The 70,297-nt window shown below is 38.4% G+C and overlaps 1 protein-coding gene across 4 annotated transcripts; it reads left to right on the top strand.

The window, feature by feature from the left end:
- Positions 1-12,413: 12,413 nt before the first annotated feature.
- FBXO38 (F-box protein 38) lies at positions 12,414-60,798 on the top strand. 4 transcript variants are annotated; one of them, XM_040997487.1, is made up of 22 exons: positions 12,414-12,535; positions 21,644-21,834; positions 24,265-24,398; positions 26,920-27,083; positions 27,266-27,431; positions 29,641-29,778; positions 31,177-31,314; positions 32,333-32,426; positions 33,714-33,844; positions 37,171-37,341; positions 39,086-39,228; positions 40,285-40,498; positions 43,252-43,371; positions 44,286-44,465; positions 45,923-46,660; positions 51,648-51,748; positions 52,251-52,353; positions 56,731-56,897; positions 57,637-57,782; positions 58,690-58,793; positions 59,144-59,257; positions 59,946-60,798. In XM_040997487.1, the coding sequence occupies exons 2-22, from the start codon at positions 21,707-21,709 to the stop codon at positions 60,122-60,124; spliced, it is 3,573 nt and encodes a 1,190-aa protein (XP_040853421.1). In that variant the 5' UTR covers positions 12,414-12,535; positions 21,644-21,706; the 3' UTR covers positions 60,125-60,798. The 4 variants fall into 4 exon arrangements, with proteins under 4 accessions (XP_040853421.1, XP_040853508.1, XP_040853260.1 ...); XM_040997574.1 differs by having other exon boundaries at positions 12,415-12,535; positions 45,926-46,435; XM_040997326.1 differs by having other exon boundaries at positions 12,415-12,535; positions 45,926-46,660.
- Positions 60,799-70,297: the final 9,499 nt, after the last annotated feature.

Raw genomic sequence — 70,297 nt, 5'->3', positions numbered from 1 at the left:
ATGCAAAAGCATTTCAAAGTATAGTTTTCATAATATACATTTTCCATGAATACATTGTATGCATGGATTTCAAAAATGTTTTGTACCAAACAAGTTTCATAAACTTTATTTTCCATAAACTTATTGAGGTCATCTCATTTTTCTAATTAAACAATAAATGTGAATTTGTTAAGAATTGCTCATGCATAATCCAAATGCAAAGTGGCACTAATTTGGAGCACGTTATGTAATCATCAGAAAATCTTCCCATGATTCATCAAGACTTTAAATGTATTCTAGTGTCCTATTCTTGGAAAAAGCCATTTCTTAACAGTGATGACACATCCGGCCAGGAGACAATGCAAGCCTTCAAATGGGTTAGGCTATAATTTCAGGTCATTCTTCTTTCCTCCATCGTACCGCCCTATGCCTTAATCTATGACTATGTCATGGGAGCAGTAGCCTCTCTATCTTCACAGCTGAGAGCCTCCGTCTGGAAAATCTGGGATTCTTTCACCTCAAAGACTAACAAGTCTGTTTTGTTCTTGTTTTTTAAAAACAAAAACAAAACAAACAAACAAAAAAACTCACATTTCGGGCCTGGCATGATAGCCTAGTGTCTAAATCCTCCTCACCTTGTAACTGCCATGATCCCATATGGGCACTGGGTTGTGTACTAGCTGCTCCACTTACCATCCAGCTCCCTGCCTGGGAAAGCAGTAGAGGAAGGCCCAAAGCCGTGGGACCCTGCACGCGTTGGGACCTGGAAGAAGCTCCTGGCTCCTGGCTTCATATTGGCTCAGTTCCAGCCATTGCAGCCACTTGGGGGAATGAATCAATGGATTGAAGATCTTCTCTGTCTCTCCTCCTCTCTATATATCTGATTTTCCAATAAAAATAAATAGTTTTTTAAAGTGTACATTTCTCTCTCCACCAAAAAAAATTGCATATAATTGAAGGATCATGTTGGACCATAATGCTCATTTAACCCAAATTCTTACTATATTAAAAAGTTCCTTATGAATTTTTGGAAAGCTGATCATCATCTAATCTCTGCTTTGGTGATAAAATTCTTTTGTAGGACACCATTCCATTATTGATCTTTGGATCAGCAGCACAGTCTGCCTTTATCAAGTGGAAATCAACACTCATTCAATTCATTTACCACTGACACATTTTACATGCTTACAATATAGCATGTATTTATCTATTACATATTTACAGGAGTACTTAGTATGATCTGGCACATAAGAAAGGCAGAGCTGATCTATTCCACGAAAAACCCTTATTTCAGGCTAGGTCTTGGACCAGAGCCAGATCAACATTTCAGATCTCTCATGAAGGTGACAGGGATTCACATATCTGAACCATTTTCTGCAGCTTTCCCTGAAGTTGGATTTGGAGAATTGAACACAGGAAGCAGTTGTTCTAATGGGCATCTTAACTGCTAGGCAAAATATCCACCTGATTGTTTCCAACTTCCTGCCCTATTATGCAATCCAGGTATTACAACACAAATCACAACACAATGGCCTTGTGTTTTCATGGATACCTCTGTTTACTTATGTTTTATGTTAAATATAAAAGAGTAGGCAGTGTGTCTTAAGGAAGTAGTAATCCATATGGCACTGAATAAAAAGAATGATCTCAATAACAAATGAAAGGATCTAGAAAAATTGTCCTTCATTGTAAAATAATGGTGCCCTAACCTATTAGTTTACCCTGGATCTACTGAGTCATAGTCTTGCAATTGTGGGAAACAAGGTCAAAAGGTAAACTTATAGGTCTGAAAAAAAAAAACAATGTCTCAAATGACTCATTCTAAGGTGATTTTTTGTTTGTTTGTTTCTCTTTCTAGTTAAAAACATAATATGCATCTACTGATCTGAGGCAGTCAGTCATTCGGCATACTGGTTAAGACACCACTTGTGATGCCTGCATCCCATATCAGAGTATAAGGGTTTAAAGTCATGGCTCTGTTCTCAATTCCAACTTTCTTTGTGTATTCACCTTGGGAGGCAGCAGGTTAGATAGTTAGATGTCTGACCCAATGTGGGAGACCTTGATTGAGTTTCCAGCTCTCAGTTACAGCCTGGAACAAACCCTACTATTGCAGACACTTGCAGAATAAATCAGCTGATGGGAACTATCTTTTTCTTTATCTCTCAAATAACATAAAATAAACTGGAAAATAACAAGTTAACATTAAATTATATAATCATGCCATGGCTCTACAACAATTAAACATGAACAGTTTCCCCTGGAAGTACTGGTCTTTAATGACCCAGTGAATTTGCCCTTGAAGTGACTGTTAGAGAGATCACTAGAAAAATGACTTCATAATGGAATGTAAGATTCTTATTATGGGGTCATAACTCTTGGTCAGGTAGGAGAATCTAGACATTAGAGGTTTTCTAACAAACTCTTGATGTAAGGAACTCATGTAGATGAAAAGCCTCATTTCCAATGGAAAAGACAAAAGCTTTCTTCATGATTTTCTTAGCTATTGGCTATTTTTCATGTAAGAACTTATTAGAGAACTTGGAGGGAAAAGTAAATATTTCATCTCCTAGGAGAAATTACAAGTCCATGATAACTTTTTAGATGTAAGAAATTTGGGGGCTCTGGGAGTTTTTAATAATGAAAAATTCATTACTCAGCAAGAATGAATATCAGAGACTGAATCTATTTTGTAATATTCTATGAAATTTTCCATATACAAATTCAAAAATTGAGACACTTTAAGAGATGATCCATGAGAACTATAATCAATGTCTGACAACTAATCTGACTTCCGAATTGAAAATCATCTTCAACTTTCTTCCCTCTTTTTCCTAATCCTTTTTCACCATACTACATCACATGCTAGTATTTTATGAATGGGTATACACAACTGCATTCAATGCAATGCAGTGTTAGTTTGAGAACTACTTATTATTTTAGCACCAACAGACATTACTAAATTTCAAGAGATGGCTCAGCTCTTCGTAATTAACTCCAGCAAAGACATCATAAGGGAAGCCCATGATGTAAATATGTTTACTGGTCAAATGGTGCTGGTGGAGGGAAAAGTGCGGAGAAGGTTTAACTGTACTGGCTTAAATCAAGCTGTCAAGAACAGCAGAAAATAAGAAAAGAAAGAAAACATAATCTTGGCAAGTAGATGTTGACACAAAGGAAAAGAAAAAGAAAATTTTTAGAAAAAGGATATTTTGAGGACATGCAGTGATCATAAGTGAATATTATGACAGAAATATTAGGCGGCCAGTATGACTATGCAAAAGTAGACCTTTCAATAAAGGGTTTGCAAACTGTTTAGGCATTGTAACTGTGATGATAATATTAAGACCCAGAGAATGAAATTTAAGGCTAAATCCCTCCTAAAATCAACACAAAACCTAGGAAGGGTGCAGAGAGTTCATTAAGGGTTCCAGGCATAGAAGGAAAAAACAGTGCATGGGAATAAGGTATGGCAATATAAACCTTGTCAGAAATGATCACTTATTTTTCCATGACTTTTGTGGTTACTGATATTGATAACACGCTAATGAGATGTTTTAATTTCTATGCTGCCTTGCTTTATTTGATCCTTAATTTCTATACGTTTTAATTTTAGGTACTTTTGTTGAAACCTCATTTAAGGTAAGTTTGCCAGTTTCTGAGTAAGAATCATTTTTACAATATTATCCTTAAGGAATTACTGTTAGGTTGAACTAAGTTAAACCAGAAAAAAGCCAATATCTGACCATTTTCAATAGCATTTTCATATAGCTCAGTCTAGATTTCTGTATCAAAAGAGATCTTCAGGAAAACTAGAACTCATCTCTGACCCTGGCTACTTCTTCATATCCTTGTATGCCACTTACAATCAAAGCCGTTAACTGTTTTTAATGTCATTTTTTTTCCTTCCTCTAACTTTACTTCTATTGTCCTATTCCAAATCCTCCTCACCTCTTGTCCAACTTGCTGCAATAGCCTTAATAGTCTTTTTTCCTTTTAGTTTCATGTGGGGTTTAGCAAACTGTCTTGTAAATAGAGTTTTCTTAGAACACAGGCACGCTCATTTGTGTATTTTTAATATATAACTACTTTTAGGCTAGAAAACAAAGTTTAGTAATTGGAATAGAAGCCAAATGCCCAACAATCATAAAATATTTACCAATGAACTCTCTAGCAGGAAATACTTACTAACCCCTCCTCTAAGCTCTGCAATCTTACATATGGACTTCAAAATCTGAGAATTCTGTCTACTAAAAACAATAAATCCTGGTGACCTAAGCTTTCACATGCTTTCTAATACCCTTCTTAACCCTTTCTAATACCCTTCTTAATAACCCTTCCCCATTTTTTAAAGAAAATTTTTCCTTCTGTCATCTTAGGTTTTAGATAACCCGGACTACTTTGAGGCGTATGCTATTTCAGTTCTGTGTCTTTGTGTATGTAATCTCCTCTAATTACACATATCATATATTAATATGTAATTATAAAAATCATCTGCACCTTGTCAAAGGCCACAAATGATTAAATTCTTTGGTAAAAGAATTTACTGTTTTTGTGGGCATTTTTGGCGTGCAGCAATACATGTGAGCTCCTTCTCCTGCGTCTCTTCCCTTCCCCTCTCTCTATCCCTCTGATCCTTAAATAACTAAAATTTAAAAGATATAATGCTAGGTCCTCCAAGACCACATTACTCCAAACTCTGGCAGTTTCATGAAGAAAAAAATAAAACAGGAAGATACCCAGAAAGTGTAATCTTGTAATAACTCCTTTCCTTACTTTTTTTAGAAAACCAGTCCTCTAAGTAGTAGAAAGCAGGTGCCACAGTAGGACTACCGCGTGTCTTGTTCCATGTACCATGGTTAGGGGGAAGAGATGGAGACTTGCTGGAGATTGCTTAGAATCATTCCCAAACAGTGACGAGAGTCATTCTGCCATTTGTGAGAATGATCTCCTTCTCTTCTAATAAACTATCAATGTATGTTATGCAGGCAGAGATCTGGGCTACTTAGCCTCAGTTACCCTACCAGGTGGTAATCTCAATGCCTGAGGCTGCTGAGTTTGAGAATATGTAATGTTTATGTTCAAGGTTTTAAAGAAGTATTTTTAAAAGGTTAATTGACTTTTTCAGTGAAAAATTATAGAGAGAGGGATATACATAGAGCTAAACAGAGAGAGAGAGAGTGATTTTCTGTCTGCTGGTTTACTCTACAACAGCCAGGGCTGGGGAAGCTGAATTCAGGGCAACATCCAGATCTCCCATGTGCATTATAGGGTATTTGGGCCATTTTCCACTGCTTGCCCAGGCGCATTATCATAGAATCGAATCAGATGTGGAACAGCTAGAACTTGAAACCAGCATTCATATGAGATGCCAGAGTCAAAGGGAGTTGCTATACCACAATGCCAACCCCCAAAAGGAGACATGATTGTTTCCCTAATGCATAAAATGGAACACCCAAACATTTATATTAAAGCATTAAGAGATTATTATAAGATGGAAGGCTTGATATATGAATTTTGTTTTAGGAGATTACATGTAGTCATTATGAAAACAATTTCATACAACGGAATCCAAAATGCTCCATAAGAGTTAGCCCACTGTGTGCCTCTAATGATATCACATATCCTAACTCCTGCGTGTTCTGCTTCGCTAACATGTAAGTGAAAACATGAAACCAGAACCCCTCTTGAGAATCTTACGTATAGCTGACTAGCTGTATACTATTTACTGTTTTTGGAAAATGTGTTTGAACTCCTCAAAATGTGATCCTGCAACTTTAGAATCACTGGTGTCTTGGTTCCACTGGCTGAAGCTAAAGGGTGGGGAAGTGACTATGAGTAAACTCTCGGGCTCTGAGTCTTGTTCCAGAGAATGCTCTATTTGTTTCAAAATTCGCTTCAATACGAAATTGTATGTGTATGAAGTCTTTGCCCCTAAATGTCTAAAAATTGTAGCTTTGAGCAACAACATCAAGAAAACACTAAACCAACAAGTCTCAGAATTCAAGGCCAGGAGATATTAGGTTAAGTCCTGCACATATAGTTAAGTGATACTGGGAAGTCTCACAAAGCCTCCAAATCCCCAAGCTTTTATCTCCAAATCAGGCATTTCCTGCTTCATTTGCTACCTAGACTCCATCCTGACTCTTCTTTCCTGGTAGTTTGAAACATAAGAACTTCATGCTTTGGGAATGGTGGGCAAGCTGTCACCTCCTCCACGAATGCTCTCCCAGTGTTCCTCACAGGGACAGTGCGTCACCATTTGGGTTTCACCTAAGCATATCTTCCCCCATGCCTTCCATGACCAATCTCGGTAAAACAGATTCATCCCTGGCATTTTCCCATGTGACTCTCCTTCTCCTTCCTTTGTAATGCGTTTCATTTACTCTCAAATATTTTAAATTTCTGCTTTTTAAAAAGATTTATTTATTTTTATTGGAAAGTCAGATATATAGAGAGGAACAGAGACAAAGAGGAAAATCTTCCATCTGATGATTCACTCCTCAAGTGGGCACAATGGCCAGTGCTGAGCCAAGCTGAGGTCTCCCACATGGGTGCAGAGTCCCAAGGCTTTGGGCTGTTTTTGAATGCTTTCCCAGGCCACAAGCAAGGAGCTGAATGGGAAGTAGAGCTGCTGGAACATGAACCAGTGTGCATATGGGATCCCGGCACGTGCTAGGCAAGAACTTTAGCCACTAGGCTATCATGCCAAATTTCTGTTTAATTTTTACCTGTTGTAATCTGTAAGCTCTACAAAGTCAAAAGGTGGATTTCTGATTTATTCTTAGCACCTAATATTATATCTGTATCAAAGAAGTCCAAATAGGTGTTTTTAGTGAATAAGCAAATAACTCCTTATAGATAATTTAAATATATGTATAATCATGTATTGTTTTCATTCAATCTCTCAGAATGGAATATGTGGGTAGATCTTGCTGGGAACCTCAAGTCTTCCAGCTTAAACCACATCTTAGGACAAAGGACTTCTTAAAGGTTACCTCAAAGATCATCTGTGAGTGCTGAAAAGAACACACAGTGAGAACACAGCAAACTGCCTGCCCTTAGATGCTTTTCCATTAAATTATAGCAATGACTGACTTTGTGTTCCAACCAACTAGATCAACCACCCAGATCTTCCTGGGACCAAAGTGTTTCCTCAGACATGATATCTTCCTAAAATAGGGTGTACATGTAGATCTACATTTTTATTTTCTTGGCTATAAACTCTTCATTGCATATGGAATAGGGTGACTTTATGTTTAACAATATAAGGAACTTTCAAATTGTTTTCCAAGAAGCTGAATGTAGTATTTTAGAATCCACTAGGAACTCCAGGGGTTCCAATTACTCTACTTCCTCAACACTTGCTGTTGTCTATCTTTCTAGGGTAACTATCCTAAAGAGTGTGGAGTAGTATTTCATGATTATGATTTGATGATGTTAGACCTATTTTTGTGGGTTTATAGGCCATTTGCATATCTTCTTTACAGAAATATTAAAATAGTTCCTTGCTCACTTTTTAATCATACTACATATTTTTGTACTGTTGAATTGTGAGAATTCTTTAAACATTGGGAATATAAATTCCCTATATTAATTTTGAAATATTGTTCCTTGGAAGTATAAAAGCCCTTAATTTTGATGACATTCAATTTATCTTTCATTATTTCTGCTTTTTTGTGTCATAACTAAGAAATCATTGTTTAACCCAAAGTTATGAATACTGACTATTTTCCCCAAGAGTTTAGTTTTAACTCTTACATTCAGTTATGTAATTCTTTTTAGTCTATTATATTTTGTATATGGTTGCTACAGGGGATATCCTACTGTCACAACATTATTTGTTGAGAAAAACTTGTTTCCCACATTGAAACTGAAAAATCAATTTACCACAAATGTAAGAATTTACTCCTGTGAATTGTGCCATACAGAGTGGCACAACTGCCTTCATTAAATATTCTCAAAGTAGTTTTAATTATAGATTTACTATCAATTATAAATCTAATTGTCTATTCTTAGAATGTTAAAATCTCTTCCTAGTACTTGATTCTGATAACTGATATTCTGAATAACTTTGTAAATTATTGTTCAACAATACCCTTAATACTTCCTAAGAAGAGATACAGAAGAGCTCAAATAGCACCCAAAGAACAGTGTTGAAGAAATCATACCTAATTGTTTCAAAATACATTACACAAGATATACTAAAGAAGACAATGTGGCAATGGCATAAAGATAGACATATGAATAATGTAATCATGGATAAATGTTACTACAGCTTTTACCAAATGTGTGAATCTGTATGTTAACAATTAGAAAAAAATCAATGGCTTCCTGGGGTACCCTGAAAATTTTTTTCTTTTCCCTATCAAAATTAACTTACTGCAAAATAACCATAATTACAAGTTCCTTCTAAGACAAACTCTCGAGACTCACTGCAAAAGTGACTGCAAAGCAAACTCGTTTCCAGGGCTGAAAGTTTGACAGTAAAACAGGCAAATCTTTGTACTGTTGGCTTACATAAGCCAGGAGTTTATAACATAAGGTTCTTCTTCCCTTAAAGTCTATATTATAAAACTATTTGGCCAGCATACAGAAAGGATGAATTTCATGTGAATGGTCTTTAAATATTTCTATCAATTTCTCTTAGAGCTTTGAATAAGACTCTTCAAATTCGGTACCAAGGAAAATGCATAAAGAACTCAAATGTTTGAACTTCATGTGACTTCCTTTGATCTTCATGTGTGAAACCATTTGCATTCATTATCATCTTTCCTTCATAAAGCAGAGTTTGTTATAATATCTAATTATTTTTTCAACAATAAATTTTAACAGAATGAATGGAAGACCCTTATTTGACTCCACACATTTAATGAGCTGGACTAGAACTGGTTTTAGGTAAGCAGCAAGTAACCTTTGACTTTGAGTAGCTCAAACAGGTTAACTACAGCCATCTACTGTAAATGTTCCTTGTATTCTTATTTTTGAGAGATCTATATTTTTGCTCTTTAGTGAGAATCAAAGCAGGTGTATACACTTCTGCAATTTAAAATTCATTGAGAGAGCAAGATAAAAAATCAGTATTAAAAATATGATAAGCAGAAACACAACCAATGGAATCCAGAAACAGAATCTGGAATTGGTACAGTTGGTCTCCTACTTATCTTTGGGTCCTGATATTTTCCTGTTTAAGATAAATGATTTTATAGAATATTTATATCATGTAAAGCCATTATGTGTCTTAGGAAGGATCAAGACAAAGGCAACAGTAAGCCATTTCAAGTAAGAACACAGGAAACTATTGGCACTACCAAGACAACCCTCACCAGATTAATACAGATGACTGCTACTTCGTCAACAATTATACATTTACCTTAGGACAGTCTTATTTTTTTTCCTAAAGAAGGATTTTAAAGATACCCAGTTTCTGATACTGTCTAGTGCAAAGCAAAGCTTCTTTCTTATTCCTTCCTCCAAATGCCCTATGCTTCCACACATATATGTTCTCTTTAGTGACAATAAACCCAATTGTTCAACTACAAGTGTGTTCCCAGTGGTATCTGAATGGAGCTCATGGCAAATGAAAACTAGAAAGTGGCAACATCATACATGCTGCTTAGTCCCTCTTTTTTTTTCTTACCTTTCTGTCAAAGGATATAAAGAATATCAAAATAGCTGATTATGGACTCACAAATTAAGGGGTAGGGAATGTTTTCTGTAATTATTCATTTACTCATATGCTACCTTGATACAAAAATCATTGAAGATGGCTCACATTATTTAGTGGGTTCAAGCAGTTACCTAAGAACTGTTATACAAAGAGAGCATTCCGATTAAAACAGGTACACACATACACATCCCTAATGACAATGTAACTGTAAGGTAGCAGGAGGATACGCAAAGTGATACTGATGTTTAGGACACCCCAACACAGAACTGAGTCTAGTCCTATCATTTTCTTAAACAGGGTTAATACATTAGTAACCTGGTGTCACGTCAAAGCTAACTACCTGACACCAGAAGCAAACATCTTGCCTTTGCTGGAACCTCTTCATTTTTCATCCTCATTCTCAGCCTCTACGCCGTGTTGGTGGTAAGCCCAATCTTGGGCCGGGATCTAAGAGTAAGAAAAAAAAAATCGAGTCACTCTTGAGCTAACGAATTTTCAAAGTGAGGCATTGCTATTCTCAAAAGGGAAATTTAAAATATATGGAAATGAGATTTCTACTTCCTCCAATTACTGGAGTGGTCTAGTTTGCATTCAGTGGGCTAAATCATTGCAAGGTACTAGAAAGTCCTGTACAGTGAGCAACTGGCACAGCCAGAATTTCAGTAGCATTCCGATTGAGAAACATTTCAACCCTAGATGTCAAATGGCTATTATATCCATGCTCTATGCCCACAATGGATGTGACTAATTAGTGATAATACATGCCACTGAGATGGACATGGCCTCAAAAATCTTGGCCAACATAGTCACTGAGTCATGCCCTCCCATCAGATTTTGCATGGTAAATAAAACCTACAGGGAAGTATTCAAAAAGTTGTTGGAAATAAGAAACTATGTACGGTTCTGAAGACTTTGGCTCCAAAACAGACATATATTTTAATTCCATTTTGTCCAAACACTTTTGAAGTAACTTCATATTTACCATTCTTTCTTGCCTTTAATTTTTTCTTTAAGAGGTTAAAGCAGCTTTGTCATTCCTGCGGCAGTATCTCCACCAGGTACTTTAGGGCTCTGACTGCTTTAATAGTGTTTCTAAGAAAGAGACTCGTTCAGTCATACACTTGCTGAGACCCACAGCACTACAGCAGATTTGTGACAGTGAAACCTGGAGGCAGCACAAAATCACTCACTTCTAGTGGAACAAGTGAGCTGCACCCTCTGCTGGAGAAACTCCATTCAGGCCACTCATCTTCACTCAGAAGGTGAAAACCTTTGTCTACCACCTCCAAGAAATGGATGGGCTCCCCGTGTTTTGCACAAAACCCAATTCAAAGTGAGGGAAGTAAAAACAAATGAATAAAAGGAACAAGGGGAGGAAAGAGAAAGGGAATTTTATGGTTTTCAGTATCTGAAAAATCCAGAGGAATATCTGAAATCAAAGCTTGGCTGAATCTAGGCTGTCAAAAATTTTTGCTGGAAATTTCTTCTCCATTAAGAAGGCATAGCATATGTCCTTGCTCTCCTTAATGGCATTTTATGCTTACCAAATAGGCTTCCCAATCCAACCCCACTTGTGTCCCCAAGAGTTAAGGAGATGCTTCGAGCCCTGCAGTTAACATTTCAGTGAAAGAAATCCTTTTATTTTCCAAAACTTGTGAAAAAGAATTTGAGTCTTATTAAATGAGCATATTTCTAAAAGTGGAAAACGTATTTAAAACACATTTTAATTCAAAACAAGCTTGAAATCTATGAATACACACTCATTGATATTACAGTTGCATTACTGAGCTACCCATAATAGCGACAAGTATACTTAATACTCATTGAATGGACTGAATTGCCACCGAAAGATGTCTTATCAAACTGGGTATATGTGGCTTGAATGCATAATAACTCTCCTTGGAGTATTTGTATCTTTAAAGTTAGGGATTTTGGCACCTATCAGCTATATGCATGTAAAGACAAGAATGTAAGTTTTGGAGGTCCAAAATCTGGATTTTGGTCCAGCTCTAACATTGTCAAGTCAGTTATCCTCTTTGAAAGCACTTCTTTACCTGTTACACAACAAAGAAACTAGTGATAAGACCCCTGCCTAGACATCAGAGCACCAAGGAATTTTCAAGGAGATACTCAGGTGAAGGTCCTTTGGCTGCTAAGCTACCAGGAATTCTGAAAAAGTTTATGAAAAATGTGTAACATGAAAAAGTTACACATAGACTGGTTGCATCAAAATAAACCTACCTTTTAATTCTATTTCTCCACAAGTTTTTTTTTCAATCCCCTGGCTTTATAAATGAAATGCGGAAGCCATGTCCCAATATCCCAAAAGAAGTGATTCAATACTTAAAAAGCCGTCATTAACTGCAAGTTCACCCCTAGGTTCCCATTCCCAAAGGTTGAAAAGGGGTTCTGTTTGAGTTGAGTGAATTCTGGAAAAATTTCTATTTACAAATGACTAAGTCCAGTGGCTTACCCAAGACCACAAAGCATGGGCCTAGCTCAAAGGGCAGAACACTTCAGAGACAAGAAGGATTCACACGCCTCAGACACTAAAATCGTCGTGCTGGTCGCTTCAGCGTCACGTGACGTGCCAGCCGCTGCCTTCTGGTAGCGACACGCTTATCATGGCCGACGTACCCTGCATGCCTCTTTACACACTCAACATGGCGGCACGGTTCTGGACTAGCCCCGGGGGAAATGAAAACGTTCCGGAAACACTCGAGCTGCGTCGGCGGAAGCGGAAGCACCGTAGAGGCGGGGGGCCGCGGGAAGTGTGTGTCGCGCTTCTCCCTCCCTCTCCAACCACAATAACAGACGAAGGGCCGGCGTTCGGTGAGGCGGCGCCCGAGCGCGTCCGAGGGTCGGCAGGCGGCCGGCGCAGCCGGGGTGCGTGTGGCAGGGGCGAGGTGGCCGGCTGGCGAGTCGGGGGTTCCGGCCGCCTAGGCTGGCGGTCTTGGGGCGCGGAGCTCCCGGTCAAGTGAAGGCAGGCTGGAGGGTTGCTTGGCTGTCCGTAGGCCTTGCTGGACAGGGCTTAGCATCGCCGGATTACTGTGATTGTAGAGAGCTCTTGTCCTCGGGGTTCTCCAACGAAATGGAGGGGTTTGGCCTGGACGACTGGTGGGAGGGAGTGGCGGAGGGGGCGGGCTCCAGGCTTCTGCCAGTTGAGGAGTGAGGGGTGCTTTGTGGTCAACTTAGCCGAGACGATGTCTCCTCTCTGTGACGCTGCCACGCCTGGGGATCGGGAGTGCTGGGTGCCAGCCTTATTTTGCCCACTGCCTCACCGTGGGTCACCTTGCGTGGGCCCATTACCCTCCCTGCCGCAGTGTGCTTACCTGTAAAGTGGTTGCGTCGGAGGCCTTGGATGCCCCTGCTGGTTCTGATCACTGTAGAGTCTCTAAAGGGGCAGAAATGAAAACAAAACAAAACAAAACACATGCTTCCCTGGCCTCTGCATAGCCAGATATGGACTGAAGTTTGTCCTGTTTTCTTTCCCGAACAGCAAGCTGCTAGATGGCAGCTGGGCACTTAGGGAGTTCTTAGGGAGTTTCCTGGGTGGTGGAGAGCTCTAGTTAGCAAACTATTGTAAACCCAGACCAACAATGTGAATTACTCCAAGCAGCTGTTGAGTTTACAAATCTGGGCAAATTCTTCCCTCTCTTGGATCTTGGTTTTAATCTGTTCAAGGAAGATACTGGATGATGCTTTGGGTTCTTCATTCCTGTCCCATTGTCCCTTCCTCCTCCTCCCCTGGTCAGCCTTCTGGAGAAGGGGAAACTTGAGGGTACAGAGAGTGCATATTATAAAGCTGTAGGCTGCAAACTGCCTATGCTTGTAATTTTTATCATTCATGTTGAGAGTTGCTAGTTTGGATGATCCTGTAGGCCTCCTTCAGAGTCTTTAGAATTTGTCATTCTGGTGTTCTGTTGCTCTGTTTGGGTAAAGGACTGTCATTTGAATGGTTCTATCCCTAGAGGTACATACTTTATGTTAGACCCCAAAATACGAATAACTTAGTGTGGGAGAAAAAGGGAAAAAAAAAATACTCGATTTCAGTAAAGTGGTATAGAGAAATGTAGCTGGCCTTGAACTTGAGTTGAAGACCTGACAGTCAGTCCTTCCTTCTGCCCTGCTGTGCCTTTGAACAAGCCATTCATCTCTCTGGGCCAGATCTTCCCTAGCTGTGCAGTAAAGTATTGAATTGACTGAGCTAGTTAGATTCTTTAGAGCAGCACGTGTGTGTGTGTGTGTGTGTGTGTATAAAATATATTTTAATTTTAGCACTTGATGGAGGTAATGTGGTCTTCCTTCAGGCAGTAAACATATTAGTTAAATCACTATGTAGGATTGCTTTGATATGAGCAAAGTAAAGCCAGTAAAAGCGAAAATAAAAAAGAAAGAAAATGCATTACGAGTCCAAAAGATGATGAAATCTGATTCACACAAAATCTGAACATTGTAGCAGATGCCTACCTATATGTCAGTCCTAGGGACACTTCACAAAATTCACAGAAAATGGGCATTTTGAGAAAACTGCAATAGATTTAAAAAACTTTGTGCATTAAAATAAACTTACTTTTTAATTCAGTTTATCCATGACTTGTTGAAATTCCCTCACTGTAAACTGCATGTGGAGACAGTGTCCTTAAATCCTGGAGGGACTTAGTGGCTGCTTGCTGAACTTACTGCATTCTTCAAAAGCCCTTGACCACGCCGGATCATCGAGGACATAGGAAACTCTAAGTAGGAAAGAGTTGTTTCAAGTGAGGATAATGAAAACTAATTTGAAATGGAAATGACTGAAATCAGAAATGGGATAAAATCACAGTCTTCATTCTGATACTACAGGTCTTATGGGAAGAAATAGGCTAGTAATCAAGAAAAGATTGTTTTAGCTAATTTTCATTGATTACATACAGAATGAGAAATTGAGTCAAAGTTCTGAAAGCTTTGTAATATCCCTCAATTCCTCATCAGCTGTAAAGTAATGTGGGTTTTGCTGCTCTGTGAACTATGTTGGCAAGGGACAGACATGGGCTCCATCGTGCCTGATGTGATCTGAGAAAAGTGCCAAATGAGTAGGGTAAGTTGGGAATGGAAGAGGAGACGAACAAGGTAGAACAGGGATGAAAAGATATGTAGCCGTGTTGGAGTAAAGGGATAGAGACCTTTTTTTTTTCCAGCCATCAGCCGTTGTCAGAGTTGTGATCCTTAAGTGGTAAAGCCTTAAGAATAAAAGATTAAATGGGGAACTTGATTTTGCAAACAAAGGATATTGGTGTTTCCCTAGAAGATGAAGATAGCTTTGAGCATATAGAGTTAAAAGGTATGCATTTTGGGAGTAATTCAAATGAATTAGCGGTAATAGTTTTAAGAAAGTGGTTGAACTGTCAGGATGGAAAGAGAAAAGCTTTTACAAAGTGTTCTTCAGAGAAATGTTCTTGTAAGAACTCAGGCTTTGGGGCCTGGCGGCGTAGCCTCGCAGCTAAAGTCCTCGCCTTGAACGCGCCAGGATCCCATTTGGGCGCCAGATCTAATCCTGGCAGCTCCACTTTCCATCCAGCTCCCTGCTTGTGGCCTGGGAGAGCAGTCGAGGACGGTCCAAAACCTTGGGACCCTGCGCCCACGTTGGAGACCAGGAAGAGATTCCTGGTTCCCAGCTTCGGATTGGCATAGCATCAGCTGTAGCAGCCACTTGGGGAGTGAATCATCAGATGGAAGATCTTCCTCTCTGTCTATCCGACTTTGTAATAAAAATAAATAAATCTTTAAAAAAAGAAAACTCAGGCTTTGGAAAGCAGGACAAAAGCTATGCTGTGGGTCCAGCGTGGTCCTCACCTTAAACACACTGGGATCTCACAGCCTGATTTCCCATCTAGCTCCCTGCTTGTGGCCTGGAAAGCAGGAGAGGACAGCCCAAAAACCTTGGGACATTGCACATGAGAGACCCAGAAGAGGCTCTAGGCTCTTGGCTTTGGAATGGTTCCGCCCCGGCTGCCTGGGGAGATAATCAATGCATGGAAGATTTCTTCTCTGTCTTTCTCTCCTCCTCTCTGTGTATCTGACTTTGCGATGAAGGTAAAATAAAAATAAATAAATCTTTAAAAATTAAAAAAAAAAGCTATGCTGCTTATGGCTAAAGGCTGCTAGATAGACAGCCACAGAGTTAACAATAGGATACCCAAAGTAGAAGCCTAAATTAGATTAACCCTACACCCTAATTTGTGAAGGTGGGTGTGGTCAGAGGTAATTGTATCAGAGCATCCAGAAGCCCATCTGCAGGCTTGGGACATAGCTCTGGAATGCAGGGTGACAGCTGCAGTGGCAGAGGCCTTCCTAGGTGATAGGGGTGTGGTGGAAGCTGGTAAGCCTGCAGCTCTTCCATAGTACTGTGCAGCCTTGGAGAATAACTTAGCACCTTAACCTCTGCTGGTTTGTTTGCTTATTTTTTTTTAACTTTCATTTAAAATTTAGGAGCTAATTTTTATTTAAAGATTTATTTATTTTTATTGGAAAGGCAGATATACAGAGAGGAGGAGAGACAGAAAGATCTTCCATCTGATGGTTCACTCTCCAAGCGGCCGCAACTGCCGGAGTTGCGCTGATCCGGAGCCAGGAGCCAGGAGCTAGGAACTTCTTCCAGGTCTCCCACACAGGTGCAGGGTCCCAAGGCTTTGGGCTGTCCTCGACTGCTTTCCTAGGCCACAGGCAGGGAGCTGGATGGGAAGTGGAGCTGCTGGGATTAGAACCAGCGCTGATATGGGATCCCGCTGCATTCAAGGCAAGGACTTAAAACACTGCACTATTGTGCTGAGCCCATTTGTAAGTAGTTTCTGTTAGTTCTTTCAACTTTTAGCATTTTCGGATTCTGTAATTTATCAAGACGACATTTCTTAATGATCAGAATGTTAAGTGACCAAAACCTGATAATGCTAGCAGTAACACCTGGGGTTGCAAAATATAGTCTTTACATGTTTGTATCTCCCTGCCCCTTACCTCCCATGGCTCTTCTACCAGATTCCCTGTAATTCAGTTTTTCTTTACTACTGATAACCAAAAGTTCTTCCTTTTCTCTTTAAGCTTACTGCTGTGTTGGTCCTATCTGTGTTTTCTCCAGTAGGGGCCGAGTGCTTTTTGGTATGGTGATACTTTGTAAAAGACCTGGGAAGAAAGCAAAACAGAGAAGACTGGTTATAGCACTTTCATCCTGTTTTTGGTTTTAGCACTTAATTGGAAAAGAAATTCAGAGTGAGGGTGTACTTCTGAGAGAGCCACTAATAGCGTAAGTTGCATGGTGTTTTTTTTCTGACAGGGAAACCTGGTATCAGTTGGTATTTCATTAAATGAAGATGAGCCAACTTTAGTTGACGCAACTTTATTGTCCTTTATCCAGATTGAGTTGGTGCTTTACTGAGAAAGCTCCTAATGTCCTGAGCACTCCAGAAGGACCTGTTGCACTGGACAGGACAGGTGGATTTCTCCTGGCTATAGGTCCTGACAGGTCAACTCTTTAGTGTAAGCTAGAGATCTGATCTTAGTCCAGTGCTTATTTCTGCAAGTGCCTTCCACACCACAGGCTCAGAGCAGGACGGTTGCTACTCCACCTGCTAACTAGTAACTAAAAGACCAGTTCCTTAGTACTAGACATGATATGGGAAATATACATAAAGTTTTACCTAACAATCTGTAGTCTTGTTAATCGAAAATTTTTGGTAAGTAGTGCTAGTGCATACTGAATGGTAAATAGATTTTTGTGAATTTTTTGGAGACTTAACCTTATATGATACTTTAACATCATTTTGTGAATAAATATTTATTCTGTGAAAGTAACATCTTTAAACTTTGTGATACTTAAAATACAGACTGTTTTGCTTAAAAGTTTAAATGTAGGTTACACACTGGGGCAGTTGAATCTAATTGGCACTACTCTAATTGACTGCTCTACAAAATGATAAAGGAATAATCAAATGTGTACTCATAAGAGAACAGTATGAAGTTTTAATAAGAGTGGGTCTAATGAGAAAAACAGAACTAAAAACTTGCTAACTGGTTTAGAGTCAAAAGTATGGTCTCTAAAGAGTTGTGAAAATTCTTGAAGTTGAACCTTGGAGAATGATTATTCTATTCTGGCTTATAGTCTTGTTGACACCATTTGTTATATGTGTCCTTTATGTAGTCAAATTTACAGGCTTGCTGCTAAGATAAAATGATTACTGTTACAGGCAGCAAGCTCATAGGAGCATGAAATGGTTCTTAGTAGCAGCCTTGAAGCTACTAAATGCATATAAAATAATGGAAAGATTGATGGATAGTCATACATCAGACATTTGAGATGTGTTAGCATTCATACATCAGACATTTGAGATGTGTTATCACTTAGAGACTCAAGAGTAATATCCTTTCCCTTGCAGAAACACGACCAATGAAACACTACATAAATAGCCTTAAAAGCATATGTGCTAAGCCCCATGGGAGCTATGCTTTGAAGGCAGATTAGTAGTTTCTCAGGCAAAAGAGGGGAAGACAACAGCATTTGAATCAGGGTTAATGCATATTCCCAGGGGTTGGGGGTGGGATGATGACCAGTGTTTGGGGGACTGGTGACATATTGGCTCCACTGGAGTGAATTACCAAGGAGCAAGTGGTAAAGGCTTGAAAGATGAGATTGGAAAGGTACCTTGAGATCAAATAGGAAGGAATTTGTCTTGTAAGAACCAGGATTCTTTATAGGTTTTTCTTGGGGGGGGGGGAGGCGGGGAAGGTGAAGAAATAAACATTTTCATGGCCAAATGAAAGCTTCCAGACAGTATGGAAGCATGCAAAGTGAAGAGAAGTAACTGCTGTTCATATTTTCTCTGTCTTTTCGGAAGTGCATACAAATGTATTTGTTCATTTTCTTTTATTCAGAACGAAGCATAGGTTAGATATATACTACATCTTGATTTTTTACTTAGCAATGTAAAATCAAGAGAATATTTTTAAAAGATAACTCTGGCTTCACTATGCAGTATGATACAGTGAGCATTTTCTGTTCAGGAAACTTGGTGTGGGCCTGCAGGATAGTAATCTTTGATGCTGACCCTGGAGAGGCAGTGTGGGGGTGTAGGAAATGAAATGAAATGAAATGACATGACATGAATGTGGTAGTTGACATGACGGTGGAGAGTCCTTTGAAAACTAGCAGAAATGAATGCCGGAACAGATTTGTAACATTGATGAGAATAGCCAAATCAAATGACTGTGGAAAATGAGATGGCCAGCCGGGATATGTAGGGTGATCTTAAGGTTTCTGACTTGGAAATATAGTAAGGAAAACAAATTGTGTGTGTGTTTCTACTTTATGGAAGTGGGCTGTGATGGTGAAAAGAGCTTCGTCATAGTGTTTTTGAAAGATGTTGACAACCCTGAGATGAAGTTTTCTGATAAGGAACAGGAATAAAGATCAGATTACAGGAGAAGTAGAAAATGGAGTTGGATTTTTAATGTTTTATATTTGTTAGGTCTATAGTCTTGGGAGTGGGTACAATTGCCCGAGGAGAGTAGCACTTGTGGGTGAGTTGGCAGAGGAGAGACTGAAGCCTGGTCATGGAGAAATTTGGAAACCGAAGGATGAGATGGTTTTAGAGAAGGTGTCCCACGATACAAATAAATCTGAAAGGAGCCCTGGGCAGCAGTTCTTGTTGGATTTGGTGACTAGAAGCTCACGGTAAGCTTAGAACAGTCCCAAGAGATAACTTCTAAGATGGAAAGACTCATCTGGAGGGCAGGGGAGTAAACGGGAAACGTCAGCTGTGATAGAATCTCAAACAAATGAGTCTAACTATTTTTGTGAACAATTTCTGAGTATAAACTGAAAGTTCTTTTAGCCAGTGTATGAGTATAATCTGTAAGGAAGCCTCTGAAAAGCCAACAGGATTTTACAAATTAAGTGTATTGTAGCTTGTGTACCTTGTGTACCTTGTCCTCATAGAATTTTTTTTAAGAATATCTTCTAGATGCCTATTGATAGGAGTTCATATGCAGTTCTAAAAGTGTCTCTTGGCTTTTCAGGCTGTACATAAGTGATTAGAAGCCAAGAACTAGGGTATGTGTGCATTTGTGTGTTTGGGTTGGGAGGGAGGGAGAGGCTTTATTTCTTGGTAACTGCAAGAAATAAAGCAAGAAATAAAGCAAAATCACTTTTATTGATGGAAAAAAGACTAAAACATAAAAATAGAGGCATAAGGGAAAAGAAAATTCACCTACGCTAGTGGTTGATAGCCATTTATTGCTGAAGCAAAGGAATCCCAGGACTCCAACCTCAGCATCCTGCCCAGCGTGTGCCCTTCTGCTACTCAGAGATCCTCCTAGCAGTTTACCGTTACATTTAAGATTGAGAACCCACCTAGCAGTTTTGCCTCTTCTTACTCTTCTTTTCTTGTCATACTCTATAAATGAACACCTTTGCTTTGATTGGAACTCCTGGAAGAGGCTAAGAGGAATGTTTCCACAATACACCATGTATAATTTATCCCACTATAAAAATTATTTCCTTCCTTCCTAACTCCCTTTTTGCAACATTAATTCCTGTTCTTTTGAAAATCAACTCCATTGTCTTCTTTAGGGCTATTAGTTACGCTTTAGAGCTATATTCTCACCCCCCTTTTTAAAAGATTTATTTATGTATTTGAAAGGCAGTGTTACAGAGGGATCTTCCATCTACTGGTTCACTCCGCAAATGGCCACAATGGCTAGTGCTGGACTCAGGGGGAAGCCACTAACTTTATCTGGGTCTTTCATGTGAGTAGCAGAGGGCCAACAACCTGGACCATCTTCTGCTGCTTTCCCAGGTGTGTTGGCAGGGAGCTAGATAGAAAGTGGAACCCCTGAGACTTGCTGGTGTTCATATGGGATGCTAGTGTCACAGGTGGGGTGATGGCTTCACCTGCTGTGCCACACTACTGATCTCTGTCTTTACTTTAAGTGGTTTTCTCTTTGTGATCAAAGTTCATTTGAGTGATTATTTGGTTATCTGTTCCCATTGCCTTCAGGATCCTTTGTTCACAGTGCTATACAAATAACAGGCATACAAAATAGATTTGGCAAAGGCCTGTCTGAATTAATGAATAAATGAATGAGCCTCCTTTAAATCATCAACATATGTCACCTGCTCTAGTGACAGTGTCATCACTCCTAAGAAGACCAAGGTTTCCTCTCAACTGTTGTGTGTGGATTGCCATTATTAAAATATTTATTCCCAAACAAGAGTGAAGATGTTGCTGCAGGTGCTGATCTGTGTAAGAGAAGAACCAGATGGAAGCTGCTTCTCCCTACTAGTTCCTTCCCTCTCCCTCCATTTCTCCCACCACCATTAAAAGCTTACTTTAAAAACAAATTGTGAGTGTGATGAAAGAGAATTAACTCCTTAATATTCACTGGAGAGGAAGAAGGGTATTTCCATTTTTCTTCCTTATTGTATTTAAGTTGTGTTTAGTTTTGGAAAACTAAGTCTGTATCAGATTCACAAAGGAGTCTGTGACCCTTTGTGTTTGCTGGCCCTATTGCATCATAGCAAAATAAGAATTTTGAATGTTGATTTAAGTTTCTGGTAGATCCAGCACCAGAGCCCAAGAGTCACTTCTTTCTTCTGCTGTATTAGGAACATTTCTGATTGAATGATCTTCCTTTGCATATAAAGAAATAAGTGTTTGGAGAAATTTAGTGAATTAATCAGGGGGAGCAGCTAAATGCAAACCAGAAGACAACACTCTCCTAGATGTTTCCTCATGGTAAACAATGTAAATGTGTATTCTTCAGTGCTCTTCAGAAAACAATGTTCTGTGTATTTTGGGTGAAACATTTTTATTAATTTGATTTTGGTGTGAATAATTGTGGCACTTCTTTTGCTTTGTTTGCATGTTGAAATAAATATTGTTTTGCATAGAGTAAATTAGAGATAATTTTCGTGTCTGAGTTTGGGTTGTTTCTTTAATCTGTTGTTGTTGTTTTTCTTTTTAGGTGCTTTGAACTCAGATAAACGAAGGAAGCTTTACTCTTTGATTCTGGAGGCAACACACAGCAATGGGGCCGAGAAAGAAAAGTGTTAAAACCTGCCTCGTGAGTAATGAAATCCCGGAGGAGACCATATCAGATGAGACAAAGGACTACATGAATCAGTTGTCACATGAAGTGCTTTGCCATATTTTTAGGTAAGGTTTTGTTTGATTGACTTGACCTACCTGCAAAAGATGAGAGCCGACAGTAGAGCTGAGATGACTCAGTGGAGCCCCTGTAAATTTGTGGCTTTTAGATTAAAGTGAAGAATACGATTACTTAGTTGTACTGATTCTGCTTCAAGTGACCAGTAGTTTTCTTTGGCTAGTGGTTACTGTCTAGAACAACATATAAATAGAAAATACTTCATTTGTCACAGAAAATGCTGTTGGATAATCCTCTCCTGGGTAACATTCCTAGGCCGTTTGGAATTTGTATTAACTGACAGACTTTTTTGATGTTTGTGATTGCAACAATGAGATAAGTATAAAACATAAGGTTTGCTCAGTATGTAACTCAGTGACTTAAACCAGTCTTTTATCCATCAAGTAAAGTTGTTTTGTAATTAGTAAATACAGTTCAAAAAGGATGTTTTCCAAAAATAAAAAATCTTTACAAATTCTACCTTTTCAGTCAAGCCACTTTATAACAGGTAAATAACAAAGATTCGTCGTATGAATTCTATTGTTCTCTTTCGGTCATTCTTTTAACAAATTCCAATGTGCTCTGTTTCAGGATTAAGCCAGAAATTCATGAAAAGGGGAATTAAAATTATACTTTGATACAAAAAAATTTTTATAAAGTAATGCATGTAAGAAGTCTTTTAAAAATTCATGTAAATGCATATTATAAAAAAACTGATTTCAAAAATCTTTGTTTCTTTGTTGCACTGAAACAAATTTGACTTTCAGTTTAATTTTCTACTACCATGACGCATCCTCATATATCTATGAAGGAAAAATGTATTTCTTTGGGCAAATACAATATAAAATAATCTTCAATTTTTGATTACTAGTCCGTTTTTACTTAATGGAAATGTGAAAGTCTTCAAAAATTCATGGAAATATCTGCAATGAAAACCTGCATGAATTTCAAAAATATTTTGTGCCAAAAAAACTTCAATTCCATTTTTCCAAAAATTTTTTGAAATATCTTTGTATATAATATAATATTAACCTAAGCAAGTATTTTGGGTTATCAGTTATTTGGGAAAAGAAATAATGAGGAAACTTGATTCCAAAAACATTCAGTATTTTTCATTATTTAAAAAGTTTGTGGTCATGTAGTTTCTGGAAATTTTTCTACATATATCTAAGTTACAGAGGCAAGAAATTAAGTTTCCACTAGTAGTAATTTTTTTTTCATAGAAGATTAGATTGAACTCTTTTAAATAGCTTTTAAGGCAAAGCAAGAGGGAATAGAATTCAAAATAAATAGAGTGGAAAAATAGTCACACTTAAGTAGACTTTTACTTTAGAATTATGTGATTTCTGTGAATTTTAATTCTGATCCCTGCCTTGTCTTCACTTACTTAGCTGTGTGACTTTTTGCAAGTTTGACTTTCTAAGCTAATTTCAACACTTGCAATACTCTGCAGGACTTGCAAGAGAATATAGTGGATGGTCTGTTAATGATTTGCATAGAACAAGTAAGGGATGTTGAGGAATTCATAGAAGGGACCAGCAGCATTGCCCTGTGGAGCTGCTACCCTCGACTGGCCAGAGTCAACAATCAGGAGGGCCTAGAGCAGGCAGAGATGGGGAAGGGAAGGACAGGGAGAGGACTGTGTGCAAACAGCAGCAGATTACAAGGAAATTGTGAAATACAACAGTTCAGTATTTGTGACACTTGCAGGCCTGGTAAGGGTTAGCTCTTACTTTAACAAATGAATGATATTATAGATGAGGATGTTGGCACAAGGACCAGATTCTCTGCTCTTTCAAAACAAATGTTGGTATTATTAGAAAAAGAAAAGCTAAAGTTAGGTGAAAGGTTTGGGGAAGGAAGAGGTACTAAGATTAGAGAAAAGGAAGCCGTATTTCAGATGAGGTGTCTTCATGTAACAGGCAATATTTTTATCTGTGTAACCTTCAAAGTAAAAGATGTAGGAAAGGAAATTGCTTACTATAAAATTAGGCAACATATTTGTTGATGACAAAAATAGTAGATTATGAAGGAGCAAAAAGATGATTAAAAGAATGAAAAGAGTCCGTAAGGAAATGGGTTGTGTAAACAGAAAGAAAGAAAGAGCGTTGGCCATGTTCAGGTTGATCAGTTGTTGCTCAAGCTTTCTCACACATTCCTTAAAGCTTAAAATGCATTGAAATGTTTTTTCGTTGTTTTGTATTTGGTTATTATTTTAAAAGCTATTTTTTTCCATAACACTTAAAAGAAAGCCAATTTTAATCTGATGACCTATGGAGAGAGCTCACTACTTTATTTGGAGAGTACAATATTTGCTCACTTTTTTGTTTTTAATGAAGAAGCTATATGTCCATACTTTTAAAATACCAGGAAAAATATTGCCTATTGGTAAAAGGAAGTATTGATGCACTTACAAACACTAGTTTCTTTCTGTCTAAAAGGTACCTGCCTCTGCAGGACATCATGTGTATGGAATGTCTTTCCCGGAAGCTAAAGGAAGCCGTGACCCTGTATCTGAGAGTTGTGAGGGTTGTGGATCTCTGTGCAGGGCGGTGGTGGGAATACATGCCAAGCGGTAAGTGGGTTTAACTTGTAAGGAGCTGCAGATCCCTGCTGGGAAGATGTATGAATTACCTCATGTTAAGCCGTCCTGAGAAAAGCAATCTAAGCCACATAGTCTATAGGAAAGCAAGATGATATATAAAGTATCTACACTGAGTGTGAGTTTTGAAAATGCATTTTCCCTGAAGTTTATCTCTTTAGTCATCTGCAGTTTGATTTTATAATACTTAGGGAGCTGTATGAGCCTGTTGCACCCATGTGAGTAAAGAATGCTTACTGAGTGTACTTGATTAAATAACTGTATGTGTGTCCTTATTCTGTTAGGAGGTTTTCTGAATGAATATTAACATTTTTGTCATAGGTTTCCAGCATACCTTAACTGTACTTTCTAGAATAAAAAAAAATGTGTTTGTTTTTATAAAATTGTTTTAATAGGCCCCAGCAAAATCTCTTTTATAACTTGATTTCTTTAGCACTTTTTAAAAAGGCTTAGAGATTCTTAAATAAGGCAGTGGTTTTGCTGGTGAATAACAGCAGCCTACTGTAATGATCTCAGCTGAAAAAATTAGTGGACGAAAAAGCTGATGACTTTAGTCAATAAGTAAAGTACACCTGAAAGGAAAAAATGATAATACAAGGCCATTTGAGGTTCCTTTTCCCTAAACGCTAATCCATGTAAGAAATGTTGTTCAGCGATTTTGAAATCTCTTTAAATCTTTTTTTCTGCAGTGTCTAAAGACAGCGAGACTAAAACTATGACAGGGTTTGGGGAATAAGAAACAAATATCAACAGAAATGAGGAACTGAGGAATACACAAGCCCTGAAATATTGTGAATTTTCTGAGTGATTCAGCAGAGGAATCACTCAGTTGATAACTTTTGGCCAAAATAGTTGCAAATATATATTCTTATAAAAAAGGAAACTATGCAAAGACATCTTCAAGTACTTAAACCATCTTAGGGGCAAAGAACTTGTCTTGTTTCAGAGGTTGATTGTTTATGGCAAGAAAGAAAAGATTGAGGAACTTTTGTGAGTCATTGTCTTCTTCCTTGTATTTGAGTTTCTTTAGCAGAGGTTAGGGCAGCAGACACTGTGGAGATGAAATTAATGAACCCTAGAAAGAAAGATGACGTGTGCTGTCATCTTAGAACATCTCTGCCCTTTCTTAGATTAGAGTTTGCCCATTGCTGACTTAGGCTGTGATAGATACTGTGAGCCCAAGGTTTCTTCTCAATCATGAGTAGAAGAAACTCAGAGATCATACTGACTGTTCACTAATGCTCTGCGGGCCTATTTACTATAGTTGTAACACCAAATCTTTCTATAATAGTACTTTGTGATTTTAATAGATGATTTTTCTTTTTTGGGGTGGGGGGAGGATTTTCACACTGTCTCAGTAGAAAAGGTTGAATTTCCTCAACCTGAGATGAGATTGGCAGTGTTCATTCTGAGTTTCAGATTGTATTACTGCAGATTACTTGCTGGCTGTTAAGATCTTTCAGCTTCATTTTCTACCCATGTAAATGAAATCATAACCTCATTCATTCCATTGTGAGAATAAATGAGAAAACATGTAGAACAGTCAAAAAAAGTGCATGGCTCAGTAAGTACATGTTATATACGTGAGCATAAGAAGAAGGGCTGTAATTACAGAAAGTTTCTGTCTTGTTCTTCACACATGTATTATACCTGAACAAACAGTATTACTTTTGAAAACTTTGGTAAGTAAGACTTAGTCATTTGGAGTCTGTTTTTTTCCTTGAGACTTGAGTTTTTTTTGTCGTTACTGAAATACCAGCAGACTTTCTTACAACATTAAAAAAGCCCTGATAATAGAAGAAACACATATATTATAACAGTAATCTGCCTCTTTTCTTTTCCCATCTGGTTCATTCCTGCCTTGGAGCACAACTTGTCTCAGGTAGATAGTCCCAATCAACTTAGTTGCTCTGCTAACCAATCAACTTGTATCTGTCTTTTTTTAAAAAAATTAAATTTCTAACATGCCTGGAGAGTGGTAGTTAAAATATGGAACTGAACGATTATTAGGAAATGGGTAAAATGAAGAATCTTATGTGAAATAGAAATTAGTTTAGAATTTTGAGCTTACTAAGGAAGAGGATCATATTTTATTTATATTTTCACTTGTGGGATCCACAGGAGCCCTGGAGAATATAGACCAGAGAGCACCTTTTTGTGGGGAGGGAGAGAGAATGTGGTAATTCTCTAACAACCAAATCTGTCCAAGTCATTTGAGTTCAGAATATGTTCTTAGTTGAAATTTTCTATGCCTTAAAAGCAATGACAACAAAAGATGGGAATAAATTTAAAGTCTTATTTGCAAAGTATTAGTTCAGAGTGTGTGGTATTTCTGGTGCATAACCTCTGTTACTAAAGGAATCTGAATAGATTTTTTTTTCTTTGAATATGTTTTCATTGTAATTTATTCGGCTTTTAACTTTGGATTAAAATTACAAATGCCTAGTAAATGAACGGAAAGATGAACATGGTTCTAAATACTTAAACTTCTCAGGCTTCACGGATTCCAGTTTTCTAACACTTTTAAAGAAGATGCCAGATGTTGAACAGCTGTATGGTCTTCACCCTCGGTATCTTGAGAGGCGAAGAGTGAGGGGCCATGAAGCCTTTAGCATTCCAGGAGTCCTAGAAGCTTTGCAGGCATGCCCAAACTTGGTGGTGAGTGCACACGGTTGAATATTTTGGCATCTGATGGGTGAAGTAACAAACCAAAAAAATGATAGAACTGATGTTTCAAGCTTAATTTGAAATTCCATTGCATGTCTCGTCTTATGATATAGGAAGAGGCACTTTGGATGTAGAAAAAGTTGTCTTATTCCTGCTTTGGTGTTGTTTTCTAGGGTGTAGAAACTTCTCATTTGGAGTTGGTAGAATCCATTTGGACATACATGCCTCATGTCCATATTTTGGGTAAATTTCGTAATCGTAATGGAGCATTTCCAATTCCTCCTGAAAATAAGCTGAAAATTCCTATAGGTGCCAAAATTCAAACTCTGCATTTAGTAGGTGAGTGTTTGTTTCTTGGGTCACATGTGATACTTTGAAATTCCATGCTGCTGAGTATTCACTGAAGCAAAGTGATGATATTTTTAGGTATGAGTTTTTTGATTAGTGTTGGCAAACAGAGGCCTGAAATTCAAATTTCTTGTTTTCCAGGAGGAAATACTACTTCACAAGCAATCTGTTCCCCTTTTGAAGATTAAGTAATTTTGGAAGGATTTTATTGTTGTTTGTTTGTTTGTTGTCTCTTTTCCCCTTCCATTGAGCCCAAATCTTTCCTTCCCTTCTTACCTAATGGTCTGCATTCTACCCTGTAGAGGAAGACTTTCTGATAAAACATTTTGAGATGATAGAAATGTTCTACATGTACTTTCCCCATTTAGTATATACTTACTGAGATTGCTATTAACTGAAGTGCTGAATAGTTTATTTATTTCAAAAGACTGGGATAACTAGTGGCTTCTTTATTGTATCTTAGTTGTAGGAAAATCGCAGATAATAAAATTCCATTCTGTTTTCACCTTACCGGTGTGTTCTTCAAAAAATTAACCCTTCTATGTTCTGTCACCCAGATCCAAGGTGAAACTGGTACTTAATCTTTTCCCTGAGAAATGGAGTTACAGTAGTCTTTCTCCACACTCTTTGTTTGCACAGTGGTCACAGTGTGTTTCTGTGTCTAAATATTCTTTTGGTATTATATTCCAATATTCTCAGCGTAAAGGATGACCAGGCAGATATTTTAAGTTTAATTTGTTATCTTTGGCCTAAATAAATTTTGAGGAGCTCCTACTATTATAGTTTTTTTAATTTGTTTTTCTTTTTTGTTTTTTGTTTGTTTTGTGCTGTTATAATTTGACCTTTAATTTTTTTATTGCATATTTTATTCAACACATACATGCATTGTTACATGCATTATTCCAAATATTAGGATTTTTCTAAAGGAGAAGAAATTCCTGAAGTGGAATTAGATGATGAAGGGAAAGCAGCAGGAATAAGGAGTAGGTCTTAAATCAGATGTGCACATTTGTCAGATTTCTTACAACCTCTTATTTGTAGTAAGGTCAGGGAATGATTCTTACTGGAAATGTGATATCAGATGAAACTCAGTTTTTAGGTAATGAAGGGATTATGTAGTATCTGAGATTTACAGTGTAACCTCCTTAAGGTAAAAAAAAAAAAATGTTTTTATGTCTTTTAAGTTTTCCACTGGCCTTTCTTGTTCATTGCAAATAGAAAAAAAAAATTTTTAACTGCATTTGCTTATATAATCCATCCAGTAAATTAGCCCTTACCTAAATGAGGGCGATAGAAAGGTATATAGTAAATAAAAGAGTGTGAACATTCTTGAGGCATGGGCATTTGTGTGTTAGGTTATAAGTTTGTAGCAAATTGGATTGATCATATGGTGTAAATGCTTTGGATATGTCTCATTGGTACTACTACTACCCCTGGGAGATCTTAACTTGATTTTGGAATTCTGTATCTTGTATTTAAGTCTATACATCATTTCTCTGCTTTTCTCTCTGGTTTCTTCCCCATATACATAGTTTACGCTCAAGTTAACTATGTTTTTTTGGGCTGGGGGGAAGACTTGCTTGCTGAAATGCTTTTATGATCTCAAGGTTAATTAAAAGTTGCATTAAATTGGTTTTGCTAATGAAATCTAGGATTTGAGCATCTAGATTCTTGGATTTCCTTCGCAAATTACAGCCAGTTTATGACTTTTCTGTAGCCTACAGTGATTAGATTTTAGGCAAGGTTTCCATACCTCTTCTTCCCATAGATGTGTTGTGTTTCTTCTTTCTTCCCCAATTCCTGAGTTTTTCCTGATCTGTGCCCCTCGTCCTTGCAGATTGTGTTCCTCTGAGAAAATGATTCCTGGTATTAAGCCATTCCTGGATCAGAAGCATAAAATACCTTTATTCACTTGAAAGACTAAAATAAGTGTTATTTTTCAGTGCCTCAGCGCCATGTTGATTAGATTATGCCAAATATGTATTTGTGGATGTTTAAAGCTAAGTAATGTGCTTAGGATTTGGCTAAACAATTTTTATAGGATTGTTTTAGAAAGCTAAAATTGATAGAACCTAATTATGCAATTTTCTTCTGACAAAAATATTCTTGAAAAAGAAAATGATAATTTGGAAAATAGACTTATTATATAGAAACAGTATTTATGTGATTTTTTTTTGTTCTTTTTGATATATTGTTTTAGGAGTGAATGTTCCTGAAATTCCCTGTATTCCAATGCTAAGGCACCTTTATATGAAGTGGGTAAGGCTTACTAAACCACAGCCATTTAAAGACTTTCTTTGCATCAGCTTAAGAACTTTCGTCATGAGGAATTGTGCAGGTAATTGTACTCAGTGGAATTAAACATGTTCTTTCTAAAATATCATAAAGCAAACCCTGGCTGCATTTGTAAATGAAGTGACATGCTGTTACTACTGTTCTGTCATCCTTTGAAAGTAAATACACTTTTTGTTTTAGATACATTACGAACAAAATTTGTGTTTTACCTTTGAAAACAAACCAAGGCAGGATCAGTAAAGAGTATGTACAGATTTCTGACAGCCACTTTTATTTTTCATAGGATTGTTTTTTAATAGATTTTAGTCTACTTTCTTTGTCTGGTTTCCTAAACATCTGCATGTCAATAGTTACCTGACCTAATCTCCTTTAAATATTTCTGTTAAGATAGTACTCTTGTGAACATCCACCTTCAATTTCCCCTGTTGCCCTCCTGCATCACACAGAACTCAGCTTCAAGGTTCCTAGCAGGCAGGGACCCTCAAATACCCTTTTATCTGTCTCTTTTCCATGGTGTACTTTCTTTCCTAGTCACAGCTGCTAATTCAACTCTCCTCTACACAGCCATACAGCTTTCTCCATGTCTTTCCTTAATCCTGAACTATTGTTTCCTTATCTTGGGCCTGCAGTCCCTTCCTCTTTATACTTGTCACATCCTTTTAGGTTCTGTCTTTTCCAACTCTCCTTTCTCCTCTTAATTCTTTTATTTTTGTTTAGTACAGACTTTTTTTTTGTACGTGCTATTTTATCCTTTTATAACTCATGTTCTATCCCCATCTCAACTGCAGGCACCATTATGAGCAGACCATTTTATCTGTTTAGAGCACTTATAGGATCCAACATAGAAAGCTATTTAAGTTATCCAGCTGCTAAGGATCAAATTTTCATCCTGGTTTCTTTCCCTGAGTTATTTAAGTTCAAAACTATTGAGATTTCAGGGAATTTACTACAAAAAAAAACCTATATATCTCTCCATTGTCACTGGGGAAAAAAAAACAAGTTTTGCTAAGTAAGTGCATGATTAATAAGCTAACAGTTTTATTTGTGATAAGAATTATATGGGTTGGGTGTTTGACAGCAGCAGCTGAACTACTATTACAGACACGCCCATCCCATTTTAGAGTGCCCGGGTTGGAGTCCCCGCTATACTCATTACTCTAGCTGCCTGCCCATTGGACCCTGGGAGGCAACAGGTGATTTAACTCCTGCTGTCCACGTGGGAGACCAAGATTGAGGTCTCAGATGGCTGCGTCCTGTGTATGAGCTTTTGGGATGACAGATCTTGCTGTGTTTCTCTCTACTTTTCAAATAATTAAAATACTTTTTAAAAATAGTAATTCTAGGTTGTAGAAAATAACAAAATGTAAGTTACTCTTTTTTGTCACTGTTTTGATCTTTAAGGCAATTTAACATTGTTCCATTGGATATTTTTCCTCTCTAGGACCTACAAATTCTTTAAAATATGTCCCTTTAGTAACGGGCTTAGCCTCTGCCAGAAATTTGGAACACTTGGAAATGGTTCGAGTTCCTTTCCTTGGTGGTCTTATTCAACATGTAGTTGAAGACAGTTGGAGATCAGGTATTCATTTTTCTCAGTTACTTAATGTTTTAAAAGTCAATTTAAAAATATTTTTATGTTTTTATTTAACCTCTCCTGGATATTTTAAAAAGTATATGCTTGCTAGTGCTTTTGCTTTTGTTTTGTTTTCAAATAACCAATGGCTAGTATTAATTTGCTTTTCATGCATGTTTTAACCTCAGCTAGTACAGTGATAGGGCATGTTTTCTGGTTTTATTTTTTATTTATTATTTGTGTGACCATTACCTCCTGCGATTTGTTCTTTTTCATAGAAATGTATACTTTTTCTAGTGCTCTTTAGTGATCAGAATTCTTATGACTTTGGATCGATACCCTCGGCCTCCAAAAGAGTTTAGGAATTAATAATGTTAATAGCTAATGTTTGTTTAATACTTTAAAATGTAGAAAGGCTCTCATGTTTATCACTTTGATATTAGATCCATCCATCAGGTGATGGCTTTTGAAGGAGAAAAATATTTTATTTTTAGATCCTTTAGGATATGGATTGTACCGTATGCTAATCATATCCTCATAACAAAAATGTAGAAAGACTTTTAGTTAAATTTTGATGATTGAAAACTAAAATATAATGAAACTAAAATAAGATGAAAAATTGTCCAATACTATTGTTTAAATAAACATAGTTAATAACATTGAAACATTAATGAATACAAAAACAAAACTTAGATTTATTTTTAAATCAATAATTATTATCTAAGACCAACCAACCTGGGGAACATCATCTGTCAGGTGGACCATCCATGTAAGACTTGCAAAATCATTTCTTCCGGTCTTGCCAATGCAACCTTAGGTGGGACTCTACAAATTCAGTGACTTTACATCAGACTAATTTTTAGGTTGATAGGTTTATATGGCCTGCCAATGATGTTATAAATATACAGAACGTTATAAATAGATACAAAAATGTTCCCCACTCCGTCCTATGATGTGTGTAAGTACTTTTCTATAAGTTCAGTAGTCCGAGTACATGCCTGTTTTTGTTCCCTTTCTTGTTTAGGTGGTTTCAGAAATTTACACACTATTGTTTTGGGAGCTTGTAAAAATGCTCTTGAAGTAGATCTTGGTTACCTCATTATTACTGCTGCCCGTAGGTATGTTTCCTTTTCACATTATGTCTTTCACCTCGTGTCTTTCACCTCGAAATTAGATTTTGTTTTGTTTTTCTGTTTAAAGAAATGTGAGAGAACATATGCTCTGTATGTGTGTATGGAGTTTCATTTTGCTTTATTCAGATGAAATATAAAGAAGTTTTTTAAGTAGCCAATGGACATTACAAAGTAGTGCTTTTGGGTTGCAACAGATAACTAGTTGAGCTGCACTGCAGACTTACCTTAGAAGTGTTGGCTCAAATCAGAGAAAAGATAGTTAACTACCTGGAAGTATGTGAAAGTCCCAACAGAAGTTGCCTTTGAAACTCTGATGTTATAACCTTTTCAGGGAGCATTTTTTCAATCTCTGAATGATATTCTGAGTTGTATCAGTTAGTTGGTGATATTTGCTATTTAGACAATAGTGTTTGAGTTGGCTTTTCTGGGTTAAATTGACTTTTCCTCAGTGTTTGAGCTTATGAACAACTTAATATTTTGACTGTATATGCATTTTGCTTTATGCCACATTTTCTGCTCCCTGTATATCAAAGGTTTGCTTCTACTTTTATTTTTGTAGCATTTCCTTTTCATTGCATTATTTTAGCTGGTTCAAGTAATTATTAATTATTTCAGCTGGTTCAAAACAAAATTTCTAATATCAGTAGAATATTAAGAATGTAAGTGAAATAACAGAAGCCATTGCTTCTAATTTTAAGCAAGTTAATATTATTATCTACTATAGGACTATATATTCTTTGCAAAGTTAGATGTCTAAAGAGAGGAGGATGGTAAAGAGTACTTGGCACAATTTCAGATCTGCTTCTGATTCCAGCTCCCTGGGTGTCAGTGGGTATAGATCTGGATTAAGGTTCTAGCTCCTGGCTTCAGCTTTGCCCTGCCCCAGCTGTTGGGGTCATTGAGAAAATGTGATAGCAAATGGAAGATCACACTTTGTCTCTCTAACTTTAAAATAAATAAATCAGCTATTTTAATATACATGTTAAACAGCATCAGCTACCTAGTCTCACCTTTGCTCAGTAAGGCCTAAGAAACAATTTAAACAGTTTTAAGATTCTTGCCTTGTAATTCATTGTTACTTTACATGCAGCTTCTGATATATGTATACTTTGTAATTTGCTATCTTAGAGGAGACGTCTCTTATTTTTTGTGTGGGCAAGGGAATTACTGACATTTTCATAAAAATTTAAGCTGCTATTACAGCTTTACATTCTGGGGAATCTTTGGTTCTGATGGTTTTTGTTTTATTCTGATGTGGATCTCTTTGTTTAGGTTACATGAAGTTCGGATCCAGCCTTCCCTAACCAAAGATGGTGTCTTTTCTGCCCTGAAGATGGCAGAGTTGGAGTTTCCCCAGTTTGAAACCCTTCATCTGGGATATGTAGATGAGTTTTTGCTGCAGAGTAAGACTTATTTTATTTCCTAGGGTTGCTGTCTGGCATTGCTCATCTGGATAGGGATATGTCATATTTTCCTGAATATAAGACAACATAAAAACCTTCATTGCTCTCACTTCTTGAAGAAGAAATCTTTACATTAAAAATGTCACTGCTTTTTCTTTCTGTGTTGCCTCTGATATTAGCATATTATAAAAATAATAGTTATTAAAAATATACCAAAAGAGGATCCTTATTTAAATTTGGTACTGTCTCTACTTTACTGCCCAAGTTTCTTTCCCATTCTGCTTTATTTTTCACAGAATGTCATCTTTGGTTCCATTTGTTGAATTTGACCTACCACACTCTCGAAGCTTTTGATGGTCCTCTCAGATGAGGTCCCATTCCCTGCCCATGCTCTTCATTTCCATAATAAACCCACTGGGGATTCTGGATTTTCCAGATAGTCTGAGCACATAATGGTCAGTATTTATATAATGATCATTGCTGTTGGAAGTGTTGTTCACAGCACTTTCTAGAATGCACTTATAAGTGAGAGCTCATTCCTTTGGTTTTAAATGCATGTCAGTTCATTAGTGAAATGTTTGTCCACATAGCTCTAAAAGGACATGCAAGGAAATTTCCACCAGGACTTCTGAGTGCAGTTTTTTCTCACGTACAGTCTAGGAGGCAGCAGGTGGTGACTCAAGCATTGCTCCTTCTTTACCAGGTTGTAGGATTTTGGTTAAGTTCCTGAATCCTGTTTTTATTTATTTATTTATTTTTTGATATTTAGATATTGGGACTTTTTCCCCATGTAATTTACATCAAGTCCTCCTCTTTTTCATACCATCATATCTAATGCCATTTTTTTCTTTAGATCTGATTTGTGTTATGGAAAAACAAGTCACAAGACTGAATTCCTCAGATCAGGATGGCAAATGGTCCAGATCAAAACCCTTTTTTGTTTATAAAATTAATATTTGATATCTCTGTATGAACAAAAAACTAGTACCTTTGACATTTCTGTTATTCTGTATTTTTATTTCCCAAAGGTTCAAAGTGTGACAAATTTTGTGACTTAATATAGCTCACTACCTTCAGGTCTTCTAAAAGATTGATTTAAAAATCCTTTTTATAGCTAGCTATTTCCCTATAGGGTTTCTCTGTCCATGTGCATAATTTCAATAGTAAAAAATGCTGACTACTGGACTGTAATTCATACTTTTCAACATAATTTGTTTCAGACTTTTTTTTTCATGTTTGATAGTTTATTTTGTCTTACGAGGCTTTCTCTTCATATTCACTATACTTCAATCTTTTTTTCCATGTATTCTCTGTCCTTCTAAAAACTGAAGAGATACCAGATACCTCTAACACGCTCTGAGAGCAGTGCAATGACCCTGCTCAAGTACAGTCTTTTCACATGGTTTCTCAATAACTTAGTCTTTTCAGTAACTCAGATTATGAAGCCTAACTCCAGAACATAGCAGGTGGCTTCTGGTAAAACTCAAATCCCTTTTCGTTACAAAGGGTCTGGCAAAATAAATATACACAAGCATTGCCCTTTTCTCCAAACATTTAATGGTCAGAGTGACAATACCAGATTGAGGAAATGGTTGTACTGAATAATATACATTTCTGTACATGAGGAATTATTGAGTAGCTGACATGGTTAAGTTAAGCACAGTGATGGGAAAAATCAGTGACCTAAAGATGACTACTTAGAAAAACATTCTTCATTTACATGGATTCATGTGCTCAGAGCCTTAGCTAAAAGTGATTATAATGTCAGGAAACATGTAAGCCACAGCAGTAAAATTTAGTCCTGGAAGTTTAGAAACAAGTGGAATTATTTCCTGTTCCTAATCTTGGGACCTCAGCAAATTATTCCTCTTAAGTATATGTTTTATCATTTCTTAAATTTCCCTTGTTTTCTCCAGAGTGGCACTGCTGAGGATACAATTGAAAAATAAATGTACTAGTAATACTCTCTGACACTTAAGATGTATTCTGTAATTGCTAACTTTTGCTTTAAAAGCTGACCCGTGGACTATAGAAAGACAGTAACCAAAAAATGACTATCAGATACTGTCATCAGGGTTGTTAGGGAGTGTGACAAGCCTGAAACCCCAGAGCAGGGACAGGTTGAGTTGATATAAAAGATTTGTCAATATTGGCTGCAGAATTTTTGTGGACAGTGCCCAGGGAACAAGTACAGTACTCTTTCTCTTATCTTAAGGTAAAAGATAACTTCTATCTTGAGTCCAGAGAACAAGAAAATGATTCTTACTAGGAGTTTAAGGGAAATAAAGGGTAAATTGTAAAGGATGCATTAAGTTGAAATCTGTAGCAAATCCCAATAACTGCCAAAAACATACTAGAAGAAGAGCTGCTGTGAAGTGTAAGGAAAGTAAAATTTTAAGAGTTTGGTATTGACTGTTTTAAACATGTCCTAAGCTCAAGTTATAAATTAATGTTCAGGGCAGCTTCACAGGAGCAATAGATTTGTCTTTCAGCTGTGTTATTGGTTGATTACAAGGACTATGGGACATTTATTGAACTTTTAAAATTCCCAGCACTATTCTGATAGACAGCAGGTAATGAATTTTTGCCACTTACGTGAAAAACTCAGATAAAGTTTAGGCTTCTGGCTGTGAGTTGGTCCAGCCCAGGCTGTTGCAGGTTTTGGGGAGTGAAATACAACTGAGGAATAGACCGTTTTGGTTCATATCATGATGAACTTTTAGTTTTACCTTTTAAAAAGAAAACTAAAATCTTAAAAAGAAATTCTTGTACAAACCAAAGCTGATGGTTTTAGAGAAAGGTAAACTTTGGGAATTCAAACTCAGTTTGCTGCAAGATCCTTTTCCTTCTGCCTATCAGATAAGTACAAAAATAAGTAAATATTTCAATTCTCAGCACTATTTGAGGGAATTGAACATTGAACTTTACCTGGACAGTACCTCTTTTCTTTCCTTCATGGAACTCTTCACGTTAGTGTAGTGCTGTGAAGAATAAGGGGTAAGCAGATGGGAGAAAGTGTTATAGAAAACAAAGCATGAAATGGGAGTTTCAAAGACATGACCTAGAATGGTGGGTCCTTTTGTGCTAATACCCACCCTGCTAGTTTGAGACCAAACAGTGGGCACTACAAACCAGTGTCATGCTTTGGATTTAAAGTTCATTTTTAGGGGATGGGTATATATTTACCAATCAAAACCCCAGAGACTCTAAAACTGAACTAGAATTGTTAGAGTTTACTTTTCTCTACACATTACCACACTAGACTCCTAAAACATGTCCGTGACATTTAAAATTTTACTTTCTTTGAAATTGATTTCTCTTTCCAGGCCGAATGGCTAACACGGATCTGGTGAAGTATGGTTTGGCTGATGTGGTAGAAAATCCTGGTATCATCACTGATATAGGGATGAAAGCAGTCAACGAAGTTTTTTCCTGTATCAAGTATCTGGCAATTTACAATTGCCCCCATCTTCATAACCCATACAATTGGATATCAGGTACTGTAGACTAATGCAGCTATATATTTACATTGAAAGCATGTAATGTCTTTATTTTCTGCGTGTTTTGTGGTTGAATTCCTAAGGTAAAATGTAGGTATTTTATATTCATCCTGGTTTTGTAGGATTTTGTTTACTGAGTTAGAAATGTAAACATAGTCTTATACCTGAAGTTCTTTGTCTACAATTTTTGCAACGTCCAGAATATGTGATAAAGTACCCTATCTTTACATGTACTTCTTTGAGTCAGGTACATAAAGTATGAGTTAGGAATTACATGCTAGGATCTAGAATATTAGAATTGTTTTTCTTTAATTACCTTCAAAATGGCACATCATCTTAAAGGACAAATGCATATCTAAAAAACTAATTAGGTGACATTGCAAACACTAATGTAAGGGTTGTATTTCTGTTAACTAGAAATCTTTACTGTGTAATTTTTGCATTCTTATTTTTCGTTATGACAGGAGTTCATTTCTTTCCCTGAGAGAATTCAAATTGAATACTCTAAAATACTTGGGACAAGAAATGTTTTCAGATTTCAGATTTTGAGGGTATGGGGGTGGATTTTGGATTTTATTGGTTAGACAGCCATAGTCCAAAAGTCCTCAATCCAAATGCTTTAAGATCTGAAATTATTTGAGAGAGTCATGTTGGCACTCAAAAACTTGTGGATTTGGAGTGTTTTAGATTTTAGATTAGGAATGCCTCGCTTGCAGTATTGTTTGTTGTTTCAAAGGCATTTCTTAAATACATAAATGTATAAACATTGAAATATATTCAGGTGGAAGAAGTTCTCTTGTGACATCTACTTTAGCCAAACAGAGTTCCCACTGACACCTGTCACTTCCCAGGGTCTGCATTTCCTCACAAACTAGGGCTCTGGGACTTCTGTCGAGATGATTCATCAGAATGGCCATGTCCTACCTATGCCAGAAATTAAATTCCGTCCCTCGCCCAGCTAAACCAAGAAAATTTGGTGAAATTTGCACTTTAGGATGTAGCAGGTGTAGATCACTTTTAAAAAATAACATTTATTGGGTTTTTGGTTTGTTTGTTTTCTAAATACAGAAGAGTATAAAGAAGAAAACAAAAAATGGCCTATAATCCCACCACTCAGAACTCCTGTTAACACTTTATAAATAAAAATAATACATGCACTTGATAAATTTCAAACAGTACAGAAAGGTACAAAATGAAAAGTCTCCTCTTCTCAAAGGTAACCATTATCAACAGTTTCTTGTATATTCTCTGGACAGATTATTTTGTGCATCTCGCAGCCTATACATGTATAGCTTTTTAAAATTATATATGCAAAAGGATCTTATTCTGTATACACTATCCTATCGCAGTCTTTTGCCCTACGTATGTTTTGGAGAGTGTTCCATATCAGCAAACCTATTCAGCTCTTCTTCGTTCTTTTGGAGCAGCTGCATGATGTTCTGTTAAATGAATGTGCCATAATTTCTTTAACCAGTGTCCTGTTGTTGAAAGGGCATGTAGATTGTGGAATAAATCCCATTTAAATCAGGACTGATTTAATATAAAGTTAATGGTTCCCAGGCCATTTAGTTCTAACAATGGAATTAGATACCGAAACTTTGTAGTTTAAAGTCGTAAGATTTGACATCATGGAATAAGAGCAAAGTTAGGATTTGAAAGTCTTTGTGGCCTATTGCAAAGCTCATCAATAATGGGGGGAGTGTTACTGAAATTATCTCTGGTCATGTCATTTCTTCAACAGACCACTCAAGATGGACCCGGTTGGTTGATATCAATCTAGTGAGGTGCCACGCTTTGAAGCTGGACTCCTTTGGTCAGTTTATTGAATTGTTGCCCAGTCTTGAGTTTATTTCACTGGACCAGATGTTTCGTGAACCACCCAAGGTGAGCCACAGATGAGAGTTTTTGTTTGTTTTGATTTTCCAGAATGAAAACAAAACAAAAATTTGAATTTTTCCCTTTTTAATAAATATGCCGTCACAGTTTTATAGTTGAGCTTATTGTGAGCCTCAGTAAAGGCAAAAGATTGTAATAATTCACTTCTTGTGATATTAAAAAGTCAGTAGGAAGGCTAATTGAAGGATGAGTTTAGAAATTTAAGACAAAAATTGTTATTCTAAGTAATTAGACTAAATCTCTAGTCAAGAACTTAAAGTACAAAATGAAAAATGATCAGAGAACTGTTTTAGAAATGTTTGCTTTGCTGCTGTCCTCACTTTTGTGTATCCTAGGCTATCTTTGGTTGCCCAGTTGTATAACATGTTACTCTACACGTTCTAAGGGAGGGTTCAAGAAGCTGTTTACAATGCCCACATTCTTATTAGAGTGCAAAATCGAGTGCCTGCTGTACTTCTAAAACCAGCTTCCTGCCAGCGGGTGCTCTGGGAGGCAGCAGGTGATGGCCCAAGTACTTGGGCCCCTGACATCCACGTGTGAGAGCCAGATGCAGTTCCGGGTCCCTGGCTGAAGTCTGGTGCAGCCTTTGCTCTAGTGGACTTTTGGAAAGTTTACCAGCAGATGGAAGAGCTCTGTTTCTGCCTCTGCTTTCAAACAGAAAAGAAATGAAAATAAAAACTACTTAATTGATAAAATTCTATAGTATCCTGACTTAAAAAATGGAATTATTCTTTCAACTAATTGTGTTCTATCTTCCCAGTCATTAATAATTACATTCCCATTGTTTAAATAGTGCCAAATAGTGTGGACGGTTTAGGATTTGAGGTTAGAATGCTGGTTTCCAGCTGTAGCACTTACTGGTCTGTGCTGTGGGGCCTCATTTATGAATCATGCTGGTAATATTTTACCTTTCTTGAAGTGGAAACGACTTTAAATGGTACTATGTAAATATTAGTTCTTATATACTGGTGATAAAGAATATTTAAAATGAATTGTTCTCTGCTAGCCCAAATTAATATATGTGTGGCTTGCTTTTTACTGAAGGGCTGTGCTCGTGTTGGTCTAAGTGCAGGCACTGGAATTGGAGTTTCCTCAGCTCTTGTTAGCAACCAGAACTCCAACAATGACAATGATAATAATGCCCAGAACAACAATGCCAACATCCATGATAACAATCATCATCACCCAGATGACTCAGATGAGGATAATGACTTTCGGCAGGAATTGCAGCCAGGAGAGCAGCAGTTTGCAGCTGAAGGTAATGCAGAGGCTCTCATTTTTTGTTACCTACCTACTATTTACATTACGTTAACATCCTCAAATGCCCCTCTCTTTCCTTTCCCATTGCAACAGACTTTTTTGTAAACTACATGGTTTAGTTGCTTTTAGGCTGGTCTGCCTACTTTATCTGTTGCCCAGCTATAATTAGTTCGGTCTTAGAATACCCAGAGAACTTTTTAAAATATGACAATCTTGATCCCTTTTGAAAACTGCTTACTATTGCCTTAGAGTAAAATCCAGGTCACAGCCTGGTACATTATCTGACCTGTGTTGACCTTGTACTAGCCCCATCGCACATACCATGCTTGTATGCGTATCGTGTTGCACCTAAGTCACACTAACTGGTATCTCTTAGAATAACCTCCATTTGGGTTTTTATGGCTCCTTTCTTATTGACTTCATGAAACACTTAAAAGCTTTTTTAGTAAGATTTTTAAGTTTTTACAGTCTGAGGCTCAGGCTGCCTTCTCAGCCATGTTTTCCCTTTCTCACACTCCCTCAACACAAAATAAACCCCTGCTTTCCCTGGGACCACCCACTCTCATGAAAACAAAAATTGCAGCATACTACCTGGTATGAAATGTTGCTTCATCTCAGTGAAACTTTCCCAGACCCACGTGAAAATTAGTTTTTCCTTTTTTGTCTGTGTTCCCCTTCAACTTTTGACCTCTTGTAACACTTGATAATTATGCCCTAACATATAATTTGATAACTTGATCATTATGTTCTAGTATGTTCTGACCTGACGTTGTGTGTTTGCCATCCCTGCCAGATGGTGTTCAACTGGTATAAATTTACCATTTGCTCATTCTCCCTGCATTATAGTAGGCTCTAGAGAGACTTCAGTTTAAATCCTAATTAATTTTAAACACTCCCAGCCTCCATTTCCTCAGATCTAAAAATTAGTCCGTGTATGATTGCTGTGATAATGGGGCCCGGCATGGTAGCCTAGCAGCTAAAGTTCTCACCTTGTACTCACCAAGATTCCATATGGGCACCGGCTCTAATCTTGGAAGTCCCATGTCCCATTCTGTTCCCTGCTTGTGGCCTGGGAAAGCAGTTGAGGATGACCCAAAGCCTTGGGACCCTGCACCTGTGCAGGAGGCCTGGAAGAGGTTATTGGCTCCTGGCTTCAAACTGGCTCAGCTCCAGTCATTGCAGCCACTTGGAGGGTGAATCAATGGATGGAAGATCTTCTTCTCTGTCTCTCCTCCTCTTTGTATATCTGACTTTCAAATAAAAATAAAATAAACTTTAAAAAAATTCCTGTAAGAAGACAAACACTATATATAAAAGCTTTTAGCATACAGCCTAATAAAGTATGTCTACATTAATGACTTTCATAATTGTTCATCAAGATTACATGAAAGAAGAAAATTGATTTACTTTATCATGGAAAGTGTCCCAGAAAGGTCAGTGCTCATTCCTAAATGGAATGTGAACAGAGCAGAGATTCAAGATAGGAGACGGGACATAAAGAGGAATGACTGCCGTATGTTGAAGACCAAAGTATTCGCACTGTCTTCATGAAATCTAAAACCTCACTACTGTATATTTCAGTGACATTTATCTGAGCAGTGGAATTTTGTCAAGTTCTTAAACAGTGTATTTGTTTTCTAAGACTTGGCTGTTGCTTTCTTTTGTTTATTCGTTTCACTCAAGTGATTGGTTTCTTTCAAAGCCGTGTTACGGAGCCTGTGTAGGCATACAGATAGAGTGGTGATGAAGGTGGACACAGCCTCTACTGTAGTCTAGTTAGGAAATGTGAAGGATGGTACAGGTTAGGTATTCCTTATCCTGAATGCTCTGGGCCATAGTGCTTGCAGATGGTGGAATATTTATATTGACTTTTTACTAACGTAAAAATCTGAAATGTGGAACATTCCGAATACTAATATGATGCTCAAAAGTTTGGATTATAGAACATTTAAGATCTTGAATTTTTTGATTGGATGTGTTCAGCTTATATTTGTATGGTCTAATGCAAACTGAAACCAAAGATGCTTGAAAGATAAGAAGGTAGGTGGTAATGGGTGCTTTGGATATTGACTTGAGGGCTTTGGATGTAATCTTTTAAAGGCATAGGAAAGTCAGGAATTATTTTATTTACTTCCTCGGGAGAGTAGTTGTTTAAAGAAGATATAGTAAACCATCTGAATCTTACCTGTCTGAAATTGTTCACTGGACCTATTATATAGGTTAATAAAAGAATAAAATCACATATTTCACTGATAGCCAGTCAATAGCTAGTCTAGAATACTTAGATTCTAGAAAGTAGGGGGAGGGAAGTACATTTTAAACTTTCTTCCCAAAATAACATTGTTTGCCTGGTAAGCACTGTAAGTTCATTGCTTAAGATCCAAGGCCTCCTAAGTATTTGTTTTCAGCATCTTCAAGCAGATAGTTTAGAGGAAAACGAATCCCAACAGTTATCCTCGGTGCTATCTACAGGGATGAGTGTGGCTCTGTCCTAGTCTCCCTACTTTGATCTTACTGACTGATGGACTTGGTTTTACTTTGTGATTCTTTTTCACCTGTCATTTCCTCCTCCATAGAACAATTAAAACCTTCTTGTTAATATTGCTACAGTGAAGCACAGGAGCATGCTATTTTCCCAGTGACCTTAGTAGGCAGATGGCTGCTCAGTCCTCAGGGCTGCCAGTTTTGTTTGCCATTCTGGTTTTTATGCCTCTTGGTTTTCACTTTGACTTGGTTTGTTTTTTGTTGAAGCACTGAATGAAATGGAAGACATGGTGCAAGAAGATGGGGAAGTGGTAGCGGGGAGTGGAAATGATACTCCAGCTCACAGTCAGGCCATTATTCCTGTGGATGTTGATGAGGAACAAGCAGGTAATACTGTGACTCTTCCCACATTCCTCCTTCTGAACTCTAGAGCCCGACTCTGACACTGAGAAGGACTGGTTTGCTACCTTTAGTGCCATGTATTGAGGCCTACAATATATTGTTGATATTCTTGTTTCATGTATCTGTGTCTTAATAAAGTTGGCTTTTATTTGTAACTAGTACAATAACTGCCTTTCCTATGTAACCAGAATTTTTATATCTCTCTTCCTTACCCCACCTTCAGTTTTGTATGTTTATAGAAAAAGGAAGCAATGAATCATTTGTGGGAAAATTAATAACCTGATTAAAGATTTTGTTAGTACCATGACATCATCTTAAAGGGGTGTAACAGTGGAGTGGTTGACATAAGTGGAGACCACAGTATAGACAGTTGTCATATCATGCGTTAGGGCAAGCAGCAGAGTCATGTGCCCAAATATTTGATAAAATGTTCAACATTATTCAGCTAACAGTCCAGGGATAAATTGAGATTAAAACTCAAATGTCTCCTGATCTTTTGGAATGCTGCCTTGTCTTTGAATTGAAAATATCTTTAACTACCTATGTTTTAAATGTCTTACAGATGTGCTCATTATTCAACAAATATTTACTGAATGCCTACTCTGTGCAAGTGTTGTATAATGTGATTAGAAAAAAAGCCATGAAAAGTTCCTTGGATCTTTCATTTGGTTGATGTTGATGTTATTAGCCATTTAGTGGAAAAATTGGGTCATGATAGCTAAAAGTTGCACTGCCAAGCAGTTAAGCATGTGCTGCATAGACAGAAATAGGTGAAACACATCTAGCTTTCAAGAACTTATCTTCTGTTCTCTTTATCTTCCATACCTAGAAACAGTACTTTGCATGAGTCTTTTTTGGGGGGAGAAAATTAACTGTTAGACTTGTATTTTTTGTTTTAGGACCTAGTGGTCTTCAGCGTGTAGTAAAACCAACCCCAATTACTGTTCATGATTCAGAGAGCGATGATGAGGAGGACAGTCTAGAACTGCAAGAAGTCTGGATTCCTAAGAATGGTGCTCGGCGGTACTCTGACCGCGAAGCAAAGACTGGAGAGCCAGTACAGTCCAGGGAATTGTCAGGTGAGCAGTCGATTCTTACTCTGACCGGTCAGTGAGGATCACTATCAGAACTGACACACTTGGCCTTTATGTAATGTGTCTCTACAGCAGCTTACGATGTTAATTTATTTCCTAGAGAATGTGATAAGAAGCAGGAAAGGCTGTAGCCAAGGCGAGAGGGAGATATGGGTAGTGCTATCATGGCCAAGTGTTACACAGCAAAAATGTGAAGGAATGTGGGCTGAGGGAAGAGAAGCAAGAGTTTTGAGTGTTCCAGCAGAGGCTTCAGGTAGTTGTGGCATCACAGTATCAAGAGGCCTTTGCTCACATAAGGCTTAAGTACCGAGTTACCCAGAGCAGTGAACAAATAGCCATTTTCCAGTTAATAATCTGTCCAGCTACGCTTAGTGACTGTTGGTGGCTAGTATGGCGCTTGAGGGAGAATTGAAGTATGTTTTCCAAATTCCCTGTCTTTTAAAACTAGTTAGTTGCTTCTGCCTTAACAAGAAATTACAATTCTCTTAACTTAGGTTTGCACCTCTGCCTTGACTTTCTTTCGCTTTCATTTCTCTGAACTTGTGCTTACCACTTTTCACAAAGATTTTTTTTTAACTGCTCATTTTTCCTTGAATACCCTTACTCCTTAATACATTCAAATGTTTATATACACTTTATAATGTTTTTTTATTTATACACGCACACACATATATGCATGTGCATGCATATTCTGTGTATTATGGAAAGCTCAGTTCTCTGGCCTCGAAATACTTTACTAACCTCTGACTATTTATTCAATTTTTATTTTGCTCCTTTTAATAAATTAAAGTAACTTACACTGTAGTTGAAAGGAGCTTTTCTGGAAACTGACATTTAGGAAGAGTTTTCCAGAAAATTCAGTTTCTAAATATAGCAGCTAGAACCTCTGCTGGACAGATGAAACTTACCTATTTCTTTACACACTCCTTGAGCCTTACTGTGCCCTGGTGCTGTGCTAGGTGCTGTGATGGATACAGAGATGACCTGAGTCATGGTCTCTTTCAGGAGCCTCTAGTCTAGGAGAGTCAGGTCAGACACACAGGTAATATTCTAGAGTATGTGTCGTAGTGGTTTTGGGGTGGGCGTGCAAAAGAGTTTGAGCAGAGAAGTTCACAGGTGACAAATGGGTGAGAATAAAACCTCGAGGCAGGGATATATTGGGGGGAAAGTTGGGTATAATACAGAATGTAAATGAGATAAAATGGAAAGATAGCTTGGAATCAGATCATGAAGCAATTTGAAGACTCAGCTAATGAAGTCTAAGCTGGGTAGGTACTAGGTAACCGTGGAGAATTTTTAAGTCATTTAGTGATGTATTCATAGTTATATTTTAGGAAAATTAGTGTACATTGTTTCCTGTTCCAGATTTACTCTTGTCCTTTGTCCAAAATTTGTACTGAAATCTCTTCTTTCCCTTGGGCCATTCTTCTTTTTTCTGTAAGCAGTAAGTGGAAAAGGCAAGACTCCACTTCGAAAGAGGTACAACTCCCATCAGATGGGCCAATCGAAGCAGTTTCCCCTCGAGGAAAGCAGCTGTGAGAAAGGCTGTCAGGTCACCAGTGAGCAGATCAAAGCCGATATGAAAGCAGCTAGGGATATTCCTGAAAAGAGAAAAAACAAGGATGTTTATCCCAGCTGCAGCAGCACCACCGCCAGCACAGTGGGAAACTCCAGCTCACACAGCACTGCTTCTCAAAGCCCCGACATTGTAAGGACGGTGAACAGCGGCGGCTCTTCCGAGCCTAGCCCTACAGAAGTGGATGTATCCAGGCAGTGTGTCTGCTCCCCCGGTGGGTCAGAGGACTCTGAGGCCATGGAGGAGGGAGATGCAGAGAGTTCTGTCTGCCCCAGATGCTGCTGTCACAGGTCCCAGGAATCCCAAAGGAGAACTAGCAGGTGTTCTGATGAGGAACGTCCTTCAACCAGCCGAGCCTGTGTTGTGAATGGCCCGGATGGTACGAGATCCGCCTTTTCCTTTAGGACTCTGCCACAAGGGGGGTCTGCAGGCCCAGCACATGATGAGAGGACAAATGGGAGTGGCTCTGGGGCTACAGGTGAGGACAGGAGGGGGAGCTCCCAGCCTGAGAGCTGTGACGTGCAGTCTCATGAAGAATACCCGCGGAGGCCCCTAACCAGGGCCAGGAGCAGACTGTCCCATGTACCGTTGGTATCTGAGTCAGGTATGACAATGCTCCCAGGAGTAGCAACTGCAGGGTAGGGCTGGAGAAAGGCATGAGCTTGTTCTGTGAGTTTTCTTACTAAAAGCCTGTTTGGCAAAGTAAATGTGATTTGGGGGTACTGTGGATCATATATATTTTGAACTAATTTTTGGCAGTGGGTTGGTGGGTGGGGGTATAAAGTAATTTGTAAAACACCCAACCCAGAAAACTCAGATTGTTCTGCTTAGGAAATGTAACTGCATTTGCCTTAAAGTAGATACTGATTCTGGTTTTGAAGCCTCATCCCACACTTAAGAAAATCTGAACTTAGCAAAATTAAAAATTTGAAGTTGCTAGGTCTTGGGGAATGTGTCTCAGTGTAGTTTCCTGGGGATATTCCTGTATCTACAGTATTTAGTAACTTTTTTCTGTAATCAAGTTTTACTTCCAGTTCAGTTTGCCAGGATATAACCAGGTAAGTAAATAGTTTTTACTGAGAAATATTTGGGTGAAAGTATTTTCAAAACCATGTGCACCTTATTTCATTAATGTTGATGATGTGTATGCCAAAGCATTGAATCGAGCAGCAGGAGTAAGTACATTTCTTAATTATAATTCTAATCTGTTTCTGACCTTATGTTTTACGTAATCTCACATTTATTAACCTGTCACTAAATATCTCTCACTAAATAATCATGTAGTTTGTGTAAAGATTCCAAAAATTTTTAAATACTTAAAATCTTCCTTAGAACATTGGCAATCAGTTCCAGTATCTATTATATATTAAGCAGAGCTTCAATTGTGGTGATTTAAACTAACAAATAATGACCTGTAAGAAAAGTATGATACTCTAATTTTTTAGGTGATAACATAATATATCATTGTAACATAAACTCATTAACATACAGTTGGCACTGTATAAACCTGGGTTCACAATCCATGGATTCAGTCAATCAGGAACAGAATATATCTGGAGGAAAAAAATTTTTGTTGAAACACTAAACTGCAGACAGTTTTCTTGTCATTACTTCCTATACAATACTCTTGTGAAACCTGCATTACATTTACATTGAATTATGTATTATATGTAACCTAGAGGTGACTTCAAGTAAATGACACATATGCATTGTGATAGGTAAATACCGCACCATATTATGTAAAAGACTCGAGAGTTTGAATTTAGCAGATCCTGGAGCCAATTCTCCAAGCATACCTCGGGAAGATTATGTATGAGTTAATCTCTTTGTTCTAGTTTTAAAATATACGTAGCATAATTTTACAGTTGTATGTGTACAGTTCAGTGTCAGTAGGTACATTCACATTGTGCAGTAATCACCCCACATTCCATCTGAACTTTTTCTTCATCTCAACCTCAAGTTCCGTACCTGTTGTTGCATTGTTCATATTTATTTATAAAATCAGATCTCTACATCAGGGTACTTAAAAAAGTAAGTTTACTTGGGTATATAAATTTTTGAAACTTATACTTTTTAGCACAGGTTTTTTCCATGAACTTTCTGAGAATCCTTTATAGTTTCCTTTGTGGTTTATTTTTATGCTTCACGAGGCTTTCCTGACACTTCAGAAGAATGTTCTTACGTTATTTCTTAGTTATTTTAGTTCAGACTTGTACTGTAATCTGTAGAAACTTTGTTTTTTATTCTAATTTGTCACTAATTATCCCAAAGGTATTTATTGATATCCACTGCTATGCTGTATTCTGAACTACTCTTTGATCGCGTTTAGACTCTTAATACATTTCGGTTTTTTGAGGGCCTTCTGTTTTGTTCCAGGGTTCTGTCTTCCACTGTTTGTCTTCACAACTTCCTTGACTGATCATGGATATGTCACTAGATCTTGGGTTTTATTCAGAATTCCACTAAAGAAACAACTGAAAAGAAATTGTTACTTTTACAGAACTGAATCTTTCTGTCTGGAGATTATCATGTTTCCCATGTTTTTCATGTGTCTTGATTAAGTTTCCAAGGTCTTTTTGCTGTTCTTTTGATACAGATCCTTCATAGTAAATGTTGGGATTCTGATATATTTTTGTTTTTTTCCTATGTTCTCTTTATCCTCTTTACCATTTCATTCTGACCTGTTTTCATGGCTGGATCTTCTGTTTAAGTAATTTTCTTAATTTGAAGGATGAGAATAATTCATTTATGTAGTTCTTTTTTCTACTTCATGGTATTAAGTCTCCTCCCCCCACTTTGTTTTTTTGTTTTCAATTTGAGAAGACATTCTAGTGTCTATATCTAATATGCTTATTAGGTAAATGATTTCCTAAAACTTTTGTTCATTTCCTTTCAATTAACAATTTTTCAGGGGTTGATCAAGGACTGATTTTAAGATTTTCCAGATCTCTTGAAAGTCTGTTATTTTTTTTTTATATCTAGTGTCCATTCTGTTTTAAAGAGAAGAGAAATCCAAAGTAGTAAAGGAACAAATTTAATTTTATTGCTGTTGTTGCTGCTGCTGCTGTTGTTCTAGGTTTTTTAAAAATCCACTAGTACTAATGTTTGATTTCTTGGTTTAGTTGTAGTAGCTATTTAATTATATTATTTGTTTGTATTTTGGGAATAAATACCTGTAAGTTCTTTTTTTCCTCACTGTATAATAGTGTATAAAATGAATATCATAAAATCACTAACTGGGTCATAGAACTTTAGCATTTAAAGTTAGTATAGTTTTCTCAAATACTAAACCTATTCTGATGCCCAACGCTGTATTCGTCTGCTTTTCTGTTTCTGTATTATCTTCCACACTAACATGAACCACACTATGTTGTAACTCCAAGTTTTACTCTCTGTCTTTCCAATTAGATTGAGTTCTTTGAGGGCAGGGACTGTGTTTGGTTGTTCATCCTTGTGTTCCCAGCTTCTGGCACCATGTCTTACACAGGGTATGCGGCTGAGAGAGTGATTGTCGGCTTAGTTAAGTGTTGACTACATCTTTTGAGGTATCATGACAGTGGCTATGTTAGGGGACTATTAATTTTGCCCCCTAAGCAAAATTAATCTTTTCTAAACATGGAAGGGGGCAAAACATGGTAGTAATAAGCACCAAAAAACGCATTTTCCTATTACTTGGGGAAAAGTAGACATTTTTAAAGTCACCTATGTATAGCAGACTTAATTTTTCAACGTTTCTTTGGAGACTTAAAACGCCAGTTTGGGTACTCTGGTAACTTTAAAACCCTTATTCTTATTCTGACTAATTAATGTAAGATGATGGCAGTCCAGAAGGGTGAAAATCTGAAAATTTGAATTAGTAAGTGGAATACCAGTAGAACAGTCTTAAGCCACTTTTGAGGAGTGCAAATAGATCTGTTTTTCTGTTTGTTTTCTTTGGTAGGTCGGGGGAGGCAATTTAGGGAACCAGGAGCTACTGGAGCTTAAAACTGGTGTGGATTTTGGTTATCAGGGGACGTGTGCTGCATTGGTAATCCAATGTTCATGAAATTCCTTGAGGGTACTGTGGAAAGGGTTATTCCTTGGGTAAACATGGTTAGTGACTTTGGTGTTTTTAGAAATCCCAGGGATTTGGTGGCTTCAGAGTCTTTAAGGAAGCTGGATAGGGAGAACTCTGGGCTCCTTTTTACCTCCAGATAAAGCAATTGTTTTTACCTATTTGTATAGAATTTCACAAAGATTACAACTACTAAAGCAAAGAGACCCAGTGTATAAAAACCATTTAAATTAGATCCCTAGAATTGCCATCTAATCCCGAGCTGGACAATTTGTAATATTTGTACCTCATCTCCCTATCTTTCTAAGTCTTATGTGTTTAAAATAACAAAATTAGAAAGTAGAATATTTGTAATCCAATGGTAGTTTCTGAAAGTACAATATTGATATCTAATTTATGAAGGTCAACTGTTTCATTCAGTATATACAGTATTATAGCATACTTAAGTATCAAAAGTTAGGACAATCACTAAAATAGCTTTATTAAGGTCAGAATAAGATTTGCTTTTATACTTGTAATGTTTCAGAATAATACCCATACTAGTAAATAAGTTTTAAACTTACAGATAAAAGATTACACATTTTCTAAGCATAGACTGGCACCTGATTACTGGGGTTTGACTCCTGATTCCCACTTAGCACCCTGGCAAACCATTTTATTCCCAGGCCTGTTTCTTAATCCAGACTTTATACAGGTAAATTAAAAAGTGTATCCCAGAGTCATAAAGATTAATTAATACCAGTAAAACCTTTAGAGCAGTACCTGATACACAGTAAGTGCCTAAAAGTATTTGCTATTGTTTATGTGTCTGCTACATGACTATCCAATCTATAAATGTTAAATACCAGTTCATTTAATAAATGTTCATTTTAGCCTGTTGCTGATTGCTGACAGTGAAACAAAGATGAAATAAGACAGTGTTGTTGGCTTCAAGACAATTTTAGTTTAAATGAAGAAGACCAAACAAGTATGTACAGAAAACAGCAAAATAATATGAAATGTTTGAAGGTGCTGATGATTTATTAGAATGGGTAGCTTTTGAGCTAGGCCTTTCAAGGATAGGCAATATTAGAAAAAGTGAAAGGAGAAAGTATTCTGAGCAGAAGGAATCGGAATGATTACTGGCTACAAAGGCACTGGCAATGAGAGATGACGAGGAGGTAGAACTGAAACATAGCTCAAAATGTTAAGCGTTGAGACAGTCACTAAGCCGCAATCAATATTTTAAAAACTTTTCTCAAGAAAACCGTCAGTTTACTACAGTAGTAGTATTTGGGATGGGTTGAATCAGAGACTAGAACAGGCACATTGATGAGATTGTTGCAGTGGCCTGGGTATGAAAAGGGGTGTCTGAAATAGGTTTGAGGTAATGGTGTGGAATCCTGTTTTGGAGTATTGCTTTAGAAACACTGGTATAAGTTTATTCCTCTGGGGACTGAGTTGTAGATTGAGAGTTCTTTGAGTACATATGCAGACGATTGTGCTGTGTTGAAAAAAAAAAAAAAGACTAAAATTTGAACTTGTTTGCATCTTATAGAAGTAGCCAAAACAAAGCCACGTCATGCTATGAAACGGAAGCGGACAGCAGATAAGTCCACCAGTACCAGTGATCCTGTGATTGAGGATGATCATGTGCAGGTAAAAAAAACACCTTCACCTTTCACAGACCAGCCTCATCTTGAGTACAGCAGAACAACTGAAGTGTTAGGTGTTTTTTTTTTTCCATTTAAGATTTATTTAGTTTTTATTTGAGAGGCATATTTACAGAGAAAGGAGGAGAGAGGGAGATCTATCATCAATTGGTTCAACCCTCCAAATGGCCACAGTGGCCAGTCCAAAGCCAGGGGCCAGGAGCTTCTTTCAGGTCTCCCACACGGGTGCATGGTCTCAAAGACTTGATCCATCCTCCACGACTTTCCTGGCCATTAGCAGGGAGCTGGATTGGAAGTGAAGTGGTTGAGATGCACACTGGTGCCCATGTGGGATGCTGGTACTGCGGGTAGAGGATTAGCCACCACACAGGTCCCCATTGCTTGTTTCTTTATCATAAAGAAAGTAAATTGCTGACATTGTCTCAGTTGTAACATTGAAAATATAAGAACAGAAAGATCAATTCACATGTAATAATTTCTCCTTATAGGTTCTTGTATTAAAATCTAAAAATCTTGTTGGAGTCACTATGACCAATTGTGGAATCACAGATCTAGTACTAAAAGACTGTCCCAAGATGATGTTCATCCATGGTATGTATTGGGCCCATGTTATATTGTAGCATAAACTAGTTTAAAGAATAATTTAAAAATTATAAAAACTACAGTTAACATTACTCAGTTATTTTTCAAAGGAAATTTTGTGTTGAATTATCCTTAATTCTGTCTTGATTTGCAGTTTTCAAATAGTCACAGTCCATGTGCAGGTGCATAGTTCAAATTCAAGTACCTTCTTCTCCCAAAAGGTAATTCCTAGCAAGTATGAGTACTGGCCTGTGGTAGCTCTCCGCTTGAATCCCAGCACAACCATTGGCTAGCTATGTGATCTGGACATGGTTGAGTGACTGCAGCTTCAGTGCCCATCTGACGATCAGTGACATCCTTAAGTCCTGTCACTTTAGCCTTAGCGTAAGCCCTGCTCTTCTCCTTGGTGCTGGAGGTCTGTAATTGCAGAACCCATTTGCTGCCACATTTTACACCCTTGTATTTAGCATATGTCCATGTTTATATAAAAGGCATCTATATCTGTTTTGAATAGGTTTTGTGTAAGCTTTTGAAAATTTCAATTTTTTTTAAGATTCATTTACTTTTATTGGAAAGTCACATACACAGAGAGGAGGAGAGACAGAAAGGTCTTCCATCTGCTGCTTCATTCCCCAAGCGGCGGCAACGGCCGGAGCTGTATCGATCCGAAGCTAGGAGCCCAGAAGCTAGGTCTTCCACACGGGTGCAGGGTTCCAAGGCTTTGGGCTGTCCTCAGTTGCTTTCCCAAGCCACAAGCAGGGAGCTGGATAGAAAGTGGAGCAGCTAGGATTAGAACTGGCACTCATGTGGGATCCCGATGTGTACAAGGCAAGGACTTTATCCAGGACCAAAAATTTAAAATTTATGTTCATATATATTTTTCCATTTTCATTCAAAATGTATCTATATCCATTCATAAAAATTGTGAACGTCTGACTTGTTCCTGGCCTTGGGGATAAATTACATATTCTGTGTTCATTTTCTTCTTGTTTTTCTTATGAAGATATATTTCTTTTTTTATAAGAGTTAGATGAGGGAAGAGACAGAGAACAATCGATTTTCATCTTCTGGTTCACTGCCACGTGTCTGTTACACCTAGGGCTGATCCAGGTTGAAACCAGGAGTTTCATCCACATCTGTCACATGGTTGGCAGGGGCTTAAGCAGTTGCGCCATCTTTCACTGCTTTTCTCAGGCCACGGACAAGTAGAGCAACCAGTACAAGAACAAGCAGTCAGGTGGGATGTTCACGTTGCAGGTGGCAGCTTTACCTGCCACAATGGCAGCCCTTTATGTAAAATGCATATAAAGAATGGATAACTCAGAGAACACTTCATTAAAGTTAATGAAGTGAATGATATATCTGTGTTTGTGTTTGTACACATGCAGTACACTCGGCATAGGATCTCCCTTCTCATTTGCAGTGTGTAGTGCTGTAATTTTTTTCTTTGTGCTTCTTCTGTACTGTTGGTAAACAAAGCTGATATACTATTAGAAAGTGCCTGACATTTTGTCATGAGCTCTCCTAATTTCTACAAGACTCATGGGCCTGGCCTGAATTATTTAGCTTAGGGTCAATTCTTAGAATATAGCTCATTCTGAGACAAGAGGTAAGTTAAGGGCAGAAAAGGTGATTAAATGAGATTAGACTGACCCTAAATGTCAGTCGGGGCTTATGGCCAAGGTATCCTTATCACCCTCTAGTCCTTTTCCTTTTTCCTTTCTGTCCTCTTAACTGAATTCTCTTCCTCCCACCATGTTACAGAAGGTGACATAAAAATGGGTGTGAAGGGCAGGAGACAGAAGTATTTAAACATCAGAGTTAATTATAGGCCTCAATTTCTCAGGAAGAGGATGACATTTTGGGCAACGATCTACAGATGTCTTAATGTGCCTGGCATGATGGCTCAGTGATTAAACCCTCACCTTGCAATCACTGGGGCCCCATATTGGCACCAGTTCATGTTCCAGATACTCCACTTCTCATCCAGCTTCCTGCTTATGGCCTAGGAAAGCAGTAGCGGCTGGCACAAAGCCTTGGGCCCCTGCACCCACATGGGAGACCTGGAAGAAGCTCCGGGCTTCAAATCAGCACAACTGAGGCTGTTGTGGCCACTCAGGGAGTGAGCCAGCAGGTGGAAGATCTTTCTATCCCTCTTTCTCTCTGTAAATCTTCCTTTCCAGTAAAAATGGGATGTAAGGACGATCTGGCTGTGACATCTGTCACCCCATTGATCGCCAGGGTTGATTGGGCTGATCTGGCTGGCTCGGCGGGTGTCTCCTTCCTCCCTCACCGCTCCATGTGCGTCCCTCCCAAAGCTGTGTGCTCGGTCAGAGAGGACAGTCATCTCCGCTAGAGGACCAGTCTTAAGTCAAGGAAGTACGAGTAGCTGTGCTCTCCTGCTAGAACCTCCAAACTCTCAAGGTCCAATAAAAATGAATCTTTTTTTTTTAAGGATGTCTTTATGAACCTTAAAAAAGATCAGGCAAATTTGCCTTATGTTTTTATTATCTTTTACATGTGATCACTTCCCACTTGAGCTGAACTAATTTGAAATTTGCAAATAAAAATTAGGGAATATTTCTCTTAGGTCGGTGCAGCTTACCTTTCTGTATGACATCATGTTTTATATTATGTGAGAAAACTATTTTACCATATTTTAGACCAGCAACTTTACTAATGAAACGTTATGCAGTGATGAAAATGTTTTGTATATATGTATCCACTAGTCACATGTGACTGCTGGATACTTATTTAGAATTGAGAAGCTTATTTATTATATTTTAGCTCATTTAAATAGGTACATGTGGCTGTGGCTACCATATTAGACTATGCAACTGTAAGGTTAAAGTATCAAGTATTTCTGGGTCTGATTTTTAAAAGTTATTTTTGTTTAAAAGGCACAGGTGGACAGACATAAACAGAGATCTTCCATCTGCTGATTCATTTTGCACCTGTCTACAATAATCCAGGCTGGCCAAGATGAGTCTGGGAACCCAGAACTCCATCCAGGTCTCCCACTTACATGATCAGGACCCAAGTAGTTGGGCCATCACTATTGACTCCTCTGATCCTTAGGAAGAAGCTGTACCAGCAGCTTCTGAGTGGGCACTGAAACCCAGGCACTCTTACCTGGGATTTGTGTTTTCCAAGTAGCATTTAAAATATACATATTTATCTTTTTGAAAGGCAGAATTATACAGAGTGTTAGCTCTTCATCCACCTGTTCATTCCCGCAGTGGCCTCAACAGCCAGGAAAGGGCCAGGCCAGAGCCAGGAGCTTCTTCCATGTCTCCCATGTTTGTGCAGAGGCCCAAGTACTTATACTTAGGCCATTCTCTGAGACTCCAAAGCTATTCTCACAAAGCTGGATCAACATGGTGCAGCCCGGAAATAAACCAACACCATATGGGTTGCTGGCATCCCAGATGGCATCTTAACCTATGCCACATCTGCAGCCCCCAGTGGTATCTTAACTGTTATACAACATACCCGCTCCAGAATTGTATAATTTATAGTTATTTCTTTCGATAAATGTTTCCAGATCAATCCCAGGTTTGTACATTTTCTGGGATATGGTTTGTTTGACAGTAAAATGTTAAAACTTTGAGCTTTTTTTTTTAACATTTATGTATTTAGACTTGTAAGGAGAGGGAGAAACACAGATATTCCACCTGCTGCTTCACTCTCCAAATGGCATAACAGCCAGAGCTGTGCTGGACTGAAGCTGGTAGTTGGGAACCTCTTCTAGGTTTCTTGTGTCGGTACAGTGTCCCAAGACCTTGGGCCATCCTCTGGTGCTTTCTCAGGCCGTTAACTGGCTCTGCGTCAGAAATGGATGAGCAAAGACACGACCCAGCACTTACATGAGATGCCCATGCTGCAGGCAGAGGATGCTGGCCCTGAAAACTTCCTGGTTTTCTGTTTTGAAAAATCTAGCTTCCCAATCGGCTTCTTTTAGATTCAGACAGGTTCTAGATTTTAACTTTAATTGGTTAGTAATGCAAGTGTGAAGCGCTCCAGAGATGTGAATTGGTTTGGGGGCTCTCATCAGATCTCCAAAGGCAAGTTGAAAATGTACAGTACTTTACTGTCTTAACTCCTTTATAACCTGTGTTGGACAACTCAGATAATATGAAAACTGCATTTTAATGTCCCTTCTAGCACAAAGGTAAATACATTTGTTAAACTGAGCAGAATCATATTTTCACATCTTTTTGTCAACTGTTGTATTTTGTGACTGCAATTGACCCATCTTAAACATACTTACAACTGCGTTTTGTTCTACTACAATGTGGAACGGTACCCCAAAAATGATTCCAAATGGCTGTATGTTGCTGTTACTTTATATAACTTATGTAGCCTACCATTGTTTTCATTTTGTAGCTACCAGGTGCAGGGTACTCAAACATTTGAAAGTAGAAAATGCACCAATTGTAAACCGGTTTGACTATGCACAGTGCAAGAAACTGAATATGGATCAGGTACTAGACCAAATACTAAGGATGCCTCCTGAGAGAAACCGCATCATATACCTACGCCCCATGCAGCAGGTAATGCTTTCTGCCCCTTTCTACTGAGATCGATCTATCTATCTATCCATCCATCCATCCATCCATCCATCCATCCATAGGAGGCTATTACAAAACGCAAATGGGAAATAGTAACAGAGAAATTTATTTTGATGTGAAAAAGATTTAAATCTATGCATTGCTTTTTTCAGTAAGCATTTTCCACAAACTTTTTGAAAATTTCTATACTATGGTTTTTGTTTATTCAGCCCTTTGGATTTTACTATCATCCACAGTAAATGATTCTTAGATTCCAAGCTAGACTGCCTTGTCAGTCTTCTTCACTAGTGCCTTTCTACTAGATTTGCATAGGTGCTTAGTAAGTTACATGGTGAGGGGAGTTGATAGTCAATAAAGTATTTTTGTTTTTGTGTGTTTTCTTTGTCAATATGGACAGTAGGCCAGTTCACATAGTGACTTGTTGTATAATCACAGTTCTGGAATACAGTCAGTACTTGAGTCCATAGAGTAGACATGCAGGATTCTTTGGTTTAATGGATACTTATCCAACAGTGAAATATCAATCACTGACTTCCCTAGACTGCCTGTTACCTCCAGCATGACAAACTGCGTTCAGGTCAGATTGTGATTACATTAGCCAAAGATGATTTATTTGTGTGTGTTTTTAAGGCCGTCCCAAAGAAAGTGTTCAAATTCTGGGAGGTAAATTTCTAAGGTTTTCACTTTCTGAATCCAAAGACCTTTGTGATGTTCTCTACAGGTGGATACACTAACTTTAGAGCAGAAGCTGTTTAGTGGTCCCTACCCCTATCACATCTGTATTATCCATGAATTCAGTAACCCGCCCAATGTCCGGAACAAGGTGCGCATTCGCAGCTGGATGGACACTATTGCAAACATCAACCAGTAAGTCGCTCTATGGCCCCTAAAGGCCTTTTCAGTCATTTTTCGTAGCTGACAACAGAAGCAAATTATTTGCAGCAGTTTCCCCTTCTTAGGGCTTTACAAATGTCTGGAACCACAAATAAACAAAACCATACTCAGCCTAAAATAAATATCTGCTGTTTTTTGCAGGGCATGCGTACCTATAAGAATGTTTAGTTTATGCATTGGGCACAAGATTTTAAGCCCTATAACTAGTAACAATAAAAATTATTTCAAGCTCTTGACTTGTTTTGGGGGATTTTCCATTTCATATTTTCAACCTAGTTGACTGGGTTCCGACATCAGAGAAGGTAAAACTATGGCTAAAGGAGAACTATATTATTTACCTTAAGTGATTCCATCTGAGCTTTTCAGGCAAAAACAAAATTAGGCTAATTAAAAACAGAAATGAAAATTTTAAAAACATAGATGTACTTTTTTAATTTTTGTTTTCACACATAGTGAAAATTACAAAACACACTATTCAAGTGTATTTGACTTCGTATCTTTTAGCCTTGGGACTGGAGAAGAAAAATCAAATCAAAGTAGGTCTGATACATAATATCCTACATAAGAAAACTGGACTTGTTATCTATTTATAGTGTGAATTTTGTTAAGCACTTTCTACATAGAAAGCATTTGCTTCAAGAATAACTTTTTCTTGCCCTTATATGATTTTGAAGATAGTGAGAAAAGCAGTTTTGACTAGGCTAGTCAAAATTATATTCTCTCATTTGAGTATATTCTACTTTTGTTAACTATTTAATTCTGCTTGAAATATTCCGTAAAATCTGAATCAGAAACAATTTTTACAGTTCCTTATCTACTGTAAACTCTACCATTATTTCTAGTTTTGTAATTTTTATTTAATTTTTCCTGTTGCCTCCAGAGAACTCATTAAATATGAATTCTTCCCTGAAGCTACCAGAAGTGAAGAAGACCTAAAGAAGTATCCCAAGTACCCCTGGGGAAGAGAAATCTACACTTTAGAAGGTGAGTTTTATGAATGATTGAAAAACTAAATAGCTGTTAACTAAATGGAAAGACATGTCTTAGGAAAGATATGCCTCAAAATAATGTATGATTTGAATATTTACAAGGAAGCAGGGGCCAGTTCATTTGCTATGCCTGTTTTAATTCTTTACCATCCTTAGAATTATCAAAAAGACTGTTGAAGCAAGAAAGTAGAGGAAAGTTGACAAGTATTTCAGTTTGGAATTTAAAATGACATGAGGACACATGACTCACTCTCCATTTTATGTTCTGCTTAGAAAATACATGGTGTGGGGCTCTGTCAACACTTGCATGCCAACAGCACTGTTACTTCTGTCTTTTTATTTTAGGTGTTGTGGATGGAGCTCCGTATTCTATGATTTCTGACTTCCCTTGGCTGAGGTCATTGCGGGCAGCAGAACCCAACAGTTTTGCCCGATATGATTTTGAAGATGATGAAGAAAGTAATTATGACCTAACTTAATTTGTGTTTTCTAATTTTAGTGTAATCTACATTTAAATACTTTATCTTACATTTGGGAGTTAGAAGCAATGCAGCTTTTTAGAATGGTTTCCCAGAATTCATGTTTTTATTTCCTTCCAAAAAATAATTTGTATCATAGATGGTCTGAAATTGTATCACATATGAAGGCTCATAGAAAAGATAGATTGTCCTATGTTTTTGTCTCACCTACTAAGTATACGTAATCTTGTCATTCTTTATTGAAGAATTTATCAGTAACATTATTTCAAAATTATTCCAGTTATACTAGTCATTTTCCTTTAGCTTATTATCTTTTTGGGGGCAGCATGTAGGAACCTAAGATTTATGTGCAGATATTTGGGAGACAGTGTTTGAATATAGTTTAAATGCTATATTAGCACACTTAAATCCTTTCATTTGTAGCCAAGGATTTTTAAACAAAGTAAGTGACTTAGCACTCTATAATGTTTCATTTTTATATGAATGCTTTAGGTAAATAAAACTAAACTAATGGAGACCCACTCCATGATCTGTTCATGCATCAGATACACTGGTATTTCAGTGCATAGGCACAGTTTGTGGATCAGCTTACACATATTGTTCTGTTACCATGTTACCTAAGTATCTTACATACATATTCTAATTCTATATTTTCCCTCGTTTGCAAGGCACCATCTATGCTCCCAGAAGGAAAGGACAGCTGTCTGCTGATATCTGTGTGGAAACAATAGGAGAAGAAATCTCAGAGATGCGTCAGATGAAGAAGGGTGTATTTCAGCGAGTAGTGGCCATTTTTATCCACTATTGTGATGTCAACGGTGAGCCAGTTGAAGATGACTACATTTGATTGGTCCTTGTTTCTTTCCAGCCATTCTGGCAGAGAGCATCTGAGGCCCTCTAGCTTGCCAGAATGTTCTGTGGAGACCGGGCATGCAGTGGGAAAGTGCTGGCTCAGTTTGATATGTAGGAAGTAGATAAGGAACACTGAAGTTGTATACAAAGATTTGTACATAGAGAAAATATACAAAGACACTTCCTAAAGTACCAACTTTATATCATATGTTTATACAATTTAATTTAAAAATCCATTTTAATGAAGGCAGATAATTTGAAAATGTTCATTTTGTTCATTTTTCCTTAGTTCATAAAATGTCATTTTTTGACTGAGCCCTCATTTGCTATGTTCTGAATCACTGTCATCCCCTTAAATCTGTGCCTTTTTCTTCTCGAGCAGAACTGTTTGAGTAAATCTGTTGAAGAGTATTTGTGTCTTCTGTGCTTATTTTTGTTGTTAAAATGCCAACTAAGCCCTAAGTCAGGGAAGGCTGTATTTCTGTACAACAATGTGGTTTGTTTTTTTTCTTTGCTTTCTATTTTCCCTATTTCTTAACTGAAAAGGCTTATAAATCTTAAAAATAAAACTGAGAGGGAAATATATTTCCAAAGCTTTTCTAGTTATTTATTTTCACATTCAATTGTGTACATCCTTTATCTTCAATATAAAAATAAAAATGTATTAAAGTTTTTCCTTGCCTTCGACCCAAATCCCTCTTTTTGAAGAGTCACAGGAGGCACTGCACATAAAAGCCGGATGCAGAGCTGTATATGGACGGGGCTGCAGTGTTTATTCAGTGATACCTCTTTTAGAAGTTCTGTGGCGGCGGTATGTTCACCTCACCAAACTCTAACATAACACCAGGACCTGAAGAATTTCCTGGAATATCTGAGCGTCAGGAGATGGCTTGTCTCCTTCCTCGAGGAGAGAAACTGCCCTGCTGTGGCAGGGGTACATGTTTCTATTTAGTGTCAAAAGTCAAGAACCAAATTTTTAGGTCAATACCTGAATTCCAGTAATAGCTTTGCCACTTGCAAACCAAATGATTTTAGCAAATATTTAAACTGAAGGTCTCTGAGGAAATTTTGTAAACACTCTGCAAATAGATGCTGCAATTACAATCTGTATAAGGTATACATATTCTTTAGGATTTAACCAACTCATTCATTTACCAGAAATTAATCAAAGCCCAGAGAAGGAAAAAAAATACTCACGGTCATGAGCTCTTTTAAACCAGGTAGATAAGATGTGAATCCCAAGTACCACTGAGCTGCCTGTTACTAGTGATACAAATAAAACAGTGCCCCCAAATTTACCTAGTGTCTGATACAATATTCTAGATATTGTATCTTTCCTTGTAGTTCTTTTAAAAGCTCTTCAGTGATTCTTCAAAGATGTCCTGTATTACATGAGGAAATGTATCAAGTGTCTCCCCCAATGTCCCCAGTAGCTGAATTTGGCCCTAGGTCCAAGACCAGGAGCCCGCTGAGAGTTCAGTTCAGGTCTGTCACTCACATGAGTGCGGGAACCCTGTTTATCACTGCTACCTCCTAAGCTGCGCCTCAGCACAAAGCTGGAATGAGGAAGTGACACCAAGAACAGAGCTACTCCCACATGAGGTCTGAGCATTGTAACTCTTAGGCCAAGTCCCCATTTCCAATTACATGTTTCAGATTCTTCCAACTTAAGACTGTTTGTACTGTAGAACTGTGATTAGTTAACACTCAGGAAGTAAATTTATAGAACATCCCAGTTATTTCAAAGTAATGTGGATTCTCCATTCTTCTAGCCCTGGTTTTTCACTATAACCATCTAAACAATGCTTATATTGGCCACAAGAGGCTGCTGCTTGTTTAACTTCTTTGTTTATCCATGCTATCTAACTCAGACAAAGTACAGCAGCGAGCAATAAAATCACTGAAGATACCTAGAAGAACTGAGAAAAGCAAATCTAGGAAAAGGCCTTCTGAGGTTCACGGTGGGTAAACATACAGAATAAATGAGTGGATAGTTATTCCCCTACAGCAGGAATCAGCAAACTTTCTAAATGGGGTCAGACAGGCAGGCACTCAGCTCTGCCATACTAAAGAACTGTAGACTATATAGACAAATGGGTGTGGTTATGTTGAAATTAACTATGGGCACATTTAAATTTTACATAATTTTCACGTTAGAAAATATTCTCTACCCACCTCCTCCATTTAGAAAAGTCAAAGCCATCCTGATGTCTTACAGGCCAGGTTTGATCCTCACAAATTATCACTGAGAACTAAACTGTCCCACTCATCCACTGAGTACCGTCTTCAGCCCATTATTGAAAGGACTTAAATAACCTCAGTGGTGGCAAAGGGACTGACTGTGTCGGAGAACCTGGTGTTTCAAGATGCCAGGAATTGGGGGGGGCGGTCTCTTTCTCTAAAATATGGAGAATAACTGATACATGATTCTTCAGGGACTTTCAGATTTGGAGTCACAAGACCTGAGTTCAGGACCTGGAAGTAGACACAACTCCACCCTTTGACCCTTAGTTTCCTCATCTGTAAGATGGTAATCATTACTACCTACCCTTTGGGTCACACTGGGCAGTGTGATGGAAGTGGAGGCCTACTGCTCTCCCTCTAAGAGGTGAGAAACATCCAACCATCTAAGGCCTGTGAAAATCACTTGCTCTGGCTTTGGCAGCTCAAGCACAGTGAGGACTCAAATTTCAAGAGTTTCTAGCAGGCTACTGTTTAAGTTGACAGTTTTTTAACGGCCCACAAACAATTGTGAAAATATGAAATGGCCTTTGAGAGGAAAAGTTTCCTCAACCTTGCTCTATAACTTGCCTTGTTATAAAAGGAGTTTTTTTGTTTTTTTTTTTTTTATTTATTGTTGCTTACATTGTATTATGTAGTACAGTTTTATAGGCGCTGGGGATTCCCCCCACCCCTCCCATACCCCTCCCCCCATGGTGGATTCCTCCACCTTGTTGCATAACCATAGTTCAAGTTCAGTTGAGATTCATTGCTTGCAAACACATGCCTAGCATAAGGTTCAGCGTCTTATTGTCCAGATAAGTTCAGTGGCCTCTTGGGGAGACCTTCTATGGTCTGAAGATAGGTCTAACAGAGTAAAGATCCGGTCAGTTAAAAGCCCCAACAAGGCCTCAGTATCAATATACAACATTATGGAATTAATTGACATAGTATTGGGTAAACAATATGTTAAAAATAATGCAAGTTCCATTCTTCGAAACATCTGGGTTGAGACAGTATCAATGACAGGTTCAAAAAATAACAAACAACCAAACAAAAAATTACAGGTTAAATCAAGGCAAACATGTGGTATCTAATCTTTTGGGATTCGCTCATTTCCCTTAGCATTATAGTTTCCAGTTGTGCCCATTTAGCCACAAAGAACTGCATTTTGGTTTTTTTAATAGCTGAGTAGTATTCCATGGAGTAGATGAACCAAAGCTTTCTTATCCAATCTTCTGCTGATGGGCATTTCGGTTGCTTCCATGTTTTTGCAATTACTGATTGTGCTGCAATGAACATAGGGATGCATGTTGGTTTGTCGTAAAACAGGTGTTTTGGATATATTCCTAGGAGTGCTATTGCTGGGTCATATGGTATGCAGATTTTGAGTTGTTTGAGTGTTCTCCAGACTGATTTCCATAAAGGCTGTACCAATTTGCAGCTCCACCAGCAGTGGAGTAGGGTTCCCTTTTCCCCGCATCCTCGCCAGCAAGCGTCGTTGGTGTTCTTGTTTATGTGGGCCAATCTTACTGGTGTTAGGTGGTACCTCATCGATGTTTTAATTTGGATTTCCCTTATTGCTAGGGAGCTGGAACATTTTTTCATATGTTTGTTTGCCATTTGGACTTGTTCCTTTGTGAAATGTTTGCCCATTTCCCGTGCCCATTTCTTGAGTGGCTTGTTTGTTTTGGTTTTTTGGTTGTTTTGAAGTTAAAAGGAGTTTTTTGCTGTTGTTTTCAAAATATATTTCACAAGCCGTATCCCCGGATGGAGAGTAGGAAGCAGAATGAACAAGGCATGTAGAGGAAGTAATGACAGCATGATATCAAACATGTTTAAGTGATTACTGGAGACTTTACAGAGATATGATTAATATGTGCCCCACTCCACTAGTGAGGAAACCAAACCACATCGAGGAAGAGGTCAAAGCAGAATCCCCTAAATCTGGTGAAAAGCCTTTGAACTTGAGTTTTTCAACTCCCCCCAAGTGAAAAGAGGCTGGATGCGGCCCATCGAAGGGTGGGTCCCACATGGGCCCTCAGAGTGCCTCCCTCAGGCACTGCAGGTGACTGCTCATAGTCAGCACAATCGCGGAGAAGCACGGACCACTGCTTTTCTGACACAAGCCCCAGATGCCCCACTCAGATCCGGGCTGCACGCCAGGCAATTTCTGATAGAAAGCATACATAGCTACTAGAAGAAAAATGTGAGATGACATTTAGGCTGCACTGTTGAGAAATCGGGGTATGTTTCAGTAATACATGCATAAAATCAAACATCCAATGTGATTCCTATATATACATCCATGCATATGTAAACGCAGAGAGGATGTTCTTGAATTATGTGAGGTAAATGATAAGAGCAGTTACTTCCAGGGAGGACAGTAGTGGCCAATCTCAAACAAATAGGCACAAGGTTGGCTCCTCTCTAAGCTGTAGGCTGATACAGAAGGGAAACTTAGCAACATGGAGGAAAGAGGCCGCCCCTAGCTCGTCACTGCTCTCTCCCAGCACAGAGTGCCTCAGACACGTGGACTCCATCAGTCACTACAGCAGTACACTATTGCACAGGTTTGTAACTACGGCCTTGATGATCACACTGAGTTCACATTATAAACCCAGACTTCCCAGGACTGTTTTCTTGAGCTAGTCACTGGATGTCAGCTGAGGTTTGTTGTTCATAAAGAAGGGATGATGTTAGTACCTTTCTTGTAAGGATCTTATGAGAATTACGTGAGAAAATTCATAGAAAGCACTTACCACGGCATTTAACAGAAAGGAGTTTGTAAAACATTAGCTTTCTTGTTATTGTTGTTTTGTTACCTTACATATGGTTTTGGGTGAGCTGAAAGGAAAAAGAAAACTTAAGTTGAATAGATGCTAATTAAAAATTGAGCTGGAGCGGGTACGGGGTCCAATGAGTTAAGCTGCTTACTGTAACATTTACATCTCACATCTGCGTGGCTGTATTCTGGTCCCTACTCCAAATCGGAGTGTGCTTTCTGCCAATGCATACTACGGACGGGGCAGGTGGTGGCCCCGTTACTTCTGTTGCTGTCAGAGAGCTACATTGATTTCCCAATTTTTGGCTTCTGCCTGGCCCAACCCCCTGGGTTTATGGGCATCTGTGGAGTAAACCAATGTGTGGAAGATAGCTCTGTTTCTGTGGGTCACTCTTTCAATTACATGTAACATTTTAAAAAAGCTTAAAAATTTTTAAAGTTTTTCTCTTTTCCCTATCTTTAAAAAAAAAAAAAACATTAAATGCAATGTGTAGTTAAATCACTCTAACACAGCTTAGAAGCTCATCTCTTACAAAGTCTTTCAACCCTTCCAATTAGCTGAAAGAGCTCCAGGAGAGGAGGAGGGCTCTTCCCCTCTAGCTCTCCATCGTTCACTCACTTCCCTTTCACACACACACACACACACACACACACACACACACACACACACACACCAGGATTAGCTCTGAGTATGAGCATCTCCTTAGAACTCACCTCATCTTGTTTTTGCTGATTTGTTTTTGTGATTGCTTTCTATTTACACCAGGCATTGTTTGTTTTCTGTTTGAAGCACTGGTAACAGTATACTATTTCCTTTTAAAATAAATTTATATAGATAAAAATGAGTCAAATAAAGATAGTAAACAAGTCACAGTACAAAAGGAACACAGCACATATTTAGCGAGGCTCCTAACAGTGCTCTGGGATGGCTCATGCTGCAATATTTCCAAGACTACAAGCTTAGACATTCTGCATTTTGCAGTTGAACTCAGTGAAGGTAACTGCTGACCAAGACCCAAAGCTACGCATCTCACACCCAGGCTTTCAACCCCATCTCTCAAGTACTTAAATGCAAACAAATATTCAGATCCAGTTTTCCCACAATATAGGAAGGACTGGGAATTTTGGCCAGAAAAGGTAAGTCTATTAGATTGCTTTTTCCTCCTAGACCAAATGCTTGCCGCAGCAAAGCAGAGTACTGGAGTAAAAGGAAAACAACACTGGTCTCTCACCCAAGATATAAATGGGTAGACAGTACAGCACCAAGAAGACATCGTTTCGGTTCTTATTTATAACACTAAGGGTAATTTCACTGTCTTCTTGTGAATCCCTTCGCCCCTCCTTTCTCCATTCCCATGTCTTGCTCCCATTCTCCAGTCAGACATGATTTGCTTCAAAGCATAGCAAGTTAGCAGCGCGAAGGAGCAATGTTCATCAGAAAGCAGGTGAAATCTCAAGTTTTTTTTATAAATACACACTTGGGTGTCAGTGGAAGAAGTTGGTTTTTATTTCTTTTGCTTTCTAGCTGTGAGGACCAGAATGGAAGTTCTAGAGCTGTTCGGTCCTGCAGGCAAGAGGAACAAGTGGAGAGGAAGCAGAGTGATTCCTAACCCAGGCATGGGGCAGTCTGGCTGTAGCAGCCATCACCCTTAACAATTGTCAAGGTCCACTTGCCAACTTTGGGGCCACATCCACCTCTTTGCTAGAATCATCTCTTCTTGACATTGCAAGTTCCCCAGAAAAGTGCGAGGTCTCCTTCCTTGGACAAGCTTGGAGTCATCTTCTGAGCCCTTCATACAAATCTGTTACCTGAAGTCCTGCAATCCATTGATTTAACTAATGCTAAACCAACGACAGCTATCCATACAGAACCAATCCAATCCTACTTCGTTATGTCACCCACAGCACTCCAACCCCTCTGACAGTGAGAGAATCCCGGACTCGGAAAGAATCCTGTGATACATAAGATCTCCTTTTCTCACCAGTGTTAGAAACTTGGGATCTCTATTGAACCAAAGGTAAATTTTAATATGGAGTTTTTCTCCATGAAAAATAGTATTATCCATAAGAACAGAGGGCTACTAATATTCCAAAAAGAAAAGTGTCTCTTGGCAAAGAAATCTTTGCATACTGCACATGTATGAATATCATACAGTGCCATAAGTGCAGTGCCCAACCATCCTCAGTGAGCCATGACGATGGGACTTCCTGGATTTCAGGACTTTCCATGCTCAAGCCAGACAGCTGGTCACCTCGTCCTTTTGCAAAGTCGGCCTGCCTTCCCACCATGACTGAGGCTATAGGAAGAGGAATGCTGGCGGGTTCTAGCTTCACAAATGAAGGGGGTTTAGGAGGCAACAGAAGTGTCTGCCATCACACAGGAGAAAGGATCAACAGACCAAGGAGAAGACGTGAGGTCTGAACTCCCAAGACTATCTCATGTGTGTTACAAATGTTCCACAAGGCCATCTTCTCCCCTTTTCCCTTTATTTCCCTCAGAGCAGCAGCAATGAACCCTTCCAGTAGAGTGTTTATCACTAGCAAAAAGAGAGGCAAGGCAGCTGGAAAATAATTTGCCTTTAGAGTCTCAGAGGGAATAAAAAGGGAGGGTGACAGATTTGACACTGAGAAAGAAGGATTTTCTCAAGAGTCTCCTGGCAATGAAATGCTGGTCAAGGGTCTGAAAAACAGGATCCTCAAGTTACCTATTAGACTCAGACTTTGTCACGTCTTTGTTTAAAGAGGGAAACTGCTGGGCCCAGCGCGATAGCCTAGTGATTAAAGTCCTCGCCTTGAATACACCAGGACCTCTGGCAACCCTGCTTCCCATCCAGCTCCCTGCTTGTGGCCTGGGAAAGCAGTCGAGGATGGCCCAAAGCCTTGGGATCCTGTAGCCATGTGGGTGACCTGGAGGAGGATCCTGGCTCCTGGCTTCATAGCAGCTCAGCTCTGGCCATTGCAGCCACTTGCATTGGATGGAAGATCTTCCTCTCTGTCTCTCTTCCTCTCTGTATATATTTCCAATAAAAATAAATGATTCTAAAAAAAAAAAGAGGGAAACTGCTCTGCCTGGCACTGGCACTTCTTCAACCTAGAGACCATAATGCTCCTAAAAGGCACTTCATGGGAAGAACCCAGCTTCCTTGCCAGACTCCCACTGGAAGGTATAGAGGAGCATCCTTTCCCATCCCATGGAAAGGAAATGAATCAAGATTCGCCCTGAATGACCTCAATATCAGCATGCCAACAATAAAATGGCAATTCTCTCTCCCTCTTTCTCTTCCCTCTCCGCCCCCCCCCCCCAACACACACATATAGCCCAGACCAATTAAAGATTCCTTTGGATAATAGGTCTGAAACCAAAACCTAAGCAATGTGTCCAAAATCTATCCCCAAGCCAAGAAGTGATCACAGCTTTATGCAAAACTCTTGGTGCTTCACAGTCAGGACTTCAGTGTTTCCAGCCAACATTTTGGCTATTCATGCCAATGTAATTTCAATTAAAAAAAAATCCTGGTTTATCACCCACCAGGCACAACAGGGGAAAAAAAATGGCTAGCATGGAGAGAATTGGTGATGTTTAGGTTAGAAGATTGAAAGGTGGGGATGAGTGATAGACCACTGCCTCCCAACATCCAAGGGTTCTCAGGAAGATGGAGGAATGAATTATGTGGCCTCCAGATGGAGGCAGGTGCAAGACAGATTGTGTGTGTGTTCTGATAAAGGAATTTCCTTATAAATAAAGCTTTCCCATGATATAGGAGGCTGCCTTAGGAGGTAGTAAGCTCCCGTCACTCGAGGTATGCAAGCAGAGACTGACTAACTCCGGGATCAATGGAAGATGCCACCTGTGCCTCGGCAGGAGACACTGAACCCTAAAGGGTCCAAAGTCCCTTTACAATGTGGAGATTTGCAGTGTTCCGGCAACAGATTCTCCAGTAAATGGCTCTGGACCCATGGGTCCCCACTTCATCATGCCTCACTGGCAGTGATGAGGAAGGTCAGGAGTGATGCCAGTGTGCTGTCCTGTTCATACACATGCGAATGGGAATGAATGGCTAAGTGATGACCACATCCTTAATCAGAAGCATGATTCCAGGGATTCTGGGTCATTGTGTATGGGCAGTTTCTCAAGTTCCTGGTGATGTCCACTGTGCAGAATTGTGTACCTGGGGAGGAAAGAAAGAGCGAATGAGAATTCAACAGGCATCCTTCAGAGGCATCTAAGGAAGAACTCCATTTCTTTGAATGTGTGATGTGATACTGGGGACAGGGTAGTCTACAAAAAGTGAAGACCAAAGAATTGCATCCAGGTTGTTCTTGCTAAAGGTGAGGAAACTAGTCTTGAAGGGAACAGCAAGCCTGGGGGTACACACAGTGAGTGGAAGAGATGGGACCAAATTTCTTTTTTTCCAAGAAATCCTGGGACTCTTGTGCTACTCATCACGATGAGCCCTGCATATCACCTCATGCTGCACTTGAACATCTATGCCAAGCCCCCTTGACTAGGGACCATTTTGAACTTGGTAATACCAAAGTACTGATTAAAATGCATATATCATTCAGGGCCTGAAAAAGCAATTGCTTTTTGTTACTGTGATTCTTTTGTGTGTCATTTGGAGCAGTAAATCGCTTGAGTCAAACAATAAGTTGACTATGAATGTTACTACTTAACAAACACCCTGGCTTTTGTGCATGCCAGAGAGTGCTACTCCTTGGCTCAACCCAGGCTCACAGAAATGGTGCAGCCTTTCCTGGCCTGACCCGCCCCCAGCCCCGGCTTTGTGCTCCTCAGCAAAAAGCTGTAGCCTAGCAGGTTAAGTTCCCCTACCAGATCTGCTTCCAGCTTTGGCATGTATACTGGCAGATTCCACAGCCCTGCTTGGCATGGTCTGCTCTCAGTCCTGGCCTTTGAATGTGCCAGTAGGAGCAGCCTGGCCCAGCTTGGCCCTTTCCCAGTCCTGATTCCCACAAGTGTCAGGCTAGTTCCATGGTCCAGCCTGGTTAAGCCTGTCACCATCACCACCAACAACAACCATTCCCTCCCCTCCGGCCCCCGCCAGCTTTCCTCACAAACTGGCAGGTCCTGCAGTCCCACAGAGGCAAGCTTACTGAGTAAACAGAACAGCAAGTGCAAGAGTCCTGAGGTGAGATCCTGCCTGG

The sequence above is a fragment of the Ochotona curzoniae genome, unplaced genomic scaffold (assembly GCF_017591425.1).
Source record: "Ochotona curzoniae isolate NIBS_2020 unplaced genomic scaffold, NIBS_Ocur_1.0 contig_1, whole genome shotgun sequence".
NCBI classification, from domain to species: Eukaryota; Metazoa; Chordata; class Mammalia; order Lagomorpha; family Ochotonidae; genus Ochotona; species Ochotona curzoniae.
This window is presented reverse-complemented; position numbering and strand designations above follow the sequence as displayed.

Coding starts and splice junctions, on each gene's coding strand:
- FBXO38 (XM_040997487.1), top strand. CDS start 21,707: ATGGGGCCGAGAAAGAAAAGTGTTAAAACCTGCCTCGTGAGTAATGAA. Junction 33,845..37,170: donor AGATGAGTTTTTGCTGCAGA/GTAAGACTTATT, acceptor TTCTCTTTCCAG/GCCGAATGGCTAACACGGAT. Junction 39,229..40,284: donor TGTTTCGTGAACCACCCAAG/GTGAGCCACAGA, acceptor TTTTTACTGAAG/GGCTGTGCTCGTGTTGGTCT.